This window comes from Acinonyx jubatus, chromosome A1 (genome assembly GCF_027475565.1).
Source record: "Acinonyx jubatus isolate Ajub_Pintada_27869175 chromosome A1, VMU_Ajub_asm_v1.0, whole genome shotgun sequence".
NCBI lineage: Eukaryota > Metazoa > Chordata > Mammalia > Carnivora > Felidae > Acinonyx > Acinonyx jubatus.
The window spans coordinates 159,160,711-159,232,799 of record NC_069380.1 but is presented as its reverse complement, the minus strand read 5'-3'; the positions used below and the strand labels follow the sequence as shown (position 1 = coordinate 159,232,799).

At 34.8% G+C, this 72,089-nt stretch overlaps 1 pseudogene; it reads left to right on the top strand.

Moving 5' to 3' along the window:
* Positions 1–23,114: 23,114 nt before the first annotated feature.
* On the top strand, positions 23,115–24,550 carry LOC106982280 (myotilin-like; annotated as a pseudogene).
* The last annotated feature ends 47,539 nt before the right edge of the window (positions 24,551–72,089 follow it).

Genomic DNA, 72,089 nt, shown 5'->3' with positions numbered 1-72,089 from the left:
ATACCAAGGTTTGAGTGTACCCCCACAAAATTCATGTTGAAACCTAACCCCTAAGACAGTAGGGCCCTTGGGAGGTGATTAGGTTACTCTGCCCTGATAATTGTGATCCTCACCCTCATAAAAGAGGTTGAAGAGATCACCATTTCCCCCTCTGCCATCTGAGGATACAAGAAGTGTGAAATCTGGAAGAGAGCCCCCATTGGACCATGCTAGGGCTCTAGCCTCAAACTTTCAACCTCCAGAACTCTGAGAAATAAACCCACACTTATACAGTCAATTAATTCGTGACAAAAGAGGGAAGGATATACAATGTGGGAAAGACAGTCTCTTCAGTAAATGGGGGGAAAACTGGACAACAACATGCAAAAGAATGAAATTGGACCACTTTCTTACACCATGCGCAATAATGAACTCAAAATGAATCAAAGATCTAAATATGAGACCTGAGACCATAAAAATCCTAAAAGCACAGGCAGTGATTTCTCAGACTTAGGACATAACAACATTTTTCTAGATGTGTTTTCCAAGTCAAAGGAAATAAAAGCAAAAATACACTATTAGGCTACATTAAAATAAAAACGTTTTTCAGAGTGAAGGAAACCATAAACAAAACAAAAAGGCAACCTGCTGAATTTAAGGTGTTTACCAATGATATATCAGTTAAGGAGTTAATATCCAAAATATACAAAACACAAAAGTCAACACCAAAAAACCCTAACAATTCTATGTAAAGAATGGGTAGAGAACCTGAATAAAAGTTTTTCCAAGGAAGACATACATATTACCACCGAACACATGGCAAAGGATCTTTTTCTAACAACTGTTTGATGCAAGTGGATTTTCAGAATAAATGACTTTTTTTTCTTTCTTTCTTTTTTTTTTTTTTTTTTAATGTAAGATAGGAAGGAAGCAGAGTTGAAGGGATAGAGGGAGGAAGAGCAATAAGGAGTATTTTCATTACAACCAAAAATTATTCTTGAAAATTTTATGTCCAGTTCTGCAGTATTACTGTGGCTGTTTTAAGGTGACATGACCCTTCCTTAACCTGTGCCTCTTTTTTCTCCTTTTGTGTGTGTGTTTGGCTGTGTGGTTCTATCTCTTGTTTCTTTAATCCTCTTTTTTTTTTTCAACTAACATCTTACAGATGTGGGAACAGAATGTGTAAGTAATTACACACTCATAAGCTTTTGCCTCACATATTTATTTAAATTAAAAATAACCTAATAACCTATTAGGAATCATTAATTCTGAAAACATAATTGAAATATTTTGTAACTGAGTACTAATTCATTCTGTCAGTGGTTTGACTAAGTATTAGCCATACTCCATATTAATCTTATTAAGCTTTATTGAAAAATCACAACTGATAGCAATTATTTTTTGCATATTTAAATTATTCCAAAAATGTTATGCCTTGGTTTATCTAGTGAAGATTCTATTTTTCTATTATTTTGACTATAGTGCACTTGCATGCAGAATTGCACTGTAGTAAACTGCAAAGGACATGGCAAATACCTTTTTCAATCACCGTCACCCAATCAACAAGAAATCTTACCTTAGAACGTTTTACTCATTTGATTAAACTGTTCAGTTTTCAGGGCACCTGTGTAGCTCAGTCAGTTAAGCGGCTGACTCTTGATTTCAGTTCAGGTCATGATCCCAAGTTTTGGGCTCTGTGATGATATTGATGAGCCTACTTGGGATTCTCTCTCTCTCTCTCTCTCTCTCTCTCTCTCTCTCTCTCTCTCCCCCCCCCACCCCCTCATCTGCTCTTATTCTCTCTCTCAAAATAACTAAGCATTAAAAAAATTGTTCAATTTTCTTTTAGTTATAAAATATCAATCCGTGGGGTGCCAGGCTGGCCCAGCAGTTTTGGCATCTGATCCTTGATTTCAGCTTAGGTCATGATCTCATGGTTTGTGGGATGGAGCCCCGCATTGGGCTCTGCACTGTTAGTGCAGAGCCTGCTTGGGATTCTCTCTCTCCCTTGCTCTCTGCACCTGCCCCACTCTCTCTAGCACACGCACTCTCTTCCAAAATAAATACATAAACTTCAAAAAAAAAAAAGTAAATCAATCCTTTCTTACTACTTCAATCTCTCTGATTAATGTTTCCCCTCTCCTCAAATGCTGTTTCTTCAAAAGGCACATGGTTTCCCCACTTTCTCACCTTATATTTCCTCATTACTCATCATTCAACTTTTATATCCCCAACTTTTATGTTCACCATCTCATCTTAAGTATTTTGTAATATATCATATCATATCAATTCATATCATATCATCCAGTGGAACTTACTGTCTTCATGTGTTCATTACTGTTGAACATTACTGTAGAAGTTGTTTTGAAATCACAGTATTTCCCTTCATCTGTGTCATTTCCTGGATCCTTTTGCTCCTTAAATCTTAAACAGCAGTTTCTGTTTCCCAGGCTTCTTTTCTCAGCTTTCTTTAATTTTCTTTTTATTTTATACTACCTCTTTGAGAAAACCATACACATTCTTCTTTTCAACAAACTATTGAAACTAATAGACAAAACTAGACTCATTACCATTTATCCCAGACTATTTCACCTTGTAAGATATCCTGATTGCTCTTATAACAACCAGGTTGCTATCCAAGGTTTAATTCAGATTTCTTCTCCCACATAATCTGCAAATTAAGATTTCTTTTATTCTTTTTTCTTCATAAGAACTGCTAAGATATTACCTACAAATGCTCATTATATTTTACTTGAAAGCTGTAATCTCCTAACTATTCCTTCTGCCTATATACTTTAATCCTTCTTTTCAGTTCTCTAAAAAACAATTCTTATTTCACTACCTTTGTTAAAAATCCTATAATGCCCTCTCTAATTTGAAACATAAAAATAATAAATTCTTCAGTATAAGGAGAGGCATACTACACATTATCCCTTAGCAGCCTAAGAAGGAAACAATGCTGAAGACACCTTGATCTTGGACTTCTAGCCCCCAGAACTCTGATACAATTAATTTATTTTGTTTAAGTCATTCAATTTGTGGTACTTTAAGGCAGCTGTAGCAAAATCAATAGCTTTCATATACAAAACTAATAAGTTAGAGGTCATTATAGTGAAGAGATACTCATTAACAGTAGCAACAAAGATGATTAAATATGTAGGAATAAACTTAAGAAGAAGTGTTTAAGACATTTATGAATAATTTTTTTAATTTATTTATTTTCAGAGAGAGTGAGCAGGGAAGGGGCAGAAGGAGAGGGAGAGAGACTCCCAAGCAGGTTCTGCACCATCAGCACAGAGCCTGATTTGGGGCTCGAACTCACCAACCATGAGATTATGACCTTAGGCAAAATCAAGAGTCAGACGCTTAACTGAGTGAACCACCCAGGGGCCCCTATGAACAAAAATTTCAAATACTACTTAAGGGCATAAAAATAGATTGAGAAAATGGAAATACATTCCTGGTTAATAGATTGGATAAGTCAGTCACCCTAAATTAACTTATTGATTAAACATAATCCTTAAAAATATGCCTGTTTTTTTATAGGGTTGGACAAGCTGATAATAAATTTCAGATAAGAAAACAAGCATGAAAGGATAGGAAAGCACTCAAAAAGAAAAGCTGTGAGAAGGAACCAGACCAAAGAGATATTAAAAAATACCAAAAGTCTCTACAATTGAAAAGTAGTGATACAAAGAAAGGAAGTAAGTTATTGGATTTAAGTAAAAAGCCCAGAAATAGACTAAAAAGTATGGAGATTTAGGTATCATGTAAGTTAAATTTCATATCATTGGAGCAAAAAACCTATTCTTCAATGAATTATGTGTGATCCATATCTCATATCACACAAAGGATAACCTGCAAATGAATTAGGGATCTAACGTAAAAAATTAAATCATGCAGGTACAACAATCATGGGTGAGTTTCTCTTTAAGATTGGTGTAGGTAAAGGATTTTGAGCTCTTACTTAATTTTCATGGACTATAAAAGATTCATATATTTTTACAAATGAAATAAGGTACATTGCAGATAACACCAAAAACAAAATCAAAAACTGAAAAAGAGAAGACGGGCACCTGGGTGGCTCAGTCATTTAAGCATCAGACCTCTGCTCAGGTCATGATATTGTCATGATATTGTGGTTCATGAGTTCAAGCCCCACGTGGGGCTCTGTGCTGACAGCTCAGAACCTGGATCCTGCTTTGGATTCTCTGTCTCCCTCTCTTTCTGCCTCTCTCTCTCTCTCTCTCTCTCAAAAATAAATAAACATTAAAATTTTTTTCAAAAACTGAAAAGTGGAAGAAAATAATTAGAATATTAACTGGAAGTCTTCATACCTCTAATATATAAGCAAGTCTTAAAAACTGATAGGCATAGGAACAAAATCCAAAAATAAAATAAGAAAAATGGAAAAAAAAAAGACATGAACAGGAAATTCTTATACACACACAAAAAGATGTAGAAATGGTCCTTAAAAGGAAAAATCTCTCATCTTTCAGGTTGGTAAAAATTTTAAACTATGGCATTTATGAGATTGTAGGGAAACAAGTATATTCATACTCATGCATTGCTGGTAGAAATGCGATTTGCTACACCTCTTCTGGAGGGACATTTGGTAATACTAAACAAAGTATATATGCCCTTACCTAAAGAAACTGTATATGCACCTTACATATATCCTATTTTCATAGGAGTTATTGTCAGAACCACACTCATGTTTCCCATACCCCTCCTACGTTCCATGTATAAATAATTAAAATCAACAAGGATGAGGATAAGGACTGATCCAGTATTGAACACACACAGTGACGAAGGCACTTAATTGTATTACAAGTGAATGACAAAACATAGTGAAGAGGGTTGGCAAGAGCTAAGTTATATAATTTTGGAAAACAGTACTTTGTATATTTTAAGGTTTAAGACTAAACAAAATATACACAGATATTTTACTCTAGTTAATACATTTGTTTCTTACAGGGGAATCATTTCTGACTCTGAAACACCTTCATGCATGTACATATTTTTAATGTATATTACTACAGTAACTAAATATATTGTGCATAAGGATAGGTTTTATAATATCAGAGGAAACAATAGCAAATAAAGAAAGGAAGGCTAGATTGATCCCTGTGATGATTTCTAAATTGTAATTAGAGCTATCAGTGCACACACACACACACACACACACACACACACAGAAATGGATAGATACAGGATTACATAGATGTATGTATGTTAGTATATAGGTATCTAGCAGCAGTGAGCACGTGTACTATCTAACCCTACATACCATTTGTCAATTTAAAATAATCAGGGCTCCTTGGAAAAATGTTCCATTTTCATGGTGAGGTTAACAAAAGTACAAGATGAGCCTAGAATATCTAATAATGCTAATTAATGAAGTGCTCAAAAATCTGATATAGTCATTAAAAAAAAGACACAAGCATCACATGAAGCAGCTCCCAATGGCCAAATCTGGGACAATTTAAGCAACAAAATAAATAACAATGTTAATTTATGGATAGTTTATGATAAATTATGGATATGCAAATTATGGATAAACTGGGCTAATTTAAATATTCAGAATATTTTTTAAAAAATGAATAATTAAAAAATAAATAAACAGAAGAGAAGAGCAATTCTTTCTTAAAGTAGAATGTAGAAAGGACAGGGAAAATAGAATATTACCATTAGGCAAACACCTAAAGAGAAACAAATATTGCAGCCAAGATTTATCAAATATGCTAAAGTAGTGTGTAAAAGTCTGATAAGAAACAGATAATGTACATATTATTGTATTCAAGGACACTGAAAAATTTGTTGAGGGAAAAATGAACGAGGATTACATTTAAGTAGAAGATACAGTAAAAATGATTAAGGGGAAAATTTTGGTTAACGATATGATACTATTCTAATATAATTAGGCATGAATATTTGGAAATGTTTAAGTGGAAAATGGAAACTCTCTGCTATGGAAATATTACTTGAAGATATATACCTTTTGTGTGCATGGAGCTGTGTAATTGTGTGCAATGATCAGTCATAGGTGTCAGAGGGTGAAAAAAACATACAAACTATTGGATGCCTGGCCCTAGGTTTTCTTAAGTCAACATGTTCTTGATATATTTGTGAAGTGATAAATATAAGAAAATTGTGACATCAATTTTTTAAATTTTTCTTAACATTTACTTATTTTTGAGAGAGAGGGAGAAAGAGAGAGAGAGAGACACACAGCATGAGTGGGGGAGGGGCAGAGAGGGTGACAGAATCCGAAGCAGGCTCCAGGCTCCCAGCTGTCAGCACAGAGCCCCAACAGAGCCCCACGTGGGGCGCCACGCGGGGCTGGACCAGGGCGGAACTCATGAACGGTGAGATCATGACCTGAGCTGAAGTCAGACACTCAACCGACTGAGCCACCCAGGCACCCCAATTTTTTAACCTCTGCTTTACTATACTTTGTAGGATAGTCTTTGGGTATTTGGTTTTAGTTTTCCATGCAATACATTTTTGTAAGAGTATCTTTCTCTTACTTTAATCTTTTAAACATTTTAATAAAAAAAATTGATGTGCATAGGCAATTCCCCTACCTTTCATCAAAAATGTCGGAAAGGTAAATGTGTTAGAATAAAATCAAGCATATTTGAGTTAAAACAGATGGTAAAACATTTTTTAGAATATATACAGGTAACTTTATATTCAAGAAAGAAAAAATGAAACTGGAGATAATATTAATAAATGTATCTCATCTCAGACAAATAACATGAAAATGATTATAGGTAATTTGTTCAAATGGATGTATTTTATTTTTATAAAAGAATAGTAATCAGTGAGTTAAACCCAAAATGAACTCTGTTTTAATCTAGGACAGGCAAAGTGTAGTATAAGAATAGTATATGAGAAGACTTGAAGGAGTAAGCCATACAGAAGGGACTCTGGATATTAAAATATTTAGCCCAGTTTCCAGAAGGTAAGTCCAATGACTGGAAATCCTGCTGCATATGTAAAGAGAAAAAACTATTTATTGTGGAATGAAAATAAACTACTAACAAGTCCTATTAGAAGGGAGTAAAAATGAGAAGAAATATAAACTAAACACATAAACATAGAGTTAAAAAATTAAGTCTAAAATAAAATACCAAATGAACACCTTAATAAAATTACAAAATAAGGCTAAATATGGCATTTTTCTTTAACATAGAATATTCATATTTCATTTAATTATCACATTCAGTGTCTGGATTCAGTAGCTCTTGTCAACCTTCTACCACAAAAATAAAGTAAACCATGGATTTGATGTTATTACTTCCTTAGTGGAAAACTTGTAAAGCTTCATCTTGTCCTGAACTTGCAGGGTCATAAGATTTCTATTCTTGGATTAATCCATTGTTTGTTTAGAGACCATTGTGGTTCAGTGTGCATGTGTGTTCTGATCAGTGACAAAGTAGTTAAACCTGTTTGGTTGATGTAAGAATGTAGTGATAGTATGTGTGCAAGTGTGAATGCCATCTTATTCTCTCAGGCATAGATTTTATCTCCTTACCAAGGGATGCATAGTGTGTCATGTTTTGGTGTGCACCTGTACAACTTCCCAGCTTCATCTCCAGGATTCTCTGTTTGGAACTCTATCACCTGCAGCACTCCAGGCCCATTCTCCTTCACGCTTAGGCTTGTGATCCTCACTCAGTCTAACATAGCCTTGTCACAAATCTCCTACCCCATCTCATCTTCATTTAAAACTTGCCCTTCCCAGCAAACATTTTTGCTCAGCTAATTTAACTTATCTTTTGGTCACAACATAGAACACCTATTACTTGCTATTTATATAATAAACAGAGTGTCTACAGCGTGCCAAATACTGTCCTGGACTCTAGTGGTAAATCTGTTAAAACAGAGTTTTTTTTCTGTCCTTGTGGCCCTTGTGCTCTAGAAATAATTAATTTTTACAAGTAATTGTATATTTATACTTAAAATAGGCTTTATTGATGAGAGAAGTTCATATAAAAATAATCCTGAAATCTTCCAGGTATGCTGAGTCCTTCTATGCTAACATGTCTGTGTTTTCTCACTAGAATATAATATTTTGGGGGCAGGTGTAATGTACTGAGTACAATGCTTCATCCTTAGCAGGTGTTTAATGGATGTCTGTTTAACTTAAACATATATAATAATCATCCATAACATCAGGAAATGATTTCCTTGATATCTTGTTAATATATGTACCTCAAAAAATATCTTTGTAGATTCATTTTCATGATGCATTCATTTTCATATAAGTGAATTTTTACTCTTCACTGGGACCTGAGTGGAAAAAAATTGCCACTTCCGTCCTTTTGCTATTTTCCCCCTAAAATGAAACTTTGTATAAAAGACTGACTTACACAAGATAGGAATACCCAGGACATTTTAGAAACAGAAAAGTGTGTCAGGACATAGCAATAACTGGACCAGTGTCAGAGACTCTGGGTCTAAAGTTCTCTCTTATGTAGCTAAAGAGTGGGATACAGTATTGAAAGTGAGAGATGGATAATTTATGGGAAAAAACAAGAGCTCCAAATAAGGGTCCTTGCCCCATTTTTATTAGGATCAGAAGGCTTACAAACATGGTGATGAACATGCATAAAGAGACAATGAATCCGTGAACAATAACTTGTGTACTTGAGGGAAAGGGGGTCTTGAAGATATTTGGGGTTAGGGGTTTAGGTTATTACAAAGCAAAATCCTGATGCCAGGCAGTCTGGCAGAAGGTTGTTTGCAGGGAACATGAGGCACAACCTCTGTTTATCTTAGGTAGCCTAGAAGATGAGACAGGTAGGGGAAATAAACTCAGAGTTAACAAGGCACCTTTGTTTTATTAATCATCTCAGCTCTGGGCTGCTACAGCTGTGGTCTATAGCCCAATTTACCTGTTTACCTAACTTGGTCCTTTCTTTCTTGAAAGCATTTTCTGCCATAGTACTAAAATGGGGGTGCTTCCACCTTGAATATCTAATCTTGTTTATTTCATATACCTATGTATTGGGCACCTTTGCACCCTTATTTTTGGGCCTTTGCCCCCCCCTCTCTATTCCAGGAGCTCTGCACCTCCTCTCTATTCTGGGGTGCCTTTGCACCTCCCTATTCTTGGTTGCCTTGTCTTGTTTACCCAAACTCAGGTGTGAGCATCCTATGGTTTTATATTTCTTTATGCCTTGTTAACCCATTGGTGTAAGCCTGGGGGATTCCTAAGTTTATCCTCCACAGAATAGCTTAAAAAAATTATTTAAATGTGGTTTGCTTTATTGCCTGAGGCATTAGAGACAGACATATGGAAGAACATGGATGAACTCTGAGCATTTATTGAGTGTTCCTCACTAATTCATCAGTTAGAAGGTATAACCAAACAGGCTTCACTGTACTTATGAAGTCTGTTCAGGGTTGCCACTAGCTATCATCTGTTTACTTACATAGAAAATAAAGATCATTATATACATTTCTCAAAAAATCAGCCCTAATCTCTGGTATGCCCAAGTTTATAAAGGCATGCAGGCAACTCAAGAGAATAGAAGGGAATCAATTTAAGTTATTAACACAGTTCATAATATAATCAAATATTTGACTGATATTTAATTGGTTCTTGCTTCCATTTCCAAATTTGAAGGAGGTCCTAGACCAAGAGGTAAATGTTGTCTCTTAGAGTATTTGACAGAAACTCCACATTTAGTCGTTGGTACATTTTTCCATGATTACAGGACTGATTTTCTGTGGTGTTTGTTTCCATTTCAATGTAAAGTTGAATCCTTAGGGCACACCAAAATTTGGTACTGCAAATAATACATACCCTAATATTGATGTAATTTTTATGTAATTCTAAAATTTTAAATTTCAGAATTTTTAAGCGTATTGGATATTAGGTGAAAATGTTGCATGATAAGTATATTCTGGCTATAGCTGGCAGGTCATTCATTTAGGTACTATATTAAAATTTACTGCAATAATTTTATTAAAAAGGGCAAACAAACTGAGGATATATATGAACAATATATTTGGAGAAAATAAGTTAATATGATTCTAATTTTTACATAGTTGGTTAAGACTTTTTTTTTACTCTGACATATGTTGGTATTTTCTAAAATGATTAATACAACTTTCATAATAGTTTGAGACAAATCTTGAGTTTATAATGTACAGTGAAGATTTTATTCCAATCTCACTAGCAAAAGCTAATTTTAGATGAATTTTTAATTTTTTTTAACATTTATTATTGAGAGACAGAGAGAGAGACAGAGCATGAGCATGGTAGGGGCTTAGAGGAGGAGGGACAGAATCTGAAGCAGGCTTCAGGCTCTGAGCTGTCAGCACAGAGCCCGATGCAGGGCTCAAACCCACAAACTGCGAGATCATGACCTGAGCCGAAGTCAGATGCTTAACCGACTGAGCCACCCAGGTGCCCCTAGATTAATTTTTAATAATAGTTCCAAAAATATTTCTTAAAATATTATGCATGCATACATAGAAAACACTTATGTATCTATGCTGGTCCTACCTCAAGTCTCCATGTTCTAGATTTCACCTAAACTCAGTATATCTCATGCAATAAACCTGAACCTTAAATTTTGTTCTCCCATTTGTTTCAGAAAATTTTTTTCTTTCATCTTCTGTGAATAATGATATTTGGTCAATTTTCTCACCCATGTTCTATTTAGTGGGTCCATTAAAATTTAACTTCACTTACATTGCTTCAATAAATAAAAAGTTAATTCATAGAAGTGAAAAAGCTAATCAAAACCAATTTAGTGCTTGATATGTACTAGTCACTTATGTACTTTCGGGAGGCCATTTGGGGGAGCCATGGAGACATAAGATGACATCCTACCCATTCAATAGATCATTTCTGTAGGATCTTACATCCTACATTGTACATGTGCAGCTCACATCATAGTTTTAGCTCAGTGTCACTCACCAAGGAGTGTATACCAAAATTTCCTGTAGAGTTTTTAAAAAGTATAAATTCTTGAGGATCTAGCTCAGAGTTACAATATCACAATCTCTGAGGATGAACTCTGATCACAGTTTAGTTAAAGAGTACTGATTTTTTTGTGGATCCATTCTTATATATAGTATCTATATATTTAAGTTTTAATTGAGGAATGTAATAAAACATTTATATTTTAGAACTAAAGTAAATGGTGTTACATTGCTGGGGAATTGTTTTAGTCCATTACCCAACCAGACTGCTAGCATCTTGCAGGAGAGAAAATGGTTTATGCCACTGAAATATCTCATGACAGTTTTGGTTGTTTTTTTCTCTTAATAATGTTTGTTGACTTATTGATGCACTCTTCTTAATAATGGATTATATTCACCCTCCTTCTACCCATCCAATTTCTATCCCAACTTGACACTCTTCTATGTAGAGATTAGAGCTCTAGAGAGCAAGAGCATACTGCTGAGGTAATTAGTGGGATTCTAGGCAAGCATTTGGGGGAAGAGAGCCATACCTATTTATGATCATCACAGTTAGAATATCTGCATTGTATAGATACAGGATATTTGGAGATCCTCCACTAAGAAAATAAAACAATAGTTCTGTCACTGTGGTTTAAGTCTTGTTGATAAAAGGCTGTTTTTGATCACAGTGAGTATAGAACTAAATCCAAGCTCCAAAGTGCCTTTAAGGTTTTGAAGAGTTTTCTTAACATGAATGATCAGGAAGGCAAGTCGGCTCCAGAGAGGTTTAGAGATCCTCATTCCTTTGTGGTTGCTATTACAAAATCACTTTCAATGATAAATAAAAACAGGGCCGCCTGGGTGCCTCAGCCAGTTAAGTAGACAACTCATGATTTTGGCTCAGGTCATGATCCCAGGGGTTGTGATATCGAGCCCTGTGTGGGATTCTCTATCTCCTCTCTCTCTTCCCCTCCCCTGCTCACGAGCATGCACTCTTTCTCAAAATAAACAAACAAAAAATAATAAACAAAAACTAATAAAAAATAAATATTAAGTTCAAATATTTAATAGTATATCACAGCCAGGACTTGTGCTAAGTGCTCTAGAAACACCATCACATCTTATCCTGATAATAGGAGATGGGTATTGTTATAGCTTTTGTATTAGGAATGTTTGCTTACAGGTAACATTGACATGAATTGATGAGAGTGGTCATAAAAATATGGATTCTCGGGGCGCCTGGGTGGCTCAGTCGGTTAGGCGTCCGACTTCAGCTCAGGTCACGATCTCGCGGTCCATGAGTTCGAGCCCCACGTCAGGCTCTGGGCTGATGGCTCAGAGCCTGGAGCCTGCTTCCAATTCTGTGTCTCCCTCTCTCTCTGCCCCTCCCCCGTTCATGCTCTGTCTCTGTCTCAAAAATAAATAAAACGTTAAAAAAAAATATGGATTCTCTGCACTCATTCAACAAGCATTTCTTGAGCCCTTTTGTAAATTATATATGGAAATAATGATTATAAGGATGAGGAAATCTGAAATACCATTATTTCAGCAATCATCCACTGTTATAGCCCTAATACTGTGCTCATCAAAGAAAAGCAGAATGGTGGTATATGTTGGTAGATGTGGCTCACTTCCTTTGCTTCAGTCATTTGGGGAAACAATGTGAAGAACTCAGAATGGGCATAATAACAGCATGAAAATGAATCAATAAAAAAATAAACAGATTAAATGATAGGATGTGCAAATATTTATAAAAGTAATGTGGGCGGGGTGATGGGAGAAATTATGTGCGGATTCAGATAAAACAATATTGACCATGACTTGTTAACTGTTGAAACATATGCTTGGTATGTTTATATAATGTTTAATAATAATACATTTAAAAATAGAAAAAAGATCAATATGCAATTTAAAACCCTGATGAGTTCACAAGCAACCAAATAGTTGTTTCATTTTAATATTATAGTTCAATTCAGCAAGTGCATGAATTTTTCTTCCTCAACCAAAATGCAATTAACATCCATGAAATTATAGAATTTTCTATTTGCCTTTGCCCACCTATAATAATTGTGGCTAACGGCCATCTAAATTATTCATTTTATGTGGTGAACAAGTGATTATTCTTAAAACAGATCCTGTGCTCTTTTAAATTGCTTTTCTTCATTCTCCAGTTGGCCCAGACCATTACTGAGTTAAATGTTTCTTAATGAAGAATACTGCCTCACTGAACTTGGCTTTGTCTGTGAATCACAGGAATAATTTGAAATTCCTAAAGTCCAGAACGGCATCTCAAAACGAGATGGCAAATGCTAAAATTCTTTATCTCTATTCTCTAACCTTTTTCTGAAATGCTTTTTTTTCTTTTTTCTTTAGAAACAGTATACTCTCAGAGAGTATATTTTAAATCTATAAACCTGGATATAAATAGTTGGCATACTGATTGTTCTAAGAAGTTGATTGTATCAATCAAGACATAAACAGAACGTGTAAAATGAACAGAAACATGATGTATGAGGGAAGAGGGGAAAAAGGGAGGCATAGAATAGTGTTTCTCCTTCCTTCCTCCCTCTACCCACTAGCCCTTCCTATAGAGAAGAGAAGCTGCTAATAAAATTGCCTCAGTCCAAGGCAATGATAAGAGTTATACTTTTTATATTTATTTATTTATATTTTGAGAGAGCTAAAGAGTGCGTGCATGCACACATGCAACTGAAGGAGGGACAGATGGAGAGGGAGAGAGAGAATCTTAAGCAGGCTCAGTACCCAGCTCGGCCTGACCCCTGACGCAGGGCTCAATCTTAAGACCCTGAGATCAGGACCTAAACGGAAATCAAGAGTTGGACATTTAATCGACTGAGCCACTCAGGTGCTCCTAGAGTTACATTTCAAAAGATGAGATTGAACTGTGTTCATGCCATTGTGCTTTATCCATTCTTTTTTGTTTTCCACTACTTTTGTGTACCATCCACTTCCATGTGGTGAGGTTGTTATGCTGAAGTTGACTATACATATTTGATAATGTCATTGCCCTCTTACTTTGATTCTTGTTAGGAGGAAGATAGAGAAAATAAAGAGAATGTCTGAGAAACAGTGGAAGTAAGGATTTCCATTTAACTATGATATATATATCAATCACAGCCCTCACCAGACCCTATATCATAGTGTGGGTTTAGCCTATATGTTAATAACCTGGAATTTTCATTTGGATGCTATTTCTTTCATATATCCCACTCTTCCTGGTGTATGTGTGTGTGTCCAAGTGAGGGCCATCAGAGGTTATTAATGACATATTCCTGGTAAGTAGCCTGGATAAAAATAATGTTAAACTAACACCAGAAAACCATAATTCTACACACTGTGCATGCACACTTAGCAACGGCGTTATTTTAACACTATATTATTCTTTGTTTAGTGGCTAAAGACTTGGCTTATTTTATGAAATTATTTTGGTGAGCAAATAATTAATCTTAAGTTTGTGGGCCTGACTCAGTGGCTTTGTAAACAATTGGTGCAAACATACCAAATTATAACTTGAAAGTTACAAAATCTGAAAATATTTACTTTTATTTTACCTGTGTTTGCTTGAGCTTCTGGTTGACAGAGCACCTTTCTGAGATATGGAAATCGCTTCTCCTTTGCTTCCTTCAGGTGCCAGAAATTGATTTTGCAGTCAGCAGGAATATCATTCCCAGCTGTGTCCTTTTTCATTTCTGCCTTTCCCTTGACTTTACCTTCTAGTTAGTCAGAAAGCAATCACATAACCCCAACAGTGTCAAAACTGTAGTATTCTAAATGTCTCAGCTAGGTATCTCCAAACTTCCAAAAACCTCCCGAATTTTCTTGTCATCAAGGACCCATGTATGCCTAATCAAGTGCCTTCATACAGAGACACTCATTTAGCTAAATTATTATGTGTTGTAATAAAAAAGTAATCATTTTAATGCAAAACTTTTCACTGTAGTGATAAAATATTCATGCAATATTTAAATATGAAATAACAAAGCTAAACACGTAGACACATTTTATTATAACTGATGAATGTAATAAATTAGCATTCTGTGAATATGTGATTTTTAAATTAGAGTATTTTCCCTCCACTTTGGTTATACAGGAAATATATTTAAACTTTCTTTAAAGTAATAAATATGAAGGCATAATCAAATGTAAAGTTTGGCCTTTATACTTATATCACTTTTATCCGTATTTGTTCCCACTTATTGTTAACAAGGGCAATTGCCCACGAAAATAGTCCTGAAATAAGCAATTAATTTATATGGATAATCGTACTGAAAATCCTATGATGTGCAAATATATTGGGCTGTTTAAGGTATTTAGTAGATTTATATGGGGTAGATTGTATTCTAGGACTGGAGATATAATATACCAAGTTCCATAAATGAGATTTCATATCTCTCAGATATACCAACCATGGATAAGTGAAATGTTCTGATGGAAAGTGTAAACACAGGGCAGAGGCCACAGCTGGTGATTCTATTGCCTCAAAAACTTATACCAAGTAAGGCTTCATCTCTAAACCCACTACAATCGCTGAGTAGTGCCAGTCATGCTATGTGTTTATATATCTTTTGATTTAAAAAATTAAAACTATGGCACGTGGTGTTTGGGGCTCAGTTCTTTGGGTACGAACCCAACTGAGTAGCGCCAACATGAATAAAGTTGCTTCCTAGAAAAATAAATAAATAAGCCAGAAGTTGGTGGTTGACAATTATGACATATCCAACTTTGCAAATGTTGGCAAAAAAAAAAAAAAATTCTGGCAAACCTTCATATAGGCCAAACCTCCTCAAGCAAAATTAAATTTATCTTTCTGAGGAATTCCATCTGAAAATGACATGTAGACACCAGAGGTTTTGGGGATTTTGTTTATTGTTATTTTTGTTATTGTTTTGTAAATTATTTAATTGATTAATTCTCCATTCAAAATCCTTTAAAGTTTTTCTATAGTGCATTAATTAAATACTGATTTCTCAGCCAGCCATTCACTTCCCTCCACAATATAGACCCAGCCTCGCTTATCCTTATATCCTTCTTTTCTCATACTGGTTTTTGCTTTTCTTGATACTGTTTTCATAGACTCAACTCTTCCGTTTTTGTTTCAATGCTCATCTTGAGTGCTATATTGCTCAGAAAGTTTTGTTCCCTCCTCTGGCCACATAATTGGATGTTTTTTTTTTTTTTTCCTTTTCCTGAAGCACAAGGAGATATTTACCTTCTCAAATGATGCTTATTTCAGTTTGTTCACTGGTTATACAGTTGCTTGGGTATTTCACTGACAAAATGTCTAAACTTAGGGGCACCTTCTAGTCTAAGAACATGCCTAGTTTTGTCTTGGAATATTAGGGTGTTTTCAGTGTTGTAGGTATAATGGAGAGTAAGAGAACTAATGTGTACTAAGTTCTTATACAGGGACGGGCACTTGGCTTTAGTACTGGCAAATATTCAAATTGTTTTGATTCTGCCAATGTTCCATCAGTTTAATTAAAATAACTGGTATATTTGAGCTTTAAGAATGGATGTATTTGCTGGGAACTTCCAGGCAGAGAAAGGATACTTGATACATGTATTCCATATCTATTCATTTACATACTACCATGTTCATGGGTTAACTGGAAAGCTTGTGACAATGATAAAGTGTTGAACAAAATGAAAGCTGTTGGCTATAATATGAAAAAATAAATAAAATGGGTTCTTCTTGGTTACTATTTTTTTAACATTACTGAAAACATCTTATGCCTATTCTTTACAAAAGGAGTATTATCTCAGAGAATTATCAGTTATTCCATGCTGTGATTTATGCTAGCTCCAACTATTTCCATCAGGTTAAACCATTTGCTTCTGTCTAGCATTCTTCCACTTACTCCATACAGGTTCCAGAATTATTTTTGTAAAATACATATTGATCATGCTGCTTCTCTGCTGAAAGACCCCTCTCATGGCTTGTCCTGAATTTTAGAATGAATTCTAATTTCTTATCAAGGTGTTAAAGAATCCCTATAATCTGAACCAATCTGTTTCTCAATCATTTTCATCTGAAATCCTAATTTATTGGACAAATTCATTGCCTTATCAAAAATATTTTGAAACTGTATCAATCAAAGTTTAATCCAAAAGACAGAAAACTCTCTAGGTATTTTAACATAAAGCAGTTCAAAACAGGGAATCAAGTGATTATAATATTGTTGGAAATGCTGAAGGCCAAAACCAGATTCTAACTCAGGGTATAAGAATGATTCCCACAGCAATGAAGTGATTCACTAGGGTGCCACTCCCCCTGAAGCCAACACAGGAACTAATGTCAGAATCAAAAAGTCCCTGCCAGAGCTGACACCTCACTGTCAGAATACTGAAAAATGATCTATGGAACAGAGCTACAGAACAACTACCATCAAAATTGGTCTGAAAATTGGCCTCTGCTTCATTTCCTCCTTTCACTTATCCTTTTTTTTATCATCGTTTTGGGAAAAATCAACTTCCTCCTTTGGGGAGAGAACAAAAGTCTCTGGGAGAGGGTAGTTGTCCTTCTTGACACTGTTATATTTACAGTTTCTTTTTCTGATACATGAGCATTTGAGTAAGTTGCTCAAATGTTTATCAATCTCATTTAGAAAGAGAGTGTGGGGCACTTTGGTGGTACATTCAGTTAAGCATCTGACTTTGGCTCAGGTCATGATCTCACTCGAGTTTGAGCCCTGCCCTGGGTGGGGCTCTGTCTGGGATGGGGCTCTGCTGACAGCTCAGAGCCTGGAGCCTGCTTCAGATTCTGTGTCTCCTTCTCTCTGTGCCCCTCTCCCAGTCACACTCTGTCTCTCTAAAAAATAAATAAACATTTAAAAAAATTTAAAAAAAGAAAGAGAGTGTTCTTTGGTGGAATAAATAATTTAAAAAACAGAGAGCTTAATAGAGTGGGAGACAGAGAAAGAATTCAAATATATGAAAATTTTAATAGATTCCATTTCTGTTTCCTAATATTGAACAGCATAGGAAAGATTATTTTGTGGCCTACCCACTTTATACCTGTTACCTTTTATCTGTCCACCACTTTTCATCTACCATCTTTGTAGCTATTCTTTTTTTTTTTTTTTCAACGTTTATTTATTTTTGGGACAGAGACAGAGCATGAACGGGGGAGGGGCAGAGAGAGAGGGAGACACAGAATCGGAAACAGGCTCCAGACTCTGAGCCATCAGCCCAGAGCCTGACGCGGGGCTCGAACTCACAGACTGCGAGATCGTGACCTGGCTGAAGTCGGACGCTTAACCGACTGCGCCACCCAGGCGCCCTTTGTAGCTATTCTTAGCTTAATTCAATAGCAGAAAAAAATTACTCTCAGGGGAATAGATTTTCCCATGTTTAAATAGAAAAGGTTAGCATTAAGGTCATTATGATTGCTGCCAAACTTCTTTGTTATGTAAAATAACATTCATTTCTTATGTTTAAAATTTATGCCAGAAAAAAAAAATTAAAAACTTCTTGTGGCCTTGCATTGTTTAAAACTGTGGAAGAAAAGTAAATGGCAATAAACACGTTTTGCTTAAACCCAATAAAAAGGTAAATTATTGTGAAAGAACAATGTACATTATTTAAATGGTGTAGAGAGGATTATTTGGCAAGTATTCAAGTTCCTCACAGGGGAAAAGCAATACTATTTCACAGTGTGGACAATTATTGGTACAATGTGTATTTTTTCCCTTTAATAATTGCGTGTTCCCTTTTGTCACAACTGCACAAGACAGAATAATTAAAGTACATTAGCTACATTGTGGAAGGGACATTTGGTTTTAATTAACATTGGACCGTAAGAAAAGCAATTTGCTTTCTATTACCATTCATTCTTTGATGCACACATACACACATATACACAGAGTCTATGTGAAATGCTACAAAGCTTCTCCATCTGAAGTTAACACAAAGGCTAACTAAAATGTACAAGATGTTGTATGCAGGAGAATCACTTTCTTCTCTTTGGTATTTTAGACAATTGTGTGGCAGCCTAATGTAAAATGACTTAAAACCAGAGTCAGTTTTGTGTGATTATTCCAAAAGTGGACTGGACAATCAGCAAAGCCACCTAGTATTCATATGGCAGGAACAGAAAGCCAGAACTCAGTAGAGAGTAAAATTACAATAAATACTCATTTTAAGTTAGAACCTAAAGAAGTAAGACTGACACCTCTGACTTGTTAATACAATTTGGTGAAAAAGAAGTTTATCTTAAGGTAAGTAAAATGTCAGCGAAAGCTTTTCATACAGGTTAGGAATGCATATAGATTCCCTGCATGATAAACTAATTTAACCATACTCCCCACCAGAAGGATATTGACCATGTATCAGTTAGCTTTTGCTGCATAACGTACCACTTGAAATACTAAAGGTTTAAATAATGACCATTTATTTAACTCATGATTCTGTGTTTTGGCAATTGGGTTGGCCTTATCTGGGCAATTCTTGTTTCAATGGCTCAGTCATACATCTGAGCTCAACAGTGCCGTTGGCTTGGAAGTGGTTCTGTGGAATGACTGCAGCTGGAAGAGTGTCTCTGCTTCCCCATGGTCTTGTACTTCAGCACACCAGCTGGAACGTGTTTACATGACAATTGGGCAGGATTCCAAGAGAGAGTAGACGTTGATTCTGGACTCCTGAGACCCTGTCCTCAGAATTGGCATGTTGTCACTTACACTATATTGGCCAACTGAGTCACACAGCCAGCCTACGTTCAAGAAATAGAAAAAGAAACTTCACTCTTTAATGCAAAGAAATGCCAAGTTACATTGAAAGGGTGTGAACATAAGGAAGACTGAAAGATTGTGGCCAGTTTTTCAATCTACTGTACCACATTGGGAAATATATTTTATTGGTGCAATAGTTCTCTTCATAATGAAGTGAATGATAATGAAACCTACAAACAAAAGTAGGCATCAGTGGAAGGATGTGTATATATTGCTCTTTCAGTCTTCCCATACATTTTCCAATGTCACCTCTGGTTCAGCCTAAATAATCTTCTTTGACTCCTAAGTCAGATTCATTCCAAGAACCTTAGACCACTGTTAAGCAGTTCTACACTTACATCAATTTAACTTTTTTTGACATCCAGATCTACAATATACATATTTCTAAGTGTGTCCTTTCTGAGCCCCACAAGTTGATACCCTGAGAATCTCTTTAAAAATGCAGATTATTCTGTGTTTTCATGTAGTTTCTCACATCTGTATTATTATCAAATTTACTTCATACTTTTAGATGTATTCTATACAGTTAAGGTCTTCCCTGCATAAGACTCATTGAGTTGAAAATGTCTTTTTTAATTACATTTAATTTTTACCTTCATTTGAATTCACTTAGAAATTCTTGATATCTCATATGTTTTAAGTATTTGTTGATAGAAATGGTTTTCTTATCTTTCTATCTCCATTATAATACCTTGTAGGTAAGGATAACATTATTCCCTTTGTAGAATTTATAAAATCTACTACTCTAGGTATTAATTATTGTTAAAGCTAAATTAATATCTGTCATCTCTCTCTCGGCTATATTTATGTGTGTATGTGTATACATACATATGCATATGCAAATACATATCCGCACACACAAATATGCATGTGTGTATGCATGTGCCTATAAATGCGTGTTTATAGTTAGATGGATATTTAAATAGATAAATGAAAAAATATATATTGACACTCTAATACTCCTTTGAATGTCAGCTGTAATAGCAACATATTATTAAAATTTCAATATAAATGGACTTAGATAGGCATTTTCTTTTTTCACACTTTGAAATATTCCTGATTACCATAACCATCTACATATGTATGTGCATAATAGAGCCCATGGTGAAATTTTAAAATTATTTTACTTTATTTTTAAAAATTTTTTAATGTTTATTTTTGAGAGACAGAGCATGAGTGGGGGAAGGGCAGAGAGAGAGAGAATGAGAGGGAGATACAGAATCTGAAGCAGGCTTCAGGCTCTGATCTGTTAGCATAGAGCTCATCGTGGGGCTCGAACCCACAGACCTTGAGATAATGACCTGAGCCAAAGTAGGACACTTCACCGACTGAGCCACCCAGGTGCCCCCAAATTATTTTTGACTCAATTATAGAAAACAATGTGATGGTTAACAGAGGGGAGGGCTGTGGGGGATGGAGAAATAGGTGATGGGGATTAAGGAATGCACTTGTCATGATGAGCACAGGGTAATATATGGAACTGTAGAATTACTATATCGTACACCTGAAAAACTAATACAACACTGCATGCTAACTAACTGGAATTAAAAACTTAAGTAAAAATTATTTTTGACAAGAATGATAATAAAACTTACACTCTGAATAAGGAATTAATAAAGGGCAAAGAAATACGGAATGACAAAAGTAAGACTCATAACATCAATGTGCTGGTTTAAGGTGTTTTTTTTAAATTTAATCCTCAGTACATAAATGAAAATTAGAATTAAAGTTTAGATTCTTCTAGAAAAATATCTTTGGCTAAGTCTGAATCTATATAATAACAGAATATAAATATTATATTAGTCATGACTTATTATACTTCAATGCAATAGGAATCAAAATTCTAAGTTCCTGCATATATCAGAGATATTCATTTGTTTTAAAATTGGAAAAGAGAGCTGTCTGGGTTGCTCAGTTAAGCATCGACTATTAGTTTTGGCTCAGGTCATGATCTCGTGGGTTGTGAGTTCAAGCTCCACGTCAGGCTTGTGCTGACAGCATTGGAGCCTGTTTGGGATTCTCTCTCTGTCCCTCCCCTGCTCATGCCTGCTCTCTCTCTCTCTCTCTCTCTCTCTCAAAATAAGTAAATAAACTAAAAAAATATTTAAAAAATAAAGATTGTACAGGAGCTGCATTTTTATCTTGATGGCTTGTACTTGGATATCCCTAATCACACTTAAACTGTAACCCTTTCCACTTTCAGAGATACTAATAAACTAGCTGTTAGGAGCTAAAAGTCTTGTGTCAGATGATCCTGGGGTTAAACCTCTGTTCTGCCACTGAAATATTATTTTTGGTAATAAGTTATATAAGCTCTTTAGTGCCCAATTTTCTCATTTGTGAAATATGAGTAAGAATCACATATGTCTGGTTATGGTTATGGATAAATGAAAAACTATATGCATTATAAAACTGGCAAAGAGTTGGTATTCAGTTCAAGATGATGCAAATATCAGATGAAGTCCCCTAACTTTCCTAAGTACCAATGTGTGTATGTTATTCTTAGGCTTGCTTTGTTTGTTAAAAATGGAAATTAAAAATAAATACTTCATGGTAATATACACATACATTAATAAGATAATGTGTATACATGCACTTAGAATAATTTGTAGTAAATGAACATTCAATAAAAGTTAATTTCCTTCTTAAAAAGTCTTGAGGCCAAATTGTAATGGTAGACTCTTTAGCAAGATACGTACTGAGGACAAAGCCAGGTGACAGTGAACAGTCTATGGAAAACACTGTAAATATCTATGTGCCACAGGACCCTGAGAATCACAACATGGTATGGTTGGCCAGAGCCATTCATATGGGTAATAACACTGGTAGGTATATATTCTAGCATTTTGAAAATGAAACCAAAGTCTGAAAAGCTTAACATGCCTAAGGGCATCCAGTTAGGTTTTTCAATTTGGTCTAATCAGGCTTCTGTTTCCAAAACTCATGATTTTTTCCTCACTACATCATACACACACACACACACACACACACACACACACACACACACAGAACAGGTAAAACTTTTTTTTTTAAAAAACAGACTTATAAACAGAAAACTTTTGGTTTAAATTAACCTCTTCTGACAACTGATCTCTTCTTCATATTACTGATCTGTTTTCACCTATGAGCATATGACAAAATAAATAATTGGAACAGTTTTAAAATAAATATATTTCAAGGAGGCCTTGGGCATTTATAAATTAAAACATCCATCACAATATTTACAAACTCAAATAAAATGGAAACTATTATCACTCCCAAATTATAGTCTGTAAAACAAAGAATTTATGGAATTTAATGCATACTTCTCTACACTCAAGTTATTATTTTAAATTATATTTTAATAATAAGCCCTGTCAAACACTTGACTTCAAGTCTTATCTTAAAGACCATCTTTGTTGTTTTTAAAATGATTTTTGCTTCAATTTTGTTTAATTAATATTAGAATTTGCAGGAAAGGTAATGCATATAAAAACACATTTTGTTGAAGCTTCTAGATCTTCTAGCCAGACCAAATAATCTTCTATTATCTAGCTTAACCCATGCACAGAGCAAAGACGTTCTGCCTCTTCAACAGTGAATTCTCACACCACCACGTCCACCTCTGCTTTCTCTTCATCTCTTCAACAACTTTCTGGTTCCAACCAGAGCCAAAGGGTTATAGCCACCTATTACCAGTCCACAGCCAGCTTCCTGGGCTCCATATTGCCACCACAGTCTGATTACAGCAGCAGTAAATCCTTTCCACTGTGGACTCCAACTATCAACAACCCTACAGTGGCCAACCTGTAAATGCTAAGCCATCCCAAACTGCAAATTCTAGGACCATATCAAGAACTCCCAACAATGAAATACCAGGATCAAAAGAAAAGCTTTGAGTCAAGATTTGGAGAGAAAGCTGAAATGTAAAGACAGCGTTCTTCATAATGGAAGTCAATGGCTAACATATGAGAAGATAGATTGCAGATTACTAGAATCACAGAATGTAGTTGCTGTGTTTCAAGCTCAAAATGATAGCACAATTTCAAACACACACGACTATAAGTTCCAATGTCACAGGTAAGAAGTAGATCATTTTCAAAGGGATACGTGAATGATCAGGATTCAATCCAGAAGAAATCTTACCCACCATATTTTATTCCAGTGTGAGAGAACATGTTGACTGAATTGGAAGATTCTGCAGCATGAACTTTGTAGAGAGTGGACCATCAGCTCCTAATATGTCATTCTGTATAAATGGAAGACCAGTTTAATCAGATGATTTTCACAAAATGATGATGTGTTAGAAGTGTTATCATTCATTCATCTTTGAAGTGATGAGAGCTTCAGATGCAGGGTTTTTGCATGTGCTGCCTTGAGCTGAACAGGAGAAGTCACATTTACTGTGCTGGTGAGCGTCCTTGCAAAAGAACAGAGAAGAGCACCAATTTTCACCTTTAGACAACAAAGCAAAAAGGTTTTTGAGGGAGATTCAGTGAAACTAGAATATCAGATCTCAATAGTTCCTCCACCAAAGCTTTCTGGAAAAGAAATAACAAAATGGTGCAATTCAATGCTGACCAAATAAATTTATAGCATGATAACTATAGATTAGTTACTTTATTGATAAAAGTTGTAAAAAAGAAAGATTCTGGTGTTGGTAGTTATTAAAGATAAGTTAATGAGCGACCACACATAACAGATTAGATGTTGTAGCCTGTGCAAACCAAACTCTTCCAACTCCTAAGATGTTATGTGCTCAACCAACTTTCAGCAAATATGTACCATTAAACAGGAAACATTTAGATGTGAAATAAACTTTTAACCCATAAGGAGAATTTCAGCATCTGGCAGCTCAGTCTGGAATCTGTGAAAGTGAAAAACCTGAATCACTTTATCAACATTGGAAAACACAGTGATATATTTGATTAAATTTTTGAAGTAAGTCCATAGGTGTTTTAACAGAATATGGCTTTATTAGGTAATATAACTGATATATGTGTGTGTGTTTTCATATTTATTTATTTTTGAAAGAGAGAGACAGAGTGTGAGTGGGGGAGGGGCAGAGAGAGAGGGAGACACAGAATCTCCAGGCTCCAGGCTCCCAGCTGTCAGCAGAGTCCAATGCAAGGTTCAAACCCACAGACCACGAGATCATGACGTGAACTGAAGTCAGACACCTAATCAACTGAGACACCCATGTGCCCTGATATATATGTATTTTATATGTATATGTCATACATACACATATAATATATATATGTGTATAAATATATATGTATATTATTTATTCCTTGACTCTTACATATTCTAGCTGTTGATCTGGCTTGTGAAGCCTACAGAAAATCTGGGTTTATAATTGAGAAGACTATTTAAAATGTGGACTTTTAACCTTTAATTCATACACACTTGACAGTTGCAGGTTATGAATTAATACCAACTTTTTAAACACATTTAATCCTTGTTGTAGGGTTTATTGGTACAGTCTATAAATACTGTTTAACCTGTTTTCTCTTATACTTACTAACATGGTATAGATTATCAGAGTGTTCCATAGTTTTATATCAAAAGAGAATTAAAATCCAAGTATAGAAACAACAACAAAAAACCCCACACATTTCTTCTCACACCAAAACAAGTAGCTATTATCTAGGTAATTTTTCTCAGGGAAAAGCAAACAAAATGTTAATTAGGATTGATTTCATTGTTTCCTCTCAGTCTTTTGTCTCCTTTCAACTTTATTCCTAAGTTTCCTACTACTTTATTTTCCATTGGATTTATTTTTTTAACAAAAAAATTTTTAGAGAGCTGTATTAATTGGGGTAACTTTAAAGTTAAGAAAGTTAAGGATGAACCCTAGGAGGGTAGTAGGTGTAATTTCACAGTCAACAAGGCATCATCTGAGTCTTAGATTTGCTGGCTTTTAGAGTATTCACATCAAGGGGTGCCTGGGTGGCTCAATCGGTTTAGCGTCTGACTGTCTGACTTCAGCTCAGGTCATGATATCACAGTCTGTGAGTTTGAGCCCCACATCAGGCTCTGTGCCTACAGCTCAGAACCTGGAGCCTGATTCAGGTTTTGTGTCTCCCTCTCTCTGCCCTTCCCCTGCTCACATATTGTCCCTCTCAAAAAATAAAATAAAAACATAAAAAATTTAAAATATTCACATCAAGATGGTAGCTTTTCCTTTTTTGCAAAAGATGATATATTGCTTTGTTGAAATGAATATATATACTTTTATTTAATTTCTAATTACTAATTCAAAATGATGCATAACCAACACAGCTATGTAGATTTTGGCTACCAGAAGAGAAGGTGAGTAACATTTTAGTATTTAACAGGTCATGCATTATGATAACTTACATTTATTATCTGACTCTTTCAAAAAAACCTTGCAAGATAAGTTTCATCCCCACTTTACAAATTAAAAAACTGGGACTTAGAAAACTCAAGTTACTTGTTTAATAGGATGTATCTATAATTGGGAGAGCTAGAGTTATTTCTTAGCCAACGTGATGCAACACAATGTTGTGATGACATTCAGCCTTCTTAAGACATATTTTCATTTTTTATTTTTTTAAGTTTATTTATTTATTTTGAGAGAGAAAGAGCTTAAGTGGGATAAGGGCAGGGAGAGAGGGAGAAAATCCCAAGCAGACCCCCCCACCCCCCATCATTGCAGAGCTCAGGATGGGTCTTGATCCCAAGAACCGTGAGATCATGAGCTGAGCCGAAATCAAGAGCCAGGCACTCAACCAACTGAGCCACCCAGGTCCCCCAAGACATATTTTTAAAAATTATCATTTGGATGACCGAAAGTCATATTTTCAAAATATGATTATAATAGGCACAACTAAAATTCAAAGGACATTAAGACAGCTGATAAAAGGTTTATGCAAACTTACTGTTTTCAATCATAATTATAGGTAAATTATGAAACTACCCACACCCTCATGAAAGGCAAGATAATCTGTTCCATTTGTTTTGGGAACAGTACAAAAATAATGAAAGAGAAGGTACTTTTTTATTTTAAAGTGTCTCTCCATCATTTTCTCTTGTACATAAAATGGAAAATACTGCTTTTCAAGCTCAAGAAGATGGAGATGAGGTTACATGAGCAAGGCTAGTAGCATAGAGAAGGAGCCTTATTAGATTTTCCAGAGCCACTATTAGAATTGTTAAATATGCCCAAGGTAACTGAAGTGTTCAAATAAAAATAAAATGTATGAGGATTAATATTAAAAGAAACCTTCACAAAGATAACTATTAATTGCTAGTTTTCAACTAATAATTCAAGCTAACTAAAAACTGAATTTCAAAATTAACCTTAATATTTGAGTTAGGATATAATATATATTACACTATAATATTTATTCTAAGTAAATAAAATTTGGAAAACTTATCTTTGGATTTTCGGTTGAGTTTCTTTTCCATTTCGTGATACAAACAGGGGCTTAAAAATGAGTAGCTCCTGCTAAATCTTGTTTTACTCTCAAAAATATCTAAGAAAGTGGGAATATAGAATGTGGACAAAAATAGGATTTCTCCTCAGTGAAAAATATTTGCTCCATTTTTATTTTCATATGCATGATAATTGTAAAAATTGTCACATTAAAGCTCTTAATAAATTTATTAGTAATTTATTAGTATTAAAGTTAAAACACATTTACCTTTCTCAGAAATCATAGTTCCTTTCCTTATGTTCATCAGATGTTTTTGTTGTATATATAGTTCATCCATGTTGGTGGTGAGCTTCATTTTTCTCAAGTCTTTGAAGTGATGTGGGAAAATAAAGCTTACTCAACGTAACTTTACTTTTGTTCACTCTAGCTATTACTTCCTTGTGTAGTTGGCATCCACGAATATAATCTGAAAACATAATGCATTACATTTGACTAAAAATCATGTCATATCTGGACCTCATTTGACATTTATGTTACCTAGGTTATACATTGGTGAATATATTAAGCAGTTACATTAACTTATTAGTTTTGATTCCTTTCAAAATTAATTCATTTTTATTTTACCTGTAGTTCCCCATTCTTTTCTTTTCTTTTCTTTTCTTTTATTCTCTTTTCTTTTTTTTTTTTTCCCTTAAAGTCTATATTCAGATGTAAGGATAGTTTTGAATGGTAATGGTAGCTCACTAATGTCTTTTTAACTTACTATGCAGATGGCAATACCTAAAAAGTCTTTCAATAATAGGAGTTACAGGGGCGCCTGGGTGGCGCAGTCAGTTAAGCGTCCGACTTCAGCCAAGTCACGATCTCGCACTCCGTGAGTTCGAGCCCCGCATCAGGCTCTGGGCTGATGGCTCAGAGCCTGGAGCCTGTTTCTGATTCTGTGTCTCCCTTTCTCTCTGCCCCTCCCCCATTCATGCTCTGTCTCTCTCTGTCCCAAAAGTAAATAAACGTTGAAAAAAAAATAATAGAAGTTACAGAGTCTCTAATCACTGAAGTATGCTCTGAAAAATTTTGTCCTGTTGTTTTCTGTGTATTAATAGTTATACAGATTAATGATGGGATTTTATTTCAGGGATTTCAATTTGGGATGTAGGGTGTACAGTGGTACATATTAAAAGGTGAAAAATAAGCTGGGGAGTTCATAGGCCCATTTGATATCATTTGGTGTTAGACGTTTTTCAGTATGAAAGTTGACTTATTCTATTAACGAAGTTCACAACCCTTGAATCATCTGCTAGGCTTCTGTTATAATCTTCTCCATGAGGTTGTAATTTTTAAAGCTATGGTAATATTATATGCTTTTTTTCAGAAATTCCTTCAAATTATAATTATGACAAACTAAGTCATGAGATACTATGCAATTTAATGGATCAGTGAACACTGAGTATATAATTTATTTTTGAAATTACCCTCTTGAAGTTTCTTTTAAAAACTTTATAAAACCATGTCTACATACATCTGTTAGAAAAATGAATGGTTTCTACCAACCAGGTTTTCAAAACCTTGATCATTTAAAAAATGTTTATGTTCTTTGATCCCACATTTCCTTAATTTATTCGAGCTTTCCCTTTTCCAGTGACAACCAATTGTTATTTTTTTTTATTCCAGTAGAATGTTATAGACATTTCCCTCTGTACTTAAATCAGCATGCTGTCATTATTTGTGTGTGTTCTTTTGTTACTTGTTTCAGATGAACTTGTTAGGGACAAGGGTATTGTGCCACTATTCTATTTTCATGTATTTATTTCCTTTATAAGCCAAACAGTACCTGAAACAATGAACATTCTTCAAGGAATTTTCCTGAAGAATTTTTTATCCATAATAATAGTTCCATTAGTATTTGAACTACTGTGCCTTAAAAAAGCTTAGTATGAGTTAATGATCCATTGACTCCAGTGGCTACAAGCAGTAGATAAGAGATACCTTTCTGCTAAGGGTACACTTTCCTCTAGATTATCTTTTAAGATACTAACTCACATATTCTTATTTTCATTGAAATTTTGAAACCCTTCAATTCTATGCCAGACATTATTTGCATTTATGATATTTGTTTTCTTCTTTCTTATTAACACTGACCCATCCATTTATGGTGGGGGCAGCAATATGTATGGATAAGCCTCCTGACCTCTCAACTTTTGTTACACCTAGGCATGGCCTATGATGCATTATTGTCAATAGATGTAAGCAGGAATTTTTAGAGGTGAAGAAACCATTTTAAGGAGGACAAAACAGCTGGTTTTGGTTTGCAGTTCTTGTAGTTAAAGATACTTGAGTAGCAAGATAAAAGTCTGTTATCATAAGGCTGCCATATCACCCTTGAACTGAAAATAAAACATGTTTCTATTTCATGAGACTAAACCAGAAAAAAATGTATTATTAAATGATGCATTCAATATAATGAGAAATTGCAAAATCTATTTTATAATTTTCAAAAAAACATAGTTATAAATGATTGCAGCCTGATTTAGTAAAGATAGTGTTAATCAGAGAGAAATGTTTTGTTATATTTTTACATTTGATAATAAGAAAAGATTTTCTCTTATATTCCTGACAATGCTATTCATAATATTTAATAATAGGACTTGAAAGTAGCATAGGATGTGTATTAGAAAATATTAATGTGTAGAATATGTAGATATTTAATTTCTTGAAATAATCCAGCATTTAAAAATGATGTCAAGGGGCACCTGGGTGGCTCAGTCGGTTGAGCGTCTGACATTGGCTCAGGTCATGATCTCGCGGTCTGTGAGTTCGAACCCCGTGTCAGGCTCTGTGCTGACAGCTTGGAGCCTGGAGCCTGCTTCAGATTCTGTGTCTCCCTCTCTCTCTAGCCCTCCCCTGTTTGCGCTCTGTCTCTATCTTCCAAAAATGAATATATGTTAAAAAAGTAAGATAAAATAAAACTAATGTCAAAAGGATAAAAGTTAGGGACTTTATTTAACACAAAAGAACAAATAAAGCACTAATCACCATCATAAAATTAAATTGTGCAAAATATTACTTACCAATGGAGAAGCTATTCCAACAGCAGCAGGAGCCTGAAACTATTAGAACACACAAGAGGGAATTTTGAACCACCAGAGGAATAGAAGAAGCCATGATGATAACATATACACTATCTGAAACATGGATGATCAGGTGAATCTCTAAAACCTCCAAAATAGATGTTATACTATCATAGAAGATCTGTGATCAAAGTTTCATAGCCTCTCTTTGAAGCCTAACCAGCACTTAAAAATAACAAGAGTCTATTAGTCTGTTCTAGCAGCATACTCTTCATATTGTTTCAACCCATTGTCCTTCAGGAAATATGAACAATCAGTCTTTGTTCTCAGAATAAACCATTTTGAAAATCATGGACAATTATATGGTCTCTTGATTATATCTCTTCAAGATTATATAAATCTGAATTTTCTATAAAAAGACTTTTAAATGAATCTACTTATTGCCAGTGTTCACTCCAAGTAACTTTTTAAGCATGAGACTATTAAAGGACTATAAAACTTTAAAAGAATATTGTAATTCTCAGTTTAAAAATAACATGAAGAGTCATTTGAACTTAACCATTATACTGTCACCAACAAGTCATCGATAAGTAGTCTCTAGCTTCTGCATGGATTGCTCAGTAGAGGATCATGTACTGTTCTCAATCTAAATAAATCAAATAAACTTTTTGCCATTTGTTTCTAGATCTTGTGTTTACTCTCTTTTCCACATGACAGTCCACCACCACCTGTTTGAAGAGTTGTCATGCTCCCTCTGAAGACTTCTTTCTGTTCTTCAGGCTAAAGTTCAAACAGCCACCTCAAGTACCTCTAAAATAAAGAGGGTTTTTAATTTTTTCAATAAAACAGTGGCCCTTTTTGAACAATAGGAATGCCATATATTTTTTAATTATGTCCCCTCCCACCTCTAAGACTAGAAAAACTCTTTATGCTTACAGTTGATTGCTTGAACCCAAATGTGGTATTTCCCATGAATCACTTTTTTTTTTTTTTGAAAAATTTTAATCCTTACTCCTGGCCAGCACATAGAAAGGTTTCAAAAAACATTGCCAAGCAGGGAAGTGAATGTGGAAGGAATTAAAAAATAAAGTAAACTAGTTTTCTATGCACATCTCCAGACAATACCAAGTTGGCTTTCCTTCATATTTGCAACCCTCTCAAAGGAGAGGAATAGTTTAAATGGTCCGTTACAGAATTCTCCTTGAGAATGTTGGGAATCTCAAAATTTGTAATGTGGAGAGTATACTTAATTTTGATCAGGATTGTCTTCATCTAGTATTTCTTTTTTAGCTTTCTCATTCTCGTTTGTCCTCTTGGTTTACTGCCATCACTTCAGGCATCTTATCTCTATATGAATGCTGTAGGAATATAATTCACCCAAGTCAAAGTATTTAAAAAATTCGTGTGTCTCTTTCTGAAGGCCATCTGTTTTTCTTCAGGACTCAAACCCCACCAGATACTGCTTGTTGTCTCCATTACAGCTTTATGAGTATTCTTTGGACAGAATAGTCTGAAATGAAAGAGAGCTGAGGAATTACTATATTTTCTCTGTCATTTTCTTCTGTTACAACATTGATCCCATGCTGCAGGCAGATGAATTCCTTGTGCTTCTGCTTTTCAGCCAGGTAGCCCATTGTACACTTTCGCTTAACAGTTAATTTTCTTATATGTTAATTAAAATGGTCTATCTTGCATCTGAGACTCATCATCTCTTTCTATATCTGTTCAAATTGCTCATCATTGATGTGATGCTCTCACAGGTTTCTTATCAATAGCAGGAATACAGCATATAGTCCCCGCAGCTTAGTCCCGTATTGTGATTTTATTTCTCCCCTCTTATTTCAACTCAAATAGTTTTCAGTGTACTTCCAAACTCCTGTGTTTTAACATATGTTAACATCACTTCTCATAAGTCCATTTTATTTAGCATACTATTTCTTGGCTTTATTTTTTTGTCCTTAATTTCTTCTGACTTTGCTGATTTTCATTCAGCATGTATTAAGTATGTATCTTCAGTTTTTGCATATGCATACAGGCAGTGACCGATCAGATGGATTTACTTATTTCATTTTACTCTTTTAAGACTCTTGATTGAACATCTTGTGTAAAAAAATTACAAAATCATAGATATAAAAATGAAAATGACAAAATTCCTGGTCTCAGTTGCCTATTAGAAGGAGATATAAAATTTGAAGAAGTGTAATATGCATGCTGCATATTTAAAAGAATGTTTCCTTTCCATTCTTGAACTTAGTCTTATTTTTCTGACCTGCTTCCATTTAGGTATAAACTTTTAAAATCATTCTACTCCTGGGCTGAACTTGGTGATCAATCTTTGTGGTCTGATAGCATAATATAGCTAAGCTACTTACCATGAAATATCATAATATTTGGCTTGCCTGTCAATCATCATTAGGGCCGATGAGCTCCTGGAATACATATATACAACTCTTTATTCCCAGTGTTTAGAGTGCAGAGTAGATAATACATTACTTTTGAATACACAACATGCAAATGACATGTTCTATATTAAAGATTTGAAATACACACCATTGGGAAGATGGATGGATTACCTTCCTTTGAACAATGATTTTTGTTTGCCTTTTATTGCATTGAATTCTTCATTTAGCTATTTTATTCATCCATATCAAATTTAAGAAATATTCTCTGCATATGCGAAGTAGAGATTTGTGCATTATTGATATTCTACTTCTGGAGTATAACATGCTCTAGTTGAATTAATCCTGAAATCCTTTGTTATTAACCAAATTATGCTTTAAATTTGGTTCCTATGTCTATAGTTATATGAGCCCTATTTAAAACCATCTCTATTGATTGGGTATTGTGACTATCAGTTAAAGATAAATGGCAATCTCATATTAACTTCATCATATTAATTTCCATTTTTAAAAGAATCTTCAAGCAATTCTCATAATGGACACTTTATATAAATACCAGGGCCTGTCTTACTCTGCCCTGAAGCGTATGAATGTTCTCCCTTATTTTATATCCCACTTATAGCATCATTAAGTTGCTGGATCAAATTTGACATGCCACTGTGCATTTTTATTAATGGCCCTTGTGAAATGTGCTTTTGTAATTTACTGTCAGTGAGGCTCCTTAGATACCTGAGGGGAGGCTCCCAAGAAACCTCAAAGTCTGCTTGTATAGAGATCCAGAATGGAAAGCTGCCAGATGAACAAATTAGTTTCAGCATTTTGTGAATATAAATCTAAGAAATATATTTTAATTTTTAAGACTTACTTGTGTCCACTTAGTGTAAGTAATGAGTGAGGTAAAATGATTCTGATTGGTCCTATAGCTGAATCGTGCCCCTAGATTTTACAAATACTATTTTTAAAAATTTGGTATTTTTTAATATCTAATCTCTTCAAATATTTAGATTACATATCTAAATATTACTGTTTGTGAAATAAAACATTTGGATATCCTGAAGCTGTGAATGGATTCACCTAATTTGTACCTTGCTACATTTGAAAATCAATAGCTAAGACAAGACTGTACAGGAAGCTAACTCAGGCTCTATCAAGGCTAGACCCTTAAGAAAGTCAATAGTATTTTAAGAGAGAAGCTGTAAGAGAGTTAAATTACACATTAGATTAAGAAGAGCTCATGCAAATAGATTGTTTACATGTCTAATTTCTTTCCCAGCTCTGAACATAATGTTCTATCTAGCAGAAACGGGAGATCAAGTTTGAGGATAATTAAACATTTTCTGCTGCCAGACGACATGATCAATTCAAGGGATAAAGTGCCACAGAGCATGTTCCCATCTTGAGATTTTCACAAATGTAAGAGACACAATAAATTGGGGCAGAATTCTCTACACTGTCTTTTAATTAAAAATAAACATTGGTATCATGACCCTTTGTGCCCCAACATGCCTAAAATATAACAGTAATATTGATACTATGACTACTAACAAAAATAATTTAATTATACTGTAGAGCACTTATGTGTTTCATCTCCTTTCTTTATAGCAGAATCACATGAAGGAATATTTTGAGCTTAGGACATTTTGCTTGATAAACTTGTAAATGTAACAATTTTTCATTCACATCATAAATTTTAAAAAATCTCATCTATAATCAGGTTATATGTTTTTATTTTTTAGAATATTACTGATAACTTTCTCCATTTTTTCATCTAATATAGAACGTATTTTAATACATTAAAGCAGCTTGGGGAAAAGAGACTATCTTAATGGAGTTAAAATGACAGTTTTTATCAACAAGCATTCCCAAACACTTCTCATATCATTTTCTGTAAGTACTAATAAGTCTTTGTTGAACATTCCTGATTCTCTTTTCTAAATATTATTTCACTTCTGTGGGGTCTCTGGGTGGCTCAGTCGGTTAAGTGTCCAACTTTGGCTCAGATCATGATCTCGCCATTCGTGGGTTCAAGCCCTGTATCCGGCTCTGTGCTGACAGCTCAGAGCCTGGAGCCTGCTTTGGATTCTGCCTCTCCCCTGCTTATGCTCTGACTCTCTCTGTCTCTGAAAAATAAATAAATGTTAAAAAATTAATAATAAAAATATTATTTCACTTCTGCTAATTTCCCTTAAATCCTCAGCTGACATATGCAGGGGCACACACACACACATATATAAAGACAAAATCCTTTAGTATAAAAAGGTAAAGTTTTAATTAAATTTTAACTATGAAATATTACACCCCATTTTCTATTTACTAAAGGAATATAATCACATTTTCAATCATATTACATGACAAGTATTGACAAGTAATGAATATATAACTTATTTTGGAAATATTTTTAAATATCTGTCACCCTCCCAAATAAACACAGTAACTAAATAAAATGTTGAATTAACAAGGGTAAAATCTATTTTTGATTGAACTGTATACAATTGCCAGTATTTGATAACTTTTGACTTACAAAAATGGCACATTTACTTAATTTAAAGTAAATACACAGATTTATACTTAAGGGAAATGATAAGCTTGGTATTTCCCATCATAAGAGATACTAGTAATTATGACTTAAATGTAGTTTCCCATTTTTCATAAGGTATAATGTACACTTTATGCATCGCAATAGGAAATATGCTGCACATTCTCCTTTGCTCTGAAAGCTTTCCAACTTTATATATAGATGATCTAGATATAAATATAAATATAGATATAGATATATATAGATATCCCACTTATAGTATCATTAGGAAAAAAAAAACAAAACAAAACAAGACTGCAAAGGAAATAAAATCAAAGTCACGTAATTGCCCATTGCCCAAGATGACAGCACTATAGAAAACAGTTGCAAGTTAATTCTTAGAGATGACCAGAGCTTTTCAGTGTATACACAAAAGTACATAGTACATTTTTTTCTTTTTCTTTTTTTTTTTACAAAATAAAACGTCATTTGCCACCATAAACCTTTTCTTTAGAGGAAAAATTTTTGCAGCAGGTCACAAGGGTTCTAGAGTAAGTCATTTCAATGCTGAGGAAAACAAATTGAATAATAGAACTAATCACTTCCCTATATATGGATGTTAAGATGACAATTCAGATTATTTTTGAAACTAATCCTAAGGAAAATCTGTTTACAATTTAAACAGTAATGTTATGTAAAATGTATTAACAAATCCACTATTACAAATATCAATTTACTATATGGTCATCTATGTATACACACAATAAAATGGTAAATATATGCAAAAATATAAAAAAAAAACCATGCACAGATCACTTTCCCCTTTGGAATCTGGACTTCCTGTAAGATATTTTTGTTTTCTTTCCCCACCCCATCCTCTGAAATTCACCCTACTCACACTGAATACTATTTCCTATAACTCTGCATAAAGCCAGTGAGAAATATATTTATTTTACATTCAAGCTTTAAATCTTAAAATGACCCTGTTGTAGCATATGACTTATCAAATGAGCAGCCTCCCCCCCCCCCTTCTTTGCTTGCTTTTTGTTTTTGCAGTTGTCAGTCTTCATGATCCATTCCATGGTGAGCTGGGAAAAAATGCAGTTGCTAAATCAAAGTCTAAACAGTGTAAGGCTCCCAAGTGCCAGGAGTCCCTATCCAAGGGTCCTGAGCCCTATATATATATATATGTGTATGTATATACATATATATATACATATATATATATACACATACACATATATATATACACACACACATATATATATAAAATTTATTGTTAAGTTAGCTCACATACACACACACACACACACGCGCACACGCACGCGCGCACACACACACACACATATATATATAATTTATTGTCAAGTTAGCTCACATACAGTGTATATATACAGTTTTGGGGGTAGATTCCTGTGATTCATTGCTTACATATAGTACCCAGTGCTCATCCCAACAAGTGCCCTTCTCAATGCCCATCACCCATTTCCAAGTTATTCCATCTAAAGAAAACTATAAGTTATCATGTTCAGAGAAATTGCAGCCTGAAACAGAAGAAAGAATTTGATCTGTGTAGTCAGGAAAGACTGGTTAGGATGATTTCTCTGCCATTGTGTATCCTGTGTCCTCCATAGCCTTCACCTGTCTGAATCTTATTATCCCCATTATTATTTTTTTTAAGTTTCTTTATGTAGTTTGAGACAGAGCAGGAGACAGAGAGAAGGGGTGGGGCAGAGATAGAGGGATGCAGAGAATCCCAAGCAGGTCTTGCACTGTCAGTGCAGAGCCCAATCAGGGCTCGATCCCATGAACTGTGAGATTGTGACCTGAGTTGAAATCAAGAGTTGGACACTTAACTGTGCCAGCCAGGTGCCCCTCCATTATATGTTACAAAGAAACACCAGAACCTTCCTCTGGGATTAAAATGAGTAACATACAATGACTAGTCCCATGCCCTGGACAGTGTAATCACTCCCTCCCATTGACTAATTTGTAAACACTGAATGTGTCCTTGATGTAGGCCATGTCTTCTATCTTACTTTGTTTTGGTAAGCTAGAAATGCTCTGGGTATGGCTTTCTTTGTCTGCTTTCTTTACAGTCAAATGCAGCTAGCATTTTCTAACCTGTCTTTTTTGTTTGGTTGGTTGGTTTTTGTTAAATTTCTTCTTTATTAAGAGTGATGGATGTAGAATAAATAAAGACGAAAGTGACGGCACTACAACTAACAAAATGAGACTTACATTGCAAATCCAGCCCCAGAGATGAGTGGGGGTGAGCCACAAAAGTTTCAGACTTCAGAGAAGGTGGATATGGAATTCTTTTGTGCTGAGGTTTTGGGGAAATCTTAGTCTTTCTCTACCTAGAGTCATAAGTGTAATGACTATTTTATAATAAAAATATTTCCACCATGTTATTACTCCCACCACTTAGCAAATAATATAGAATGATCACTAGATGCTGATTCTATTATTTAATCACTGCAACACCCTTATGAGTTAATTATATTATTATCATTTTTAAAATGCAGGAACAGAATCTTAGAGGGTTTAAATAAGTGATAATATCAGAATTTTAGCCCAGAATTGCCTGACATCATAGTAACAAGCACACAGTCAGCATATCATATTTACTTTCTTATTACAACATCTAGATCGTATATGAAGAAAGGATATTTCTCTTTTAGGGAAGCTGACAAATTTATCAGCAAAGACTTTTTTTTTTTAGTTTTATTCTTATGGAACTCGTTTTAAAATTAAATGTACACAGGGTCTACATTTTCATATCCAAGAAAAAGAATGAATTTGAATGTTGCTTAGAAGGGGGATGTAACACAGGCAATCTTAATCCATTTTACTTAAAAAGAATTTTATTAAAGATATGGAGATATAACTAGATTTATCATCAAAGAAAATTGTTCCATGTTCTTAGTCTGTCCTCTCAGATAGATTTCTAAAAAACAGCTGCTGCTGAAACAACTCTCCATAAATGCAACATAACAGCCTCCTGCTTTGTAACTCTTCACATTGCTTAATCTCTGAGCCTTTGAGTTTAATATGCAGTCTATATTATTTATTTTTATTAGTAATCATATCCGTATAGTCATTAGAATTTAGAATTTAGCTGATCGATTCCTCTTCCAGAAACTATATAATAGTATCTAATATATATATATATATATATATATATATATATATATATATATATGTACCTAATTCTATATCTATATCTATCTGTCTATCTAGTATCCTAGGAATTAATTTGAATATGTGATCCTGTGCCCCTGGGTTTTCTAAGCAACCAGGAGCAGTGGGGTTATTAGACTGTTGGCAAGTCCTGACACAGTGTGAGACAAAGGCTTCTTTCCCTGGGCTAACTCTAGTTTCCCTTTAGAGGAGTTCTTTTTGAAGAAGTTCTAGGATAATGAGCCCTGTCCTCTCTGTACTTGTGAGTCAATCTTGAGAGAGAGGGTGATCTGCCACCATGCCAACTGAAAAGAAGTAAGCTGTGTCGTGAGGAAGTCGATATGTGTGATTCAGCATGGTCTTGCCATTGGCTGTGTTCCTCAGTCTCCTCATCTGTGAAGTGATGGCAACACCATCCACATTACAAGAGTGTTGTGGGTAGAGATAGATGAGAAAAGTAGCAGTTTTAGTGAATAGATAATACATACCATATATTGTGCTTTTACATGACTTCACACATTCTTGTAACCCCCCACATTTGGTAAATACTGTAACAACCCACTTTTATAAACAAAGAAACTGAAGATCTGAGATACTTGTCTTTGTCCATGGTCACACGCTAGGGAGTAACAGAAGTAGGATCTAAACCCAGGTCTTTAAGCTTTAGATATAAAGCTAATGTCCCTTATGGCTATGCTGGATAGTGTATTGTACAGCTTAACATGTTATGATTACTGTTTAACACTGAGAACAGAGGCTGAATTCCTCACAGAGAAGAAAGGATAACAATATTCTTGTTGACAATGAGGAGCCTGAAGTGTCTGTCAGGGCTGGAGCCAAGTACAGAGACCATTGGATTCCTTGCCCAAGAAGTTTTGGTTCAGGGAAAAAGTTTAAAAGTATAATTTTAGGGCACTGGCTATCTAAATGTTTTTGTAATTTGTTTACAGTACCTATTTTTAAATTTAATATAATTTGCTTTGTAAGCTTTCATGTAACAATCAGATATTTTGGGAGAGGATGCATTATTTAAAAACAAAACAAAGCAATTTATTTATATTATTAAGTAGCTGACACCAGGAACAGTTACGCCCTTTATCTCTGTAAATGTCTGTTAACCTAAGAAATTCAGACTCCTATTCTATCTCCCATCTTCATGTAGCTCTGAGGAACTTGTTTTCAGACTCCAACTCCCATAATGTCTAACTTCTAGAACACACCCCTGTGCCTTCTGGAAGTCGTGAACTTTTAAGGATAACTAAAACTCCTAAGACTTCTGGCCCTTTCCCAAAAATAGACATTGTCTTTTTTTTAATGTTTATTCATTTTTGAGAGAGAGTGCAGGTGAGCAGGGTAAGGGCAGAGAGAGAGGAGCACAGTGGATCTGAAGCAGGCTCTGAGCTGATAGCATCTAAGCAAGGTGCGGGGCTTGAACTCACGAACTGTGAGATCATGACCTGAGCCAAAGTCGGACACTCAACTGACTGAGCCATTCAGGTGCCTTGACATTATGCAGCCTCCTCATGTCAAATGGTTTTGTGACTGCTTTTTGTTTCCCCATATCCCTCAAACCTCTGAGTGAGAGACCTTTTAATTCCTCATTGATGCCTCAAAGCCATTCTCCATCCCTCCTCTCTCAAAAACAGAACTAAACCACTTCAGCTTTGAATCGCATGCCATCAACTATAAACTTAGTATCCACTTGGGGATTACTTACTCTTCTCTCTCCAGCTAGATCACCATTATTATCTTCAACACTAGCCCTGTTGTGAATCTTAGTGCTTTTAAAGTCCTGCTACAGATGTAGCTGATTCTTTCTCTGCTCTCCCAGTTCCTCAGATGTTTTCAACTTCCATGCTACTTCAACCATTCATTCCCATAGGGTAGGTTTTTCTACTCTGGTTGTAAACTTGAATAATCTGGGAACACCTAAAAATACAAAAGCTCAGGACTCACCCTAGAGTTTTGTGATCTGCTTTAATTTTGTTTCAGTTTACAAAAGAATCACTGTAATTCACGTTATCACGGTCAATTATTACTACTACAGTAAGTTCACATTAAAGAATCCTGTTCTTCAAATAACCTCTTTATCCAGCCTAGTTCCTCTAATGCTCTGATTTAAACAATCTTTTGACTTCCATCAAGATCGACCTTTCATTAATACAGCCAATGTTTATTGTCCTTCCAAACCTGATGTCTTTGCTTCATTGCTTACCAGCTAAAACTCCATGGTTCATGATTAAAATAATTTTTTTCCTGTCTAACTTCAATTTTCTTTCATTTCTTTGATTTCACGTCAGTACCTGCAAAACCCCAACTCTAGTTAGTTTCCTGTTCTCTCTACTTTGTGAATGAAACCTGCCCAACTGAACATGGCTGGAGAAAATCGCAGTTGTCTCATTTAAAATTCATGACCGCTAACCTAAGTTCCATAAGACCAGAAATCTCTTTTATTTACTGTTGTATCACAAAAGCCTGGAGGACCACTTAGAATATAGAAGGAGCACAATAAATATTTGTCAAATAAATGCTTAAGTGTCAAATTGTCCATTTGTATAGCCCAGCAAAACTGTTGTTTCCACTGCCTGATGTTTCTTACCTTATTCTTTTCCCTCAGAATACCAACAATTTGTTTCCATCCTTACTTTCAGCTAATGACTTTGCTTGTTATTTTTCTAAGAAAAATAGGACAACTACAACAGAACATAAACTCTCACTGCTTCTGATGCAATTATGCAATGCATAATTAATGCAATGATGGTTAAGAAAGAATGTACTAGAAACTATACAAGAAAATCTGATGGAGTTAACAATATAAAGCTTTTAAAATATGGGGAATATATTTTAAGTAATGAACAAAAACAAAATAAAAACTGGGAAATATATTTGTCGTATGTGTAAAAAGCATTATATAAACTTACACAAAAGCCTTTTGAAATTATTGTTCCCCATAGAAATAATAAACAAAAACTATAGGTCAAAAATGCAAGTTGTTTAACCTCACTAATAACCAAAGTAAGTTTAAATTTTTCTCTACACTATGTTGATAATGATTAGATAATGAAGACAATCCTGTTTTTATAGGGGAACCAGCCTATGGAAATGCCCAGACAAGACAATATTTAACATGCTCAAGGTGTGAAAGCAGGTCAGAATTCCTAGAATATACTAAATGAAGGAGACAGGTCATTTAGGTAATTACAGGCTATGGGCTAGAGTTTGGATTTACTTAGAAGTGAAATGGGAATAACTTTGTACTTCTAAACAGGGAAGTGATAGAACTTGTTTAAATCTTTGAAAGACAACTGTGGTTGTGGTGAGGGGATCATATGAGGGCAGCAGAAGCACTGCTGGTTTTGACCCTGTAGTGTATGAAATATCATGAAGTTCTGGACCAGCATGGTGGCTGAAAATATGGAAGAGAAGAGTTAAGAACCACTGGGGGAGCCAGATTTTCAGAAATTGCTGTTGGAGTATTGTCAAGCATGATGGTGCCTCATGTCCTCTCCCAGTGGTAGATATATTGGGATGTGAAAGAAACTTGAACTCGGTGTCCTTCATTTAGTTTCCTTCAAATGCACTGAGATGGCCCTAGCAATGTGTTCTCATGTCAGTGCTTCTGTAAAAATATTTTAACTATGGTTCATTCCACTGTCATTCTGCTCAGGCTCATCTCTCCCTATTCTCCTTATGTTGGGTGTCACCAAGATGGTCTTTAAGTTCCCTTAAGATTTACCAAACATTAGAAAGTTTTCTTTCTGACTTTAGGCACCGAAATCCCTGTTGCTAAATCTTTGCTTTATAACATTTGTAATTGTAAATTTTTTCTCTGCCTTTTTTTTTTAGAAATAAATCTCTTTAAAAGGCTCTTGCCAGTTTTGCAACCCAAGAATGTTTTTCTCAAGGACATGGGATTCATCTCTCTATAGAATGAGATCATCAAGACAGTGCACCTATCTCCTAATCTATGTAGGACTGGAGCCTAATTTTGTAGGTGGGAGCCTAATTTTGAAGGGCATCTTGCTGTAAGTTGTAAAACTACCTCCTGTCATGAAGATATGAGAAAATTTACTTTATCTTTGAGTAAGTCCAGTTACCAAGCACAGATGACATATGGTCTTTCGCATCCCAGCTATTAAAAGCTCCTCCACCTTTTGTTTCAATGGCTTTGAGTTCAGATTGTGTTTTGATCTCTCTAATTTATTGCTATAGCCATGAATAAAGTCTTCGATTCCTGTTTAACTTTGCTTGGTGCAATTTCTGTTTTGACAGATGACTTTTCAGTAACTACAGTCACTTTGGAAATCCATTTAAAGTTAAATAGGGGATACAAATTAGGTTTGGGGTGTGTGTGTATGCGTATGTGAGAGAAAGAGAACAGAGAAAGGGAGAGAGAGAGAGAGAGAGATTGAAGGCGCTTCTGTGGTTATTTTAGTTATTGCTAACGAGTTTTCACAAGCTAACATGAATAGCACTAAAATTAAATCCTAATTTATCTGATATAAATGCTAATGATCTTAGAAATACATGATATCATCTGTATCAGGTTTTATTTTAGAGCATTCTGGTTGATCCTAGTCACTTCCAGAATTTAGCACTGTGAGCCCCTCTCCTTATCTGGCTCTCCTTATCTGTTTTCTACTCCTTTTGCTCACTTAATGTCCCACCCATACACTGTAGTCTACCTCACTCTTTGTCTCTGCTTGACTGTGCCTTTACTCATGTTCTTGCTTCAGCCTAAAATGACTTGCCCAGTTACATCTTTACAGATTCTTATTAATTTCTATTTAATAACACAAAATGTTAAAAATTATAATGGTAAAACAAAACCCAAAAAATTAAAACAAGGCTTTAATCAACAAACTGATTCTAACCCTAGGCATTATATAAAAATGTACAAAAAAATTCTGAACTTTTAATGTTTATACATGAAAGAAGCTCAAAAGAGATTTAAGCAATTGGGGTGCCCAAATGGCATAGTCAGATAAGCGCCCAACTCTTGACCTCGGTTCTGGTCATGATCTCAGAATTCATGAGTTTAAGCCCTGGAATGGACTCTGTGCTGATGGTGTGGAGCCTGCCTGGGATTCTGTCTTTCCTTCTCTCTGCCCCTCCCCGACTTGCTCTCTCTCTCTCTCTCAAAATAAATAAGTAAACTTAAAGAAAAAAAGAGAGCATTAGGCAAATTTGGAAACAATCCTAGAATTTATATAACATTTCCAATAGCAGGTTTGAAGCCAAAATAAACTTTTCTAAATAATTAATAAAAATTTTCATCAACCATGCTAGAAGAAAGACTGGATTATATTTTTATTCCTGTGTTGACAATGATCTTACAAGATTATTTTCATTTGAGAAAACAATCGGAAATAACAATATGTAAGAAAGAAGTATTATAAAGATGGCAAGACAGCTATTGGGTAAAAATATATTTTTCTGGATTTTGAGATGTAGCTGTATTTGTGATTTTTTACAGTTTGCTATTTGTTGTGATTTATATAGCCATTTTTAGATTTAATTTAACAGCTGTAATTATGTATTATTTTTCTTATAGAGGACACATCAAATATTCTGCTTCAAAACCTGGTTATGCCTTCAATTTTTCCTCTAAAGCAGTCTGTCTTAGGATGTCAGGTAACACTTCATAAATATGTTTGGTTAAAAACCAAGCAGTTTATACAAAAAGAAATGAGGAAGGCTTCTGACATTTCAGTAAGACATGATGTTAGCTTTAATCTGATGAAGTTGTTCAGAGAGCAGACATTGTTTTAGGATCAATGAAAGTGGGTCTGAGATATAAGATCCTCAGGATCTTAAGGAATAAGTGGATCGTGGCAGGATTGCAGGAGGCTGTTAAGTACATGAGAACCATGTAGTGCAGTGCAACCTGAGGCTGGTGTGCAAGATGAAGCTGTGAAGGCTAGACTCCAAATCTAGGATGAAAGAGTAAGAGTCTGTAGGGGCAGTTGCATGGCTCAGTTGGTTAAGTGTCGGACTTGATTCCAAGTCAGGTCATGATCTCAATGGTTGGCGGGATCCAGCCACATTGGGCTCTGTACTGACAGCACTGAGCCTGATTGGGATTCTTTCTCTCCTACCCTCTCTCTGCCACTTCCCCCACATGTGCACACATGTGTGCTCTCCCTTCCTCTCTTTGAAATTAAATAAATAAACATTTTAAAGAAAGAGTCTGTAATAGGGACTGCCTGGGAATATGGTGAAAAAAAAACCCACAAGGTATGTGAAATTATTTATTACTTGGGTCTATATGGTGGTTTAATGCTGACATTGAATCCTATAATATTGCATATATTGATCCCTTTGTGACTTGTGAAAAACTGAACCCTATTCCAGTACAAATAAATGAGGACTTTCTAGAAGTTCATTCTGGTAAATAAAAAAAAAAAAAGCAGTTTGTGGTGGTCAAAGCAGTGAAAGCAGTGTGCTATTTAGGAAAAACTTGGAAAGAAAGGCATCATATTCAGAAACAATATCCGTCTTTAAATTTCAGTCATTTCCCAACTTAAATATTTCCCTATAGCCCATTTTATTTACATTCTGGGACAGTTCTAGGTACAAAAACAAGAGTCCCAAAGGTAACATCATTCTGGACATTTATTGACCATCTTTCGGTTTGATCAGGAGGAAAACTAACTCAACGTTTATAATATAGTAATAATAATCACAGCAAGAGAAAGAAGACTGGGGAGAAAATTAAATGATTCTTAGAAAACTCATTATATTTAAAGAAGATTACATTTCCACACGTTAAAGTGTTGATAGAACAGAATTTATTGTTTTCACTGTCCCTGATACCATGGTGGCAAATAATTATCCTCAAATTTAATATATATTAAATTTAAAGGCAAGTACCATTCATATCATGCTTTGTTTCATGTACAAAATATCTCCATGTCTCTTAAATAGTCATCTGCATATTTGTGCTTTGGTAATTTAGACATTTTATATTAATTGTGAAAAGAAACTTTAGTTTTTAATAAATAGCACTCAGAATCTTAAAAGGCATTTTAATGTATGGGTGTATATTGATTTATTTTCTTTATTAGCACATATTCTTACACTCAGTTTTTATTAGTTGAGGAAAGTCTTGTTCTATCTGAAGATCATAAATTGTTCCCAAACTCATAACTGATTTTGAGCTAAGGATTACATTCTTTGGAGCATCTTTGCAAACCTTGTATTGCATATTGAATATAACATTTGCCTTATTATTTAGTTGTATAAATTACTATTGGAATATAAATGAATATGTTTATATATAAGCCCAGAGAATTATATCCATCTCAATCTATATTCTGTCATATAGTAATTATAAGCCACTGTACCAAATTCTGAAGGGTACCAGCAAGAAATGTGTATGTGAGAAGTGGTTAGGGTTCTAGAAAAATTGAACAGCCCTCTCAGTCTATTCATTTAAAAATTTTCACCTTTGTTAAAGGTATAGATATAAAAACGGTTACCAGTTGAATTGTTCCCCCCACCCAAAAGAATGTCCTACCAGTACATCATACCTTAGAATACCTCTATTTGGAAATAGGTTCATGGAAGATATAATTAGTTAAGGTACAGGTCATCTTGGAGTAGAGTAGAGTGAATCCCTAATCAAATATGTTGATTTTGGACTTCGGGCCTCCAGACTGCGTGACAATAAGTTTCTATTGTTTAAGCCATCCAGTGTGTGGTACTTTATTACAGCATACCTAAAAACAAAACCAAAACAAAACAAAACAAAAAAAAACAACAACAAACTAATAGAGATTTTGGTACCAACAAGTGGATTGCTGTTGTAAGAAATACATAAAAATGTAGAAATGGGTTGGAAATAGGGCCATAAGTAGAAGCAAGAATAATTTTTAGGTACATGATAGAAAAAAAAAAAACTATATTGCCTTGAAGAGACTGTTGGTAGAAATATAGATGTTAAAGGTGATTCTGCTGAAGGATCAGATAGAAATGAAGAAGGTATTCTTGGAAACTGGAGGAAAAGTGATTCTTGTTTTATAAAGTGGCAGAAAACCTGTAAGCAGTAAACTTGGATATTTAGCTGAGAGAATTCCCAAGGAAAAACTTGAAGACACAGCCTGGATTGCTCTTGCCTCAAAATAGTAAAATGCAAGAAGGAAAGGAGAAATTGAAGGAACTGCTGAGCAAAAATAAACCAGACCCTGATAATTTGGGAAATTCTCAGCCTATCCAGATAGTGTGCTCTGGAAACAGTGCAGAGTTTGGCTGGGCAGCGGTGTCCTAAAGAGATTAGACATGTGATTGTGAAGCCAATCAACCATCTCAGGAGAAGCCAGGAGTAGAGATGTGGTTATCTAGGAGAGACTTGTGGAAGTCCCTCTACTCAGATGTCTTAGGTTCTCATAAATTGCACAAGAGACTGACAAAATTTTGAGAATTGCCAGCCTGGACTGCAAGAAACAGAGATGGGATGACATGCAGGAAGAATAAAACCCAAGACAGAAGAGATCTGGGTTCACAGGTCCTGCTAGGTTCCAGAAGATAAGCTGCTGCCCAGGTCAAGGGGCAGGGCCACCCCTGCAGCCTCAAAGAAGAGAGAATCCAGTCCCAGATAATTACTCTTCAGCCTTAAAACCTAATAGAATTTACCCTGCTCTGTTGTCAACTTGCTTTGTACCAGTGATCTCTTTTTCTTCCTTCCAATTTCTCCTTTGGAAAAGGAAATGTCTACCGTATGGAGATAATTTGTTTCCCGGTTTCACATGTCCATGAATGGAATGGGATTTTGTCCCAGGATGGAGCATGCAGGTTTGAGTTCTGTGTCTCCCTCTGTCTCTGCTCCTCCCCCGCTCATGCTCTGTCTCTCTCTCTCATTCAAAAATAAATTTAAAAAATTTAAAAAAATAAAGAAAGGCTCAACTATATATATATATATATATATATATATATATATATATATATACATTTTTTTTTTCTGAGCAATGATGCCTATGTCAGGGATTATGCTATTAGACACATGGGTTAGATTTCAGTAATTTTGGTGTCTTTTCTCTTTTTCATACTGTACTCTTATAGTTCCTTTCATTTTCAGAACTGTGTGCTACAACTCCAGAAATAAATATTGAAAGCCCCATTTAGACAGAAGATGGTCGTAACAGTATGGTTGTATAATGGCTTCCTATTGAACACTACCTGTTCTCCATTTAACCCTCATTTACAGTCATCATGGCTGGTGAATTCCAATTAAAAATTATTTGATGCATTTTCTTTGACTCTACATGGAAAGTCTTTCCTTTTTTTCCCCCTAACAAGATAAAGTCCATAGTGGTTGGCAATGTGATTTTCAGCAATGGGGTTAGGTTTGTAAAGAGTAAATTTGTAAATTTACTCAAGCAATTAATATTCAAACCAGCTGTAGAAATGAAAGCTTAAATATTAATTCAATTTTCTTATTTTGACTGTTAAGGGAAAACCCTTTTACAGCAGCAGCATTTCATTTGTTTTGGTTTTAAATCCATTATTCTAATAAATCAGCTTTTACTCATGTGAATATTGATTTGGGATTTGTTTTTTTTTTTAAAGAGAAAATGCACTTAATCGAGAAAAGCAGAGAATTTACAACCCCTAGAAAAGGAGAGAAAATAAATGAACAGAATATAAAACCAAGTCCCAGTGCAAAAGCCATTTACACTATGCTTAAAAAATACTTTGTAAGTGAAAACATACTATTTATAACACCTGTAAAAAAAGAACATTTGTAGAAACCATTTGCCATGCCTTAATACTTACTGGGGGAGGAAGGTTTATGGATTTTTCTCAGAAGGTTCCAGCTCCTCTATGTCTGTCCTGCTATAAACTTTTGATAATTAATAGGCTGTCAACAATACCTCTAAAACTTCCATGGTCCTAGTTTCCATGAGCACCACCCAATATAACCCCTCTATATCAAAGACCTATATCCACACTGTAAAAAAGGCCAGATTTACCTGTCTACATGCTGGTCTCCGATTATCAGCACTTCTAAAATTATTTTTGGAACCCAATTTACAAATAGTCTTTGATTTTGATGCAAAAGAATATCCATGGAAATGGTATTTTTCTAAAAATTAGGGCTTATGTATACTATGGGTTCATGCTTATGACAAAGCATGAATATATTTACTGTACAAACACAACAGAAAGCATCTTTCTCAGAATTCTTTATATCTACTTACTTTCCAGGTTGAGTCTTCCCAACCCACCTCAGCGTACAGCTATTTCTAAAGAATAGATGCAAACCTAAAGTGTCTCCAGGGACTGACTACTAGTATCCAGCAGTGCTTATCTCAGGGGAATTCTAGGGGGTCATTTTGCCCTGCCTAACTTCTCAATCATACCGAGCTTACATTTCAGATTTTTGACAGTACCTCAGAATAAGGCCCAACTCTGCGTGTGTGCTTAGGTTTGCATGTCATTATGTAAACATTCAAATACATCAGTATATGTATGACAATATTTTATAGCCTTCAAAAAAAGACAGGAATGAAGGGAGGAAGGAAGGAAGAAAGGAAGATTTCCCAGGCCATTTTGTCCTCTATATTCCCCGCTTTATTAATCCTTTGTTGGCTATTTTGTTTGGAATCGATGTTTGATTTTTATTGCTTTGGTTACATACCTTACAGACCCCCTCCTTTCCCAACCACTTTGGATTGGTATGTAAGTGTCTAGATGATCTGTCTGAATTCTTGGAGGAATTCCTTCCCAAGATATTACCTCTGAGAAATACCATCCATTTGGTTACTCAAAGCAGCATCTCATGAGCATGTGTCAGGCACTTCTCTTGTATTCTAAACAGGCTTTCAAGAAACTGCTCATGTCCATGAGCATTTTCATTCTTATACAGGGATGGAGAGCTATCACTCCTTAAGAAATAACAAAAATCAAAGTATGAATCAAATTTCAGTTTAGGGGTATCTGGGTAGCTCAGTTGGTTACATGTCCAAATCTTTTGTTTTTAAAGTTTAGTTATTTTTGAGAAAGAGAGAGAAGGAGAGAGAGCCTGAGAGCAAGTGTGAGCAGAAGGAGGGGAAGAGAGAATCCTAAGCAGGCTTCACATTGGCAGCATGGAGCCCACTGCAGGGCTCGAGCTCACAAACTGTGAGGAACCATGAGATCATGACATGAACCAAAACCAAGAGTCTGATGCAAGTCATCTGAGCCACCCAAGTGCCCCAAAGCATCCAACTCTTGATCTTGGCTCTGGTCTTGACCTCAGGGTTGTGAGTTCAAGCTCATGTCAGGCTCTGTGCTGGGCATGAAGCCTACCTAGTAAAAACTAATAATAATTAAAAATAATAAAAAATTTCAGTTTAAACAACTATCATTTTATCTGAAAAAATAAAGCAGAGAAATAATCAAAATTTCATCAGTTCTTAAATTATGAAGAAAATTAAAAGTGCTTCATGCTGGGATGCCTGGGTGACTCAGTCAGTTGAGCATCAGACTTCTGCTCGTGTCCTGATCTTGTGGTCTGTGAGTCTGAGCCCCACATCAGGCTTTGTGCTGACAGCTCAGAGCTTGGAGCCTGCTTTGGATTTGTGTTTCCCTCTCTCTCTGTCCCTGCCCTGCTCGTACTCTGTCTCTTTTTCTCTCTCCAAAATAAATAAGCATTAAAAAAAGTGCTTCATGCTGTGAAAGTACAGGAAACTTTCATTCCATCAAGTTAAAGCTTATTCTTCAGGAGTTTAAGATATAAATGTGGACAAACAGTGGAGCCATGCTATGGATATAACCCTCATCATGTGGTATTACTGATCTGTTGCAAGTGTCAGTTACTCTAGGGACTGTAGAAAAATCTGATTGGGTAGGTTCACAAGGCAAATATGTGTAGAGGTTACAGGTTAAATAACAGATCAATTAGCATCTTCCTATAAGTTAATCAGTAACTGTTCCGCTTCCATTGCGTTTTACGAGTATGGACTGCAATGCGAAGCGAGCAACCTATGATTGGATGAGACCATGAAAAACAAACAAACAAACAAACAAACAAATAATTGAGCAAGGGGGTATAACTCAAAATGTGAACATAGTGGCATAATAACATCCCAGGATATTTTCAAGGCTTGGTATGCACTAAAATGCTTCTAAACCCTAGGAGGGTGATTAATATGTTTTACATGATAACCTTATCCCCCACAGTTGCCTCATTTCAAAGATAAGGAATGCAATTATTAGAAGTAAATATTATCCCCAGATATAAAGAGGATAGTTAGGCAGTGTGGAGGGCTGCAAGGGCTGTACAAGAAATTTGGAAGAATTTTAGTATAAGGTTGTTTAGTATGGATTTAATCAATTTGGTGTTAGAGGATACACCTTCCCATTAAACTGAACTGTGGCTCACATCCATAAAAAAGTAAAAATCCTGCAGAAATTGTTTAATTAACAGCCTAGAATTCCACCCTGAAGAAACACTCACTCTCCCACACCTCCCACCATGATGGCGCACCACCATATACAGTCGTCTCAGGTTTTAGGGTTGGCTTGCCGAGAAAATTGTAAATCTCCTCTAGTTCCCTTATTACAAATCTCTCAATCTTATTTAGAGCATCTTTCCTGCCTCCAGGCTTTAAAGCGCTCTTGGGGGAAGGGTAGAACACTATAGACAAACATGTTTTCCTGAAAGAAAAGTCCTTAAAATTTTGTAAGAAATTTTCCTACTTGTTTGTGCAGATTTATCCTTTACTATTACTAAGGAATATAATTCACAAAGAAATAAAATAAAGTGATTAAGTTCTTTTAGTACATTTAGTGTTTGTCCACCAGCATGTCTCCATTTCCACTGCTCTATATAATCTGCAAACATGAAATAATTGTGATTAAATTGGATTTTTGTGAACCTATGATTAAAGAAGTTATGTAGTTGTCTTGTTAGAGAAAGGATAAGTTGTTAACCAACTATAATTTCTAAGGCTGCTTCAACTATGTACATTTAGAATGTAGATATCATACATCACTAAAAAATTAAACCCTTTGAAAAACTCCTCATTTCCCTTATCCTCGGTGGCTGGAAACTATCATTCTACTCTGTGCTTCTATGAGTTTGAATATCTTAGAGGCCTCATACAAGTGGGCTTGTGCCATGTTTGTCCTATGACTGGCTTATTTCATATAATATAATGTCCTTCAGGTTTATCCATGTTGTCACATAAGGCAGGACTTCCTTCTTCCTTTAAGACTGAATGATACTCCATTGTATGTATGTACTGCATCTTTATCCATTCATCCAAGATGGACGCTTCAGTTGTTTCTATATCTTGACCATTGTGAATAATGCTGCAGTACATATGTGAGTGTGGATACCTCATAGTATCTATGGTTAATAATACTGTATTGTACACTGAAAATTTCGTTCAGAGGGTAGGTCTCAAGTCAAGTGTTCTCACCACAAAGCAAACAAGCAAACAAACAAACAAACACAAAGGGGCAGGAGTAAACTTTTGGAAGTGATGGATAAGTTTATTACCTTGATTGTGGTGATGGTTTTATAAGTGCATGCATATGTTCAAACCTACCGAATTGTATACACTAGATATGTGCATTTCTGTATGAATTGATACCTCAATAATGCCGATAAAAATAGATATATTTGATACAACATGTTAGATATTGCTTGTATATTGGACAACTCTAAAATTGTTTTGAAATTTTTCAGTGACTTATCCTTATCCAGTCCTTGAGAACAAACTGATGGGTACCAGAATGGAGGTGGGTGGGGGGATGGGTTAAATAGGTGATGAAGATTAAGGAGTGCATTTGTGATAAGCACTGGGTGTTATATTGAAGTGTTGAATCACTATATTGTACACCTGCAAGTAATATTACCCTGTATGTTAATGATGTTCAGTACTACATGTCATTAAACAATTGTAAATTAAAGCAACAATTAGGTACCACTACATACCTATTAGAATGACAAAACTCCAAGGCACTGACTACACCAAATGTTAGTGAGGATGTGAAGCAACAGAAACTCTCATTCATTGTTGTTTAGGAATGCAAAGTGGCACAGCCACTTTGGAACACAGCTTGGCAATTTCATCAAAACTAAACATACTCTAAAGATCCAACAGTCATGCTCCTGGGCATTTATCCAAAACCCAGTTGAATCACTGTATTGTACACTTGAAACTAATATAACACTGTATATTAAGTATACTGGAATTGAAATGAAATGAAATTGAATTAAATTAAATTTTTAAAATACCCTTTTGAAAACTTCCATCCCTTAGAAAATCTGCATGTGGATGTTTATTTCAGCTTTATTCATAACTGCCAAATCTTGGAGGCAACCAAGATGTCCTGTAGTAGGTAAATGGGCAATTAAACTGGCACATCCAGACTATGAAATATTATTTAGCACTAGAAGGAAATGAGCTGTCAACCCATGAAAAACCATGAAAGAAGCCTAAATACACATTACTATTACTCAGAAAAAAAATCAGTTTGTAGGTAAGAAGAGACATGGAGGAACCTTAAATGCATATTTCTAAGTTAATTAAGCTAGTCTGAGAAGGCTGCATACTATAATATGCCAACTATATGACATTCTGGAAAAGGTAAAACTATAAGGGTCAGTTAAACAATCAGTGATTTCCAGAGATTGTGGGACGGAAGCAGTGGATAGCTAGAGCACAGAGAATTTTAGGGGGCAGTTAAAATATTCTGAATGTTCCCATAATGATGGTTACCTATCATTATGCATTCATCCAAACCGATAGAATGTAAAACACCAAGAGCGAACAGTAATGTAAACTATGGGCTTTGTGCAATTCTGTTTTGTCAATGAGAGTTCATCAGTTTTAACTGCCCTGGTGAAGATATTGATAATGGAGTAGACTGTGTGTGTGTGGAAACAGGAGATGTATGGGAAATATTGTTACCTCCTTCTCAATTTTGTCGGGAAACTAAAATGGCTCCAAAAAAAATTCTCATTAAGAAATTCCTGCTTTTGTAGAGTTTACATGATACAGTGAAAATAAAAAAGGTGAATAAATACAGTAAGAAGGTAATTATGGCCACTGGGAAGTATCATGAAGGTTATACTAGTTTAAACCAAGGGAAACATCTGTGAGAAGATAACATCTGAGCTAAGACACCAAGACCAAGGAAAAATCCAGCCCTGAAACCATTAAGAGAATATCACTACAGGCAGGGAAATTAGGAATGGCAAAAGTTCTAGTGGGAATGAGCAGAAATAGGGATTCGTGTGCAAAAAGCTAAAGAAATCTTGTTTTTAAGTACAGTCCTTTATCTGAAATATTAAATTTTTGCAGCTTATACTGGTTATGATAACAGTCTCCAAATAGTAATGTAATAGATATTACTTTAAGAGTAAACTATTGAGGAAGCAATTCAATTTATTGCTTCACTTCTTTTGGTGATATTGGCAAACTCGGTTATTGTAATTGCTCAGGGAAGATTAAGAGAGGAATATTATCGTACTCACTGGAGATCAAATTAAGTTATACGGCATATTGGCACAAAGAGAAAATGATAACTGTTTGCTTTTGTTGTTTTTGTTTACTTTGGCTTATTTCTATCAACATGTGTCATAGATGAAATGTGGGAGTTAATGAAGTTTTACAGACTCAGATATTATATTACCAAATGGGGTTATATTTAAAATTTTCTGAGGTGGATTTTTGGGTTCACTGCTTTCTGAAATGAACTACAGAGCTGTCTTGAATCTCAGGCAAGATACATGAAGCCAGTACACTTGAGAAATAGATAGATGACAGCAGGTATTTACCACCTGAACAGTTAAATAGGTATTTGTAGACCAATTTTCTTTTCACTGTGCTTCACCAACAGTAATTTATAAGGTGTGGCCATCGATTAATTCAAATTGCACATGTCAGGTTGAGCAAAATATTATTTCATCAGCTTCTTCCAGTGACATCTAAAATGTAGAACTGTCTCTTAAAGAAGCTCAAGTGGATTGTAAGGATATTTTAAGATATTTGAAAATAGGAAAGAACTTTTAAATTAGAATCTTCTTTTAAAGAAGTTCTAACCAGTATTTTTTTTTAATTCAAAATGGGTTTTCTAAAGACATTAACAAATTATATTGAATATGTAGTCTGATAATGCTCATTTATGGTTTTAATATATTAATTGGCAGCCTATTAAATATGTGTAAGTCATATAAATCTGTTTGCATTGTACACATTTTATGAATGTGTTTTAAATATTTGTTAATATTTCTATTCATATTTATATATATTTTTAAATCTGGTAAGTTGAAAGGGCTGCTACTCACCATGTATTAATTATTCTACTAGAAATTACTTAGTATTGGATTCTGAGTAGGTGCCAAAATAATACATTGCTAGAATAAAAACTGAGTTGTTTTGAATTATTCATTACTATGTAAAGCTAGAACACAATTTCTGGGATGTGTATAGAAACCATAATTTTTTACCATAATTATTTAGGCCATGTAATTTTGATAATCTTTGTTATTATTTTCATTTTAACTAAAATTGTCCTAATATTTGTAATAATAAAGCAATATGATAATAAAGATTAATACATAGAAAGTTAAAAATATCATTTCAGTATATGAGAATGATCATTGTAATGTCACATAGTTGCATAGTAAGTTTGACTAATTTTATAAGGTCAACTATTTTTATTATTTTATCTAATTTTATTATTTTATTTTATTTTATTTTTAAGGTCAACTACTTCTTTAAATGTTTATTTATATTTATTTTGAGAGACAGAGAGCACACAAGCATGGGAGGGGCAGAGAGAGAGGGAGAGAGAAAATCCCAAGCAGGCTCTGCCTGTCAGTACAGAACCCAACATGGGGCCTGATCCCATGATCCGTGAGATCATGACCTGAGCTGAAATCAGGAGTCAGACGCTTAACCAACTGAGCCACCCAGGCACCCCAAAGGTCAACTACTTCAATTAATGTTTCTTATTTTTTTAGTACTGAGTGGTTGAGAAATTATTTTCTGCTTCATCATGTACAAGAATAGTATGTGAAATAGGAAAACACATGGATAAGAATGTTCAGAAAATATGATATGCATAAGTGATTTGTTAAAGTAAAATTTTAGTATTACAAATCATTTCACTACAAATATGAAGAAAAGTTCGATGAATAACTTACAGGGAACTAATTAACGGGTCACAATTTCTGATTTTTATTCAGATCAGATCTCAGTAATCTTAATGCAAGTTGTGAAAGTTTTGGTCCTTCATATAGAAGATACATGACTAGACATTATTTGTCTCTGCTCATTGATTTTCCATTAGTCCAGGTTAGATTTGCAGAGGTCACAGATGGTGTGCCAGACAGAGCCACTAGCTATGGCTACACTGCCCATGGCAACTAACATTTGAGAATTAACTCATCAACAATAATTTACTATGTTCAACCCTGTTAAATACAGAGCTCAAGAAGTATGTAAACAAGCATTTATTTCTAAATTAGGTATGGTTTACCAAGGCCTTGATTTTTAGAAATACTCTTGATTGATTTTGCCTCCTTGTTAATCTGCTAATATTGTAAATCACAAGATAATCATTTTTAGTAAAATAACAATTCTTTTTATAAAGAATAGGTGATAATTTGAATGTAGAGAGCTTCTTAGATATTTCGCTCTTCTCATAAAGGCCTTTAATTCAATGAAATTTATATTTTCATAGCTACATTCTGAGAAGCTAACCGAATTCTGTGCAATTCATCCAAAATAACACAGAAGAAACTTTATCTTACAATGAATGGCTATTGACCCTTTAACATGAAAATTACTACTCTGAAAAGTAAATGTGACCAAAAATGAACATATGAAACTTTATGCTACATTTTTAAATCACAGATTTGATAGCAAATTTTACCACATTGTTAGAGATAATCAATTTCCTCTTTATATTTTTAAATAAAATAGAAACTTATGCAAATTTTATTTTAATGATACTTATATATTCTTGTAAATTGTTTCACAAAATGGCTACAAATAAGGAAAAGTTGAGAAAAAACCAAAAATTCAAGAAATGAATTTTTTCAAACAAGTATATGTCATTCCTACTTACTTCTTTAGATAATGATTTTTTTTTTAAAAAAAGCATTCTAAATTTTACTCCTAGGACTGCCATAACAAATAAATAGGGTAGTTTAAAACAAAACGGAAAGAAGAATTTTGAACACTTTTGGAAACAAACCGTTTAATAGATATATATTTTTCTCCTTTCATAATATCTTTATAATTTTCTAAAGTGGAAGATTATCCTAATACCAGTACTTCTGTTGCAAAAAAAAATGATTGCAGCAGAATACATTTTAAGTATAATTAGCAAATCTTCTGTGGTATATACAATAAGAATAATAATACTCTATATGTATTTCATTTTATCTACAAAGCTAAAACATTGTATAATAAATACTATGTAAACAGGTGATTAAAACGAAGCTTAAATAAGATTATTCATTCTTAGGAAATACTTCATGTGGTTATAAAAACTAGGAATATGTTAATAATACAGATCTTTTTTATTGGTTTTTATTATAGTAAGTTTTGTTGAAGAAATGTTTACATACAAAACATTTCACAGATCCCAGTGTTCAGTTGAATGCATAACATAAATATAAATTAAATGGCAATTTATATTCCCCAGTAAACACTGCTTGAATCAAGTGGGATAATATTTTTATTGCACCAAAATGTTTCCCTTTCCAGGAAATTCCATTTCAACCTTAGTTCCCAAGAACTAACTTCTTTGTGATTTCTATCATTAGAGATTAGTTTTGTCTATTTTTGCATTTCATTTAAATGGACTTATAAAGTATACATTACTTACATATTTGACTTTTATTTTGCTCAATGTTTTTGAGATTCTTTATGGAATGTTCTTCGCATTTATTGGTGTGTCAGTAATTCATTTCTTATTATTGACAAGTAGTATTCTTTGATTATGTCATAAATTTTTTATCCATCCTCTTGTTGATCAACATTTCTTTTGTTTTCATTTTTCCTGTTATGAATAATGATACTATGAGATTCTTATATGAGTATTTTTATAAACACGTATTTCTATTGAGTAAATACACCCAGGTGCTAAATTGGTGGGTCATATGGAACATCCATTTGTTTAAAGCTTTGCATTTTGAAGCTTTGCAAATTCCAGTTAGTTAACATACAGTGCAATATTAGTTTTAGGTGTATAATTTAGTGATTAAACACTCCCATACAATACCTGGTGCTCATCACCGCAAGTGCACTCCTTAATCCCCATCACCTATTTAACCTATTCCCCCACCTACCTCCGCTCTTGTAACCATCAATCTTTTCTCTATAGTTAAAGACTCTATTTCTTGGTTTACCTCTCTCTCTCTCTCTCTTTCTCTCTCTCTATCTCTCTCTCTTTGTTCCTTTTGCTCATTTGTTTCATTTCTTAAATTCCACATATGAATGAAATTATATGGTACTTACCTTTCTCTGACTGATTTACTTCAGTTAGCATAATACTCTGTAGCTCCATCCACATCATTGCAAATGGAATGATTTCATTCTTTTGGATGGTTGAGGAATATTCCATTTATATATATATATATATTCCACTCTTCTTTACCCATTCACGAGTCGATAGACACTTGGATTGTTTCCATAGTTAGGCTATTTATAGATAATGCTGCTATAAACATTGGGGTGCCTGAATCCCTTTGAATTAATAATTTTGTATTCTTTGGGTAAATACCTGGTAGTACAATTGCTGGGTCATAGGGTAGTTCTAATTTTAACTTTTTGAGGGACCTCCATACTGTCTTCCACAGTGGCTGTACCAGTTTGCATTCCCACCAACAGTGTAAGAAGGTTCCCCTTTCTCTGCATCCTCACCAACACCTGTTGTTTCTTCTGTTGTTGATTTTAGCCATTCTGACAGGTGTGAGGGCATCTCATCATGGTTTTGATTTGCATTTCCCTGCCAATGAGTGATGTTGCAGTCTTTTCATGTGTCTGTTAGCTATCTGGATGTCTTCTGTGGAAAGTGTCTATTCATATCTTCTGCCCATTTCTTGACTGGGTTGTTTTTTGGGTTTTAAGCTTGATTAGTTCTTTATGGATTTTGGATACTAACCCTTTATCCCATATGCCATTTGCAGATATCTTCTCCCATTCTATAGGCTACCTTTTAGTTTCGTTGTTTCCTTCACTGTGAAGAAGCTTTTTATCTTGATGAAGTCCCAATAGTTCATTTTTGCTTTTGTTTCCCTTGCCTCTGGCAAGAATGTCTGTTTTTCTGTGTCCTCTTTAATTTTTTTTCATCAGTGTTTTATAGTTTTGAGAGTACAGGTCTTTTACCTCTTTGATTAGGTTTAATGCTAGGTATCTTATTGTTTTTGGTGCAGTTATAAATGAGATTAATTCCTTAATTTCTCTTTCTGCTGCTTCATTATTGGTGTATAGAAATGCACCATATTTCTGTATGTTGATTTTGTATCATGAGATTTTACTGAATTCTTGTATCAGTCCTAGCAGTAATCTTTTTCCCCTTTGAGTTTTATAACTTAACACATTTCTTTGAATGCTCAATTCTTGACATAATACACTAATCCTAGCATAGTGTCAGTCTAGCAATGTTAAACCACTTACATATTCATTTGCATTTGTAGTGGTGAAGGTTTTGATTTTGTCCTTTCTGTACAGTATTATTTTTTTTATAGAAGATAACAAAAATAGTAAAATATCTAACAAATATGCTTCTTGGGCTTATTTTATTTATTACTTTTTTAAATTTTTTTTCAACGTTTTTATTTATTTTTGGGACAGAGAGAGACAGAGCATGAACGGGGGAGGGGCAGAGAGAGAGGGAGACACAGAATCCGAAACAGGCTCCAGGCTCTTAGCCATCAGCCCAGAGCCCGACGCGGGGCTCGAACTCATGGACCGTGAGATCGTGACCTGGCTGAAGTCGGACGCTTAACCGACTGCGCCACCCAGGCGCCCCTCTTGGGCTTATTTTAAATTAAACCTACAGTATGAAAATCGATATTTTCGAAGTGAACATGAGAAATTGAAAGATAACAATGACCAGACCTCAGAAGAAGAAAGTACAGCAGCAGCTTCTGGGAAACTGGTTAAAGCCAGTGTTTGCAGTTTCTGACTGAAGGGTATCATCAGAAAACCAGGCCCCAAAATGCTCTCCCAAGTCCCATTTGGTCATGAGACTGGTTGTGAATTTAGCTTTTAACACTCTGTAGCATCTCCCTCCCCTAAAGACTTCATCAGTCAGGGTGCCCGGGTGGCTCAGGTGTTTAAGTGTCTGCCTTTTGACTTTGGCTCATGGTTTGTGAGTTTGAACCCTGCACCGGACTCTGTGCTGACAGTGTAGAACCTGCTTGGGATTCTTTCTCTCCTTTTCTGTCTGCCCCTCCCTGGCTCGTGTTCTCTGTCTCTTTCTCTCTCTCTCAAAATAAATAAATAAACTTAAAAAAAAACCAGGCTTCTTCAATCAGAGTCAGAAACCTGTTGCAGCAGGTTCCCTTACTCTGGCAGAGTGTGTATATAGCATAGTGCTCTCTATATTTGTCTTTATTTTTCTCTCCATTATCAGTGAATCATTACCATACTGATAGATATATGACATAGCAAATTATAGGTTCATCCATTAAAAAAAGAAATTCGTAAGAAATTCTCTTATAAATAGCATTATACAGGACTGGTCCTAATGTTTGGAAGGTTTTAACAAAAGGTGATCGTAATTTCATTTTGTCCATTACCCTCATTTTTTACTATATGCTATTTCTTCTGAACCTGAAATATTTTAGTTTTCGCTTCATAGAGAATAATTAATAAAGGACAAGGAAAGCTTTAATATTATTTATAAAGGAGTTTTAAATTATTAGTAATAGTACAAAGAATGAAGGATCCAAATAAATTTTGAAAAGAAGCAAAACATTGATATAATATGGACGTTTTTAAAAAACACATTACTTTTGTTTTATATTCAATATTCCTTTTACTTTAACCTAAAGAGTGACAGTGTGCATGGATTTAGGTGCATATTTAAAATATTAATAGGGACTGAGTAAAATAATTTCTTATGACTATGTCAAACATTCAGACTAGGAAGCATTTTAATCATTCAGATATTTTAAAGCAGCTACAATTATGTATCACATCAAGTAAATACTTAGTTGAATTTAGTAGACAGATGAATTGTTTTACTTTTCAGATATTTGAAGATGGTTGATCTATACTGATAGACTCACAGAGTACTTTATTTTAAAGATTGTTTTACTAAAAATGGAAAATAAATATGTACATTTCTGAGGATTATGACAGCCTACAGATTATATATTTATAGAAAAATGGATGTTCACAATCTAATTTAAAGCTACTTGAGGCATTATAATTTATTAAAAGCACTAAAACTTTATCTTTTAGGAAAATTAATATATTTAGAGAGGAATCAATAATTTAGTATGCTTCTTATCAGAACAAATAATATACTGTAAAATAATATATGTGTTAATATAAGTTACTGAAGTGACCTAGAGGTAACAAAGTGGAATTCGGCAAAATACCAAGATTAAACATAAAATCAACAGGTATGTAATGTTACTTGGATATTATAGTAATTTTCTTTAACTTCATACTTTTATTAAGGACAGTCAAATATTAAGTCATCTCTATATTTTGTGAGCCCATTTGAATAAATAAATATCTTATTTAACAAAGAGTTGGAAAATGATGGGATAATAGCTGCTCCACAAGAGTGCAAAAGCAAAAATAACGTGATTTTATTTTAACATATCCAAATTAAATTATCCAAAATCCTTTGTAAAATGTTAAATTGGTAAGTGATTACACCAAATATAGCAAAATATGACCTGTGTCAGCATTGGGGAACGTACCTTACTCAAAAAAAAAAAAAAAAAGAGCCTCTGAATCCTGTTAGGGAGATAAAGGATTTCTAACATAGACATTGCAGTCATTATGTGTTCTGCCACAACATGTGTTCCTACCAACAAACCATACATTTTTTAAATGGGATTTTTAAATGGGAAATGATGTTAGTGTGGCAAGAAAGTTGTGTTGGTTGTTCAACATTTTGACTTATGTAAATAGGATATTTAATTATTTACCTGACAATAAAGGGAAAAACTAAACTCTGTACACAGACATGAGCCCTCTTAGCTAGAATGGGATATTTAAAATAGAAAATCTTGAGTTCATTGTTATAAACTTAAAAATGAGTGTTGATATGAATAGACACTTCTCTAAAGAAGACATCCAGATGGCCAACTGACACATGAAAAAATGCTCCACATCACTCATCATAGGGGAAGTGCAAATCAAAACCACAATGAGATACCACCTTACACTTGTCAGCATGGCTAATATTAACAACTCAGGCAACAACAGATGTTAGTGAGGATGTGGAGAAAGAGGATCTCTTTTGCATTGCTGGTGGGAATGCAAGCTGGTATAGCCATTCTGGAGGCTATAAAACAGTATGGAGGTTCCTCAAAAAATTAAAAATAGAACTACCCTACAACCCAGCAATTGCACTACTAGGTGTTTATCCAAAGGTTACAGGTATTCTGTTTTGAAGGGGCACATGCACCCCAATGTTTATAGCAGCACTATCAACAATAGCCAAGGTATGGAAAGAACCCAAATGTCTATCAGCAGATGAATGGATAAAGAAAATGTGGTATATATATACAATGGAGTATTGCTCGGCAATCAGAAAGAATGAAATCTTGCCATTTGCAACTGCGTGGATGGAACTGGAGGATATTATGCTAAGTGAAATTAGTCACAGAAAGACAAATAGCATATGACTTCACTCATATGAGGACTTTAAGAGACAAAACAGATGAACATAAGGGAAGGGAAACAAAAATAATATAATAACAGGGAGGGGGACAAAACATAAGAGACTCTTAATTATGGAGAACAAACAGAAGGTTCCTGGAGGGGCTTTGAGAGGGAGGATGGGATAAAATGGGTAAGGGACATTAAGGAATCTACTCCTGAAATCATTGTTGCACTATATGCTAACTAATTTGGATGTAAATTTAAAAAATTAAATTAAAAAAATGTTTAAATGATACCATGACAGCAACAATGTGAAATATGTAAGCATGTGAGCCAAGAACAAATAAAAATCAAAAGTGGTGAAAAAAAAAAAAAAAGAATGTTGATATATCCAGTTCCAGTAGAATGTGAGCCAGTGCTCACATACAACAAGAAAACAGTGGATTAGTAACAAAATAAACTTTGCTTTAAAGACATCTGACTGTACTGGATGCAACAATGTCTAAAGGACTCCCTTCCAAAGATAAATAAGCCTTTCATAAATGAGAAAGTGGGCTACAATGTAAGCAAGGGTAAAGGAGGAGGCATTCCATAGAAGGAAAGACTTTCCTGGAATAAGAAGAAACAAGCAAAACTTTTCATGAAAACCTGGGCTGGTATGACTGTTTGGAATCTGGAAGAGCCCCAGTGTAAGAATAAACCTCTTGGCCGGTTATAGCCCATAAGAATTTGTTAAGTAAGTATCTGTGGGTATAGGGTGGAAAACAGAGTCAATGTGGTGTTATCAGAGGCTTAGGTGCAAGGATCCAGCTGGAATTCAATTCAGAGCTGAATTGAAATTTAAGTTTTGGGACACCTGGGTGGCTCAGTCGGTTGAGGATCCGACTCTTGATTTTGGCTCAGGTCTTGATCCCAGGGTTGTGGGATGGAGCCCTGTGTGGGGCTCTGCGCTAAGCATGGAGCCTGTGTGAGATTTTCTCTTTTTCTCCCTCTCCCCCTCTTCCCCTCTCCCCCCAACCTCTCACTTTAAAATATAAATAAATATGGGGCGCCTGGGTGGCTCAGTCCATTAAGCGTCCGACTTCAGCTCAGGTCATGATCTCGCGGTCCGTGAGTTCGAGCCCTGCATCGGGCTCTGTGCTGACAGCTCAGAGCCTGGAGCCTGTTTCAGATTCTGTGTCTCCCTCTTTCTCTGACCCTCCCCTGTTCATGCTCTCTGTCTCAAAAATAAATAAGTGTTAAAAAAAAATAAAAAACAAACAAAGCTTCAACCTAGTCCCAGTCCAACTTTATGATTAGCTTTGTCCTAACTCCCTGCAAGAGAAAGAATAAGCCTTGACTGGGAAAATTGAAACAGAATAAAGGCAAACATATTAAAAGTTCAATTTTTATTACACATTTATAACAAAATGTTGAATATATCAAAAATTAAAATGTATATAAACTCTTAAGAAAATGTGAACCTGTGACAAAAATAAAATAATAATTAATAGAGACATTTTCAGCCTCAGCTTAGGATATATAAAGCTGGAAAGAATGCTACTCTCATCCTTCTCTTGTAGGGGAGGAAAAGGAAAATGTCATGATCACCAACCATTAAAGATCCCTACATACTCGCAAGAGGGCAGGATACATGAAGCACCTTCTTTGAGGGCCAAGAACACAGTGCCTCCCTACACCTGAGGTGAACCACAGCAGGGTATGCTCTGTCTCTCAGCCTACCACAACCAGGCTGGCAAGAACTGAGGAACAATCAGCATCAGAATTCCTCTGGGGTTGGGTCAAGAGCATGGAGAGAGACCTTTCTGAAGCACAAGTATAAAAGGAAGTTTTTTGTTGATGGGGAGCACTCTGAGACAATACTCCCAGAGGACCAGCCCACGTCCCAAGCTCAAGATGATGTGAGAATTTGAAGTCTGTGGTACAGTGAGGGTAAGCATAACAGCAGAGACAAAACAGTTCAATTTCTGACTATATTGAGTGACCTCACCAAAACAAAGGCAAATTCTAGAATCAAAAAAGGCAACATCTGAGTCCAAGAATTTATCACGCAAACTTCATAGCAGTCAGGACACAGCATTTTTCTGTGTCCAGGCCATTAGACTGAAGGACAGGTCAATAGAAAATATCCAAACTGACGCACAGAAAGAAAGTTAATGATGATAACCATAACTTAACAGATTTAGCAACATGAAGGAAAATACCATATGATTAACATACATGCAGTTGGAGTTTCAGAAGAAGAAAGAGACCAAGGAGGGAGGAATAGTTGAAGAAATACTGGAGAAATTGTTCCAAATATAATAAAAAATAAACCCCCCAGAAAATAATTCAGGGAACTTTCTGATTACTCTCCTGAAATCTTGACAAGCGATCCTTGTCAAAAGCTGTTTCAGAATTTGAGGGGGAGAAGTATTTTTTAGTTAAGAATAGAATTTAGAAGTTAGTTTCTTCCTACATGACAAGGGATCATTTTGTGATCCTCAAAAATATATTGTCTTGTAATCTCTAAGATGCTTTCTTCATGTACACAGCATCTTTAATGTCATTCACTATTACCACTTTATTTCTTGGAAATTTGCCTGTTACATAAATGTTGGTTGAATGAAGTTTTGAAGAGTATACATGTAAGTTTCTCAATTGCTTTTTATTAATTGAGATATTAGAATATAAGAAAGTTGGTAAGACTAAGTTAAATAGAAGTTTAAACAATTTTATTTTTAATCCATTTATTCATTTTATAAGAAATTATATAATTCTCTTTTCCATTTCTCGATTTTCTTTTGAGACCTAAGAGTGATTTATCTTTTTTCTGAAGTTGATTTCCACTTAGTAATAAGAACATAAGTAATATAGGTAGCTTTTTATGCTACCGTACTGATAGAGATGTCAATAAGCTTGAATTTAGAGCTCTGGTTTCATGAAAAAAAATTGTTATTTTCTTTTTTAAATATTTTTTTAAAGTTTATTTTTGATAGACAGAGAGTGGGGGGGGGGGTGGGGAAGAAAAAGGGAGAGAGAAAATTCCAAGCAGTCTCCACGCTGTCAGTACAGAACCTGACGCAGGGCTTGAACTCACAAACTGTAAGATCATGACCTGAGGTGAAATCGAGTCAGAATCTTAAACAGTTGAGTCACCCAGGGGCCCCAAACTTGTTATTTTCAAAACGAGATGTCAAAAGTGTGTTGGTTTTTATAATGTCGAATGTAGGAAAGTAAGAACTGATTAACTAGTCTTCAGGCAGTGCTCTCATAACGTTTTCAGTTTCATAGTTACATGTGACATCCATTTATTACACTGCTTGGATTCTTTTTTTAAATTTAATGGAAGCGTAATTGACACACAACTGCTTGGACTCTTGTGATTTCTGTGAAACCCGACAGAAAAGACAGACGTGCCTAAAAATAAGAATCCCTTTAACTTCTACAGATTATTCTGAAGAGCATCTGCTTTGATTCTATTCCCCTCTAATTTTACTTTGTTTCTGCGTTGATCACCTCTGTTGCTTAGAGATTTTCCTGGCATCAGGGATATATTTGGCAGATTTGGGGTTGTTTGTATAACAAATTTAGGATTTCTGCCATTAACGTTTGTCTGCCAAATTTTGTAAAAAAAAAAAAACAAAAAAAACCCAAGTTGGGAGAGAAAATGTATCTATTGTGTTAATGAAAATGTTGTTGCCTTCAAGGATATTTGTGTGATTTTGATACCTAGATGAAATTTTCTTTTCTACTATAACCTGCACATTGCACAAACACGATCATGAATAGCAACAAGAAACAATTTTATTGTTCTTTCCCATTGACATTTAAAATTCATTTAGTAGAGAAAGTTTTTATTATGAAGGTACATGAAAGTTGTAGTAAAAATCATGAGTGTTTTTCATGACTATTTTTCATGTTTTTTGTTGTTGAGATATAATTGACATGCATATTAGGTCCAGGTGTAGCAATTCATTATTTGTGTACATTATGAAAGATCATCCCTGTAAGTCTAATATCCATAACCATACATACTTATAAATTTTTTTCTTATAATGAGAACTTTTAAGATCTACTTTCTTAGCAATATTCAAATATACAATACAGTGTTTTTAACTGTAGTCACCATGCTATACTGAATTATGACTTTTATGATTACTATCACATGATGGAAACAAGTTATAATTAAGTAATTAAAATCCCTAGTTTTATTAAGTAATCATAACCACAATCTTGGTTTGGGGTTAATCTCCACCCCTCCGAGTGGGTCATATTTATGTAGAACGTATTTTCTGCTAAGATAGGATATGATGGAGATTTGACAGTTACCTTTTTCTCTAAAGTGCTTATCATGAATTTTGACCCCCCCCACTTAGGGTTGAGAATATGGGTAGAAAATAGAGAGAAAATAGGTAGAAGAATAGGGAGGCTTCTTACTTTGCAGTAATTTAAAGTGGCCTCAAACACTCTGGTCTAGGCAAAGGTTTAAACCTGATTCTCATGTAGGACATTTTATGGGTTTGTAGACACTCATTACTGTTCCCCTCCACCCACAACTTTCATCTCACAGATAATAAAGACTTTTACATTCTAGCTACAGCTCCATCCACAGCTCCTTAGGATTTTCCTAATTTTTCCTTTGGAGACTGAATATAAAATCTGTTTCATATGACTCATCTCAGTCCATGGGAAATACATTTGCCATGCTGTTGGTAATGCTCCTTCCTTGTTTTTTTTTTTTTTTAAATGTTTGTGTTTATTTTTCAGAAATTGAGAGAGAGAACACAAGCAAGGGAGTGGCAAAGGGAGAGGGAGACAGAGGATCTGAAGCAGGTGCTGTGCTGACAGCAGAAAGCCCAAAGTGGGGCTCAAACTCACATACCAGCAGATTATGACCTAAGCCTAAGCTGGATGCTTAACACACTGAGCCACCCGGGTGCCCCAGTAATGCTCCTTCCTAAAACATCCTTTCTCTTTTCTTCTTTCTCTCTTCCCTTCCTTTTCCCCTTCCCTCTCTTCCTTCCTATCTTCCTCTCTTTCATTCTCCCTACCCTTTCCATATTACTACATGCCAATAATAGTAGAATCTAGTCTTAGACTCTTCAGGCATATGTATCAGACAGAAGACCAAAGGGTCTCACTGATTATAGGAGAAAAGTACCACTCTTTCTGCATTCTGTCACTATTGCCTCCTTAGTGGGTTTAAGGTGAGGAGTACACAGTCATCTCTCTCCTTGTGAATGTTGAAACTCATAGCAAAGTGGAAACTCTTTTTGCAAATCTTTTTCAGTGATTTTCTCCCACAAAGTATCTTCTTATACTCTGCATATGCTTAAAATTAATGAAAAATTTTGAGTCATCTAAATAGTTCTAACTTATTTTCTTTATTAATCTACCTATTGGTTTACCTCCCAACTCACTTTAATATATTGTATATAATATATCTCTGGCACAAACTGAAACTTTCAGTTTAACATGATGTCATACTACCATGGTAATTTCTATGTTTATGATGTGCTTATGCAATCATTTGAAGTCATAGAAAATCTGTGTTGTGCTTGCTTGCACCATTGCACAATTCGCGCTTGTGCAGTTCATGATACACCTTTCTTATGTGTCTTGTATAATACATCCGAGAGTAAAATTGTCTTATCTTTAACTTAATTTTATTTTTGTAAATTTCATTCATTTAAATATCTTCATGACCATAGACATTTTAGGTCATTAAACCACTAGGAATTACTGATATTAGGTATATAAGCAAAGAACATAAACTTATGGTAGTCCAAGAAATAATAACAGTTTTACTTCATTAATTCAATAATATTCATTCACATGTATGACACTTTATGCATCTAAATGCTAAGCAGGAGGGCATGACCAGGAAGCGTTTTACCACAGGACTTTAGGTGCTGGACCACTTGAAAATATATGACTTAATGTGTTGTAATTGGAAAACGGTAGTTCTGTGAAGCTTTCATCATTTTGTGAGGATAACTGAAGGTATAAAGATCTGAATAGAATCTCTGTAGTGAAGGGGACAAAAGTCCAAGGGGAATATTAAGTATTTTCCCTCTTTATCTGAATATTGCTCATTCTTGAAAAATTGTCGTTTCTAGGAGGCTGTGGATTTGATAATAATCTCATCCTACTTGAGATAAGAACAAGTCTGGGCATTGCCCTTGGATAAGGTTAATCAACCTGTTTGTCATTGTACTGGTTTGATTTTTTTTCATATTTCAGACACAATAACTTGTTTTCCTAAAACATGTTTTACAGGTGAAGATAACTCTAGCAAACTATGTCTATACTTTGCTGGGAAAGATTTCCCTAGTTTACAAAATGCATTATTTTCTTTATGACATGGAAATACATGGAGATTCACCTACAAGTAGGAGATGTAGATACTCTGAATAGAAGGAGTTTTCTGCAGAAGAAAGTATTTATTAGTCTAGTTTGTTTCACATAAAATTTGACTACAATCTTGATGCAATTAGGACATTTTGACCTTCTGATCATATGTATTAAAAATAAACAATGTAAGCAACCAGTTTGTTGGTGGGTGGGTTCTTTAAAGGATTTGCAAGTTTATTAAACAATGGCATGTGGCAGATATGATTATTTAATGATTTGTGAAAGTAAATCAAGGTATTTTTTAATGACTATGAAAATTACACTCACTTTAGGTGATAAAGAAGAAAAATGATGAAGTAGTACCTGAATGGAATGATGTCTAAAATGATGCTTTTAACAAGATTAGAAAATTACTGAATTATGAAACACATATGGCAATATTCACTAATTTTAAAGTGCTATAAAACTGTGACCAAATGAGTCATTGAATAAATGTAAATTCTATACTTTTAAAAAAGGATCATTTAACTTATATATGCTTTAGCAAGCTGATGCACTTAAACTGTTAAGAAATTTAAATAAAAAGAGCAGTTATTTGTAAGTGGTTACATTTGGCAACTTTTAGATTCTTACAGAATATGAATCATATTACATAATGATTTTGTGAAATATAAAACATATTTTTGGCTAATTTAAACTTTGTTCTAAAAGAAAAATTATAAATGATGAGCTTTTCTCCCTGGTAATAGCTTCAATTTATCAATTACCAATTTTTCCCTACTGTTATGTGCCAAATACATTTTAGACAGTAGTTAATGAATTAGCAGCTTAGCTGTTCTAAATATTGAAAATATAAGTTCGTCGGGGCGCCTGGGTGGCTCAGTCGGTTAAGTGTCCGACTTCTGCTCAGGTCATCATCTCGCGGTCTGTGAGTTCGAGCCCCGCATCGGGCTCTGTGCTGACAGCTCAGAGCTTGGAGCTTGCTTCAGATTCTGTGTCTCCCTCTCTCTCTGCCCCTCCCCTGCTCATGCTCTGTCTCTCTCTGTCTCTCTCTCTCTGTGTCAAAAATAAATAAACATAAAAAATTAAAAAAAAGAAAATATAAAAGTTAGTAGTTTTCATTAAAAGGGGGAGACCACTTAATCATTGACTTGTCAATCAAAGTTATTGTTAAGTCAACACATTTAATGTGTTTGGTGCTATGGATGCAAAGAAAGCGGAATGCACCCATCTTTGGGTACTCTCTTCCATTCTTAACGACTTTTCACCTTTTCTAATTTTATTTTATTTTTTTAATTTTTTTAACGTTTTCTTTATTTATTTTTGAGACAGAGAGAGAGGCAGAGCATGAGCAGGGGAGGGGCAGAGAGAGAGGGAGACACAGAATCTGAAGCAGGCTCCAGGCTCTGAGCTGTCAGCGCAGAGCCCAACGCGGGGCTCGAACTCACAGAGTGTGAGATCATGACCTGAGCTGAAGTCGGATGCTCAACCGACTGAGCCACCCAGGTGCCCCATCTAATTTTACATAATCGTATAGTTTTTTTCTCTTATATCAAATGTTTGAATGTTTACAATAGATTTGTAATAAACACCAAACATTGCTACCTTTTTATTTTGAAGGAAATATGCTATTCAAACAAGAAATTTATGAAAAATATACTTTTTCTTTCAAAGAAATCAAAGACAGTAGTCTGATATTCAGTTACCAATTTCAGCAATTTTACATGCAGCTGTAGTCAAGGAGATGAATCACTTTATTACTGCACAAGATAACTTATTCCTTTTTTGAATTTGTGGGGAATTTCAGAGTAGAGCTCTAAAATCCAACCTCGCATATAATGTTCCTCTACACACTGATAGCACTTAGTCTCAAGACTCCTTCAACTTCTAGAAAATTGTCCTTCAGGTAAAAGATGATTTCTGATTCTTCATGCATACAGGCATTATAATTATCTTCTTCATATGTTTTAGCTTTATAAATACTTTCAGTTGTTCCCAATAGCCAAATATCTCTAGATGCCCAGTTAAATTGCTGAAGGGATTTACATACAGAAGCTCTTGGTAGAACTATGCTATAAAACTTTCTTTGATTTATATTTCAGTCTAGAATAAATTATTTCCTTTCAATACACAGGAGCTTCAGGGTATGAAAGTTGGAAGAAGAGTACAGGGGGCATTTTCTCTATATTTTCCTTACTTGTGACAGTCAAGACTGAATTCATTTTGTTTGTTTGTTTTTGTTCTAAAATGTTAAATAACAGCTGAATTTAATTTAATTTCATGTTTACTTTTCAGTTGAATTTTAAAATTTTCTTAATATCTGTAAAGTAGAAAAACAATCAACATACAAAAGAGGTAAATAAATTATCTAGAATCTTCAGCTATAGCCTGCTTCAAATTGATATCATGGTACAATTCATGGAAGTCTAATTTATATGATGTTCAGGGGAGAGGTTTTGAAGGATTGCAAGCTCCCTCCTCCGAGATCAACCTTGATGAACCTAAGTAAATGAGAGAAAAGCATGCAAGAAATAACCAAAAAATTGGAAACTTTTGGAGAAGTGAAAGTTCTTAAAAACTAATCTGTGTGTGTGTGTGTGTGTGTGTGTGTGGTTGGGGAGAGTGTTCATGGCTGCCACCTGTGGTGAAACACATCTGGGAGCAGTGAGAGTATTCAGTGAAGTGAAATCTTGAAGATGCATTCTGCTCATTTCCCTATACCATCACTGTCTTTGAATAATAACTTCCTATCTTTTCACAAAAGGTGGAAATAGCTATTCAGACCTTCCATATAGGACCTATCAGGCAGGGTAACCCCTTCTGGGATGAACAATTTTGAAAGCATTTGAACAGTCATCAGACTGACTTTAGTTCTCGTTCTACAGGTACATTATCTTTCCTTCACTTTCAAGGATATTGGTTGACAACCTAAGATGGCTGTTTCTTTCCAATTCTTCATAATTCTAAGAATTTAATAATTAACATTTCAACAGAGAGATTGCCTGTTGGAATAAAAGCAAAGGAATGTGATCCTCTCTGGTTCTGGATCCTCATCCTAAGACTGATTGCCTCCCCTCTCCAACTGGAAGGATAAGATTTGTGCATCGCTTTATTCCTTCCTCAGTATATTCTATATGTTACAGGAGCTGACGTGGTGGTATGCTAGAACCAGTTTGTACATATCCCTGACAGCCAACTGTGAACCTCTGTTTCCAAATCTGAATTCAACAATGACACTTTGGAAGCATAATATTGGTCGTGGTGGGAGTATTTAACTACAGACGTTGAAAACACCTCAAATCACACTTTTTAAAAAAGAGATTTCTGGCTTACCAGAATCCTGAATCTGGTAATGGACTTAAGAGTAAAAATTATAATCAGCTGAAGAATGAAACTGTAGTAAATAAAAAAATAGCAATTTGAACTTATACTAATAAAATATAATTAATGGAATAATTTTTAATGAGTATAATAAATAGATTTAAAGAAATAAGGAAAGTGCAAGCGATGTTATATATAAAAAGAGAAGCTTTCCATAGATAAAGAGCAGATAGCTTTAAAAATATAAGATATGTGCCTCCTGGAGGTAGAGAGACAATTGATTAACACTTTAAAATATGGAAGGAAACTATAAAACAAGAAAAAAAATTGAAGCATTTTGAACCTGAAATTTGTATCTAGCCAAACTATTATTAAAATTCCAGAGCAGGGTAAGAATGTTCTCAGACATGTCCTAAGAATGTTTGTTATATATTT